The sequence below is a fragment of the Dryas octopetala genome, chromosome 1, assembly GCF_963921425.1.
Source record: "Dryas octopetala chromosome 1, drDryOcto1.1, whole genome shotgun sequence".
Classification (NCBI taxonomy): domain Eukaryota; kingdom Viridiplantae; phylum Streptophyta; class Magnoliopsida; order Rosales; family Rosaceae; genus Dryas; species Dryas octopetala.
In genome coordinates, this window is record NC_141366.1 from 31,066,060 (window position 1) to 31,136,142 (window position 70,083).

Below are 70,083 nucleotides of genomic sequence, written 5' to 3' on the forward strand. Positions count from 1 at the left end.
GGAATTACAAAAATATAGTAAAACCCACATAAGTTTACAAAATGATTAAACAAAAAATATCATTATTCAAATTAGGTTCCCAGTGGAAAATACCAATGGGAAAGCAAGAATCACTGCAAAACAAAATATATGAATATAAAGACCTTGAGACACTAGACAAGAGAATCCAAGCTGCGCACCCCTCAATTGAGATTTCCTCCAAGAGGCAAATCTACATAAGCAAGAGAAAAAGAAACAAAACAAAGAAAGTAGGGGGTAAGCATCACATACGATCATAGCTTCCCTCAGAAGACCCTGCTAGGTTTGAAAACCTTTAAAATATTTCCATGTGAAATATTGATTTCCAAAATCCCAAAACATTTCCACAAAATTGTTTTAACACCTCAGCTGCAGCAGTAAATGGTAAACATGCATAAAAACTCATGAATAACAATAACTCAGATGGTCGATACACATTAGGTACAACTATGATGTCAGCTGCAATAGACAGTTACCATAGCGAGAGTGCCCTGGTAAACAGAGATAGGAACTCGCAATTGAGAAGCCATATCCCTTGCCACCAGATCAGTTATGAGCCCTGGCTTCGCATAAGCACACGTCACACGTATTAGCTTGGCTAGGTTCCCCATAATGTAAGTGATCAATTCTTCTAGAAGGTTTAGGGATTTGAACCCAAGGTCATGAACAACGCTACCCTTACTCTCAGACCAAACATAATAAGCATAATCATAGCATAGAATGTAGGATAAATCTCCCTACTTGGAATCCAATGCACTTCACGTATTCTCTTCCACAAACCATCCACGTTCGCACACGATCTTATCTTGGAAAATCTTTTGTAACTAGACAATACAGTAACTTTAACCTTTTAACAACTCTGCAACTGGGTAACTGGGTATAATTCGATAGAGACAATTTCGACAAAAGAAAACAAATTTTAAGTTAGGGACAATTAACAACAAGGGAAGACGATATGATCTTTCCTTTAGTCACACGTTGTCAGTTACAGTTACTAGTCCTAGGTAGACTAAACTCTACTCTTTAGAAGTTACTTAAAGGTTTGCAAGTTTCAAGTTTTATCTTGAAGTCAAACCATTTGACTATTTGCTCTACCTTAAAGCAAATCCTCCAAAAATTTCAATTAATCCAACTTAATCTCTGCAATAGAAAATTGCTAATCTCATCATGCTAATAACCTTTAACTAAACAATTTAATCTCCAAAAATAAAGCTAGTCATGCTTAATTAATAAATAAATCCTACTTAATTAATCTAAGCATGCATCATAAAATTAAAGCCTAAAAATAAATAAATAAACTAAAAATATTAAAATATTTACCGAGTTGTAGACCTCCAAAGCTAGACTCCACTTCTAGAGACTCCTTCTTGCACTTCAAAACTTTTAAACTATGAGAACTTTCTTCCCTTTTGATATGTCTCTTCTTAGAAAGACTTCCAAAAAACCAATGAATGAGTAACTATAACTTTATTTGGTGGTGCAAGTGAAAATGAAGGACAAAGATAGGTCTCTATTTATAGGCACTAAAGGGTTTAAAGTTTTCAATATGAGACAAATTGCACTAAAACCTTACAAACAAAGCTTAAAATCCAAACTGGGTCAAGAAAATATGGCTGAAAACCCGTTTATAGAGAGGAAACTGATCTGGGTTGCCCATTTAAAGACACGTGGGTCGTCCTTGACCCGGATGAACAGTGACTGGTTCCCTTAAGGAATCAACAGTTCAGATCACGAGCCTTTAATGAATCCGGACACTCCAAATTAAAAGATGGGCTAGGGATTCTGTGTGATGCACTCACGCGGCTCCTTGTGAGCTTGCCCGTCAGCGCCTCATCAGCCTCGCCTGAACCAATCCACGCGTGCCACATCGTGGCATGTCAGTCCAGTCAGCAACTCCAAATTAACTTCTTATTTTCTAATTTTTCCAAACTTTGTAAATTTACCAAAAATAACTCTCCAAATAATTCTCCAAAAAATATTACGGACTTTTAGTAATAAATCCTAATTTGCTGTAGCCTCAAAACAACAAATTGTTCTCCATAAAAATTAAGGAAAATTCGACTCTAATGAATTTAATTCTCAAAAATTAATATCAACTTGATAATTAATCACGAAATTTACATTCAAGGGCACTAAAGCTCAACTCTAAACCTCTAATGGTATAAGTTAGTTACACAAAAGACAAAAAAAAATCCAGAGTGTTACATATAGACATTTGTTAGGGATATGTTGAAGTCATATCTTGCATTGGTAAATGTAGACTTCTATTTTAATTTTATAAATGCACTATATTATAATTGTTTAATGACATTGATATTCCTTACAAAAAGAAAGAAATGGACAAATCCTAAATTTTACATGCTTACAAATTAAGTGTTTGGTCATGTAGGCAATTGAGATGGAACCAACGAACGATACTCCATTTTCTAACCAAAACATCTATTGGATAAAATATATTCTATTTTTTTATGCACAATGCATGTTTTACTTAAAAAAACTCGATTCATGATGTTTAATTTCTCATGAACTACCCATCAAAGAATTAATGTTCTTAAGGACATCATTTTAGATACAAATGTGAAGCGAGTACATCAAACAAATATTGTATCAAGTGTCTATTCAAAAAATACATTGATATACAACTACATTTATATGAGTCAAATTAGTAATTACATAAGAATCCTAAACTTTAATCGACTGAATGGGTGTTGAGACCCCACAATCTCTAGTTTCTTCTTACGATTCTTGTTCAAACTATCAAAGATTTGTATAAACAGAGCTTCCACATAGTCGCTCACCTGCACAGACAAACATATACAATAAATTCTCAAATGCCACATTTGGGTGGCAAGGAAACAAAATTCAAAAACAAACAAGAAAATGCAGATAAGCAAATGAGTAGTGTTCATCAAATTCTATCTCTACGTTCAAACATCAAATTCACACAAGTATCTATGGGTATCCGAATCCTTAACTCTAAAGCTTCTTTATGACAAATGCAGACTAAAATCAAACTTGTACTGCCATCTTCTTGTGAAGCTGAGGCAATTGGGTCAGTACTACAATTTGGACAAAGTAGCTCAGTCGGAAAACTGCAGTGCGGCCTTTACTTAATCTAGCATCATTTAGCTTTGGAATATCTGTATAAACCCTAATGATCTCATATGCTCATAACTCTACTACTTTTTCTTTACTTTTGAATTGTTTAATAACTTTTCGTTGTAGTGATAAGTTATATCCAAAATTATTCTTCTCATTTTTATATAACCAATGGAAATTATTACGGATATAGATTGCGGAAAATGCATATGGCCTACTTTTGTACTTAAGAAATATGGTGGCAGGAAAAAGTGACTTCCTGATAGAGACTTCTTGTGAAGGTAATTTTTTTTTTTTTTTTTATATTCAAGAACGAGAAAATAGTATTAATACAAGAACTAAAAATACAAATAAAAAACTAACCCAAAAGCCAGTTGTAACAAGGAGTATATCATGTTTGTGTAGAATTTACAATTCTAGAACTAGAAATATATTGTTTGTGTAGTAGAAATATTATATTCATGGCTTCAATGAACCCGCGTCCTAATATCTCACTCAGTGTTTTTATCAACTCAATCTTAATAGTCAACTTCTTGACCACAACCTGCTCTCGTGGCGAAAAAAAGAATTACTGGAAGTATGGCTCCACTTAAGTAATCTCTGCCTTTTTCTTGCCTTTTTGTATTAGAGCAACGAAACGCTCATGTTCCGCTTCCCAGTTCTCCTCAGTTGGCTTTATCTTCTCTTCTACAATTTCCAGTATAGTCTTTCTCCTCCGAACACTATCCTGATAACTAAATAAAATCTTCAAAACCTCTTCCACCGATTCATGTCATATAGTGTAGTGAATCAGTAGAAGGTTTAGCTAACCCATCATAGGCCAATGTGCAAGTGATCTGCATTTCTTGGAGGCAATGCTCACGTCCTTCATCATATCATAAGCAAGATTATCACAGTTAATGATAATTGTTTGGAGTAAGACCCTTTTTGGTGAGATAGCCAGCATCATTAGCTTTTTTGTTTTCCTTACTAGAGGTGCAAATGACATTCTCCTTGAGATCCGTAGTGTCATAAGAGCTTATAGGTTTCATCTTCCTCTTCTTCTAGGGGGTTGCCTTCTCCTTTGAATCCACAGACTCATAAGAGCTTATAGTTTTCTTCTTCCCCTTCGACTCCCAATTCGAAGGTAATTCATTCTCTCCTCTATTCATTCTCTTCCTTCATGTGAATAATTTCAAATTTGATTACCATATATGTCAATATAAAATCACATCAATGCTATGCCTTTGACACCAACCAATACGAAAAAAAAAAAAAATTGTGTTTATAATATTCCTTGATCTGACCCCTTCGATCCCCAACATGGTTTTCTTTTTCACCATCGTTTGAACCTTGGAAACATGTCACTTAAGTCTCTACTATGGTCGCAAACGAGACCCGTCTTAAGTACTTGTTTTCCTATGCACGTCATTTCCAAACCACCTTCGAGGGCGAAGTTATTGTACTATCTACCATACGATATAAACCACCAAATCCTTCTCCCTTCATTAGGACCATACAACCACGTGTGATTTTCATGACTCCCCTTACAACAAAACACTTGCAGCCTCTGGAGTCCATGGCTTAAGTATATTAAATTTTATCGCAACTCTGGGACATACGTCATACCACCCAAAGTGCCCACCCCTTCTGGAACATATCAAAATATTTTTTCTTGGAGAAAATATAATGAGTCAAACCCGAATCTAATATCCATTTACTTTGAGAAGAAATTAATGTTACCTGCGGAGACTGTGAGAACATCTCCGCCAATATCCATGTAATTTTGTGCTACCGCTGTAGTGGAGGATTCCCAATTACCATCCTTCTTATTTGGAAAGTTCCACATTATGTGCCCTCTTTCCTTACACTTGTAGCAGTGCTTGCATTTTCCACTGCCTCTGGATCTATACCTGCTATAACTACTAGATCCCTTCACAATTTGCATTCTTTATGATTCAAATCATGAGCAACTAAGGCTGAATCATTAGTGTCTTCAATTTTCTTTCTCTTTTCATTTGACAAGTGAGTTGACTCGACATCTTCCAACTTCAGCGTATTCTTACCATACAACATTGTTGTAACTATGTTGTTATATGAATCAGGAAGTGAGGTAAGGAGTAAAAGGGCTTGATCTTCTTGCTCAATTTTGACATCAATTCTTTCTAGTTGATCTAAGATACCTTTGAACACATTCATGTGTTCCATGAGATTTTCACCTTCTTCCATCTTCAGCTTCTACAAATCCCGCTTCATATTTAACTTTGTGGTCAAGCTCTTTGCAAGATAGAGCTTCTCTAACTTTTCCCACAATGCTAGTGTAGAATCTTCATTCTTAACATTATTGATAATGTTATCAACAATAGAGAGTCGAATTGTGCTAACACACATGGACTCCATATATCCTTCCAAACATCATTGGACATCTTCTTCGGCTTCCCATATGTTCCTTTCAACACTCTTGCCAGTCCATGTTGAACTAGGATGTCCTATACCCTCCTTTTCCACAGAGTAAAACTTTTGTTTTCATCAAATCGTTCCACCTTAAACTGTGAAGCAACAGTACCTGCCATGACGAAACTTGATCAAACACCATGATTGATGAACACGAACTTGGCTCTGATACCACGTGTTGGGAATAAATCCCCTCGCCATGAAAATATATCTATGATGGAAAAATGAAATAATAAATGAAAAAGCCAAGAAGACAAACACACGAGAACACCAAGGTATACGTGGTTCAGCAAAATCATGTCTACGTCCATGGAGAATATTCACCTTCACTATGAGAGAAAAATAAATTTATACAAAATAATGCTCAAGAGTTAAACCCAAACTCGAGCCCTTGTATCCAACTAGATACCCCTTGTACACACTCTCTCAAATCCTAGAAGTATACTCTACCATTTTCTTGTTCTCCCTCGATCAACTTTTCCTTTTTATTCTCAAAAGGAATTCACTTAATTAAGTTGATGATGAATGAGGCCAAAACCTCTAGCTTATATAGCCATAGAACAAGGCTAAACTTAGCTAGAGAAAACAACAACCGAACGCTGTCTTATTGGTTAATGCATGAATTTCTCTAACATGCATTAACCACCTCCACTTAAGGAGGGACAACGTACCCAACAAAAAGTTGGTTGTCGGGCAGTGGTGGGTGGCTAGTGGAGACGGAGGATGGTGTCGAGTAGGAGCTATTTGGTTTTTTGTTTTTTGTTTTTTGTTTTTTTTAACAATAGAGGGCGTAAATGAAATTAATATTTAGGGGAAAAAATATTGTGGGTAAGGTTTGGGGGCCTTAAAAGATGGGCCTACCACATGGCGATGATCAAAGAAGATTCAGGTAAAGGAAGCTCCTAAGCCCAAGAATAAGCAAATCATCTTGGCCTAGGACAATGTGGCCTATACCCAAAGAAAAGTCCAACCAAGCCAAGGCACATGCATGAAGATGGAAGCATCTCGTCAAAATCAAGCAAGCAACCGAGACATGTCTCGGCACTTGTAACAATTACTTACACCCAACTAGAAACCGTACAAGACCATACCTGAACAGTATGGTTGTACACGTCTTAGTAATTCGGAAAAAGATTTTTTGGGGAGCAAGCCTACCTCCACTATAAATACTAGGCTTATGATGAAAAGAAAGGACCTCTAGACATACTCAAATCTAAGCACTCTCCCAAAATGCAAATTTGAAGTTATATTTATATTTCTAAAAGCTTTTTCTTATTTTACAAGAGCACTTGTGTTTTCTTATTTCTTTCCAAATAATTTCATTCCTTTCAAGTATTTGTAATTCTTCTAGGATTTTTCTCCAAGCTTTAGTATTGATTTCATTTTCATTTAGTAATGATATTTTTTATTTTGACATTAATGGCTAGATTTGTGGTAAGAACCACTATTGTATATCATTCGAGAATTAATGACATCAAGTTCACTTTTATCTTTAAAGTATTATGTTTTTACTTAAGTCATTACATTTACAACTTGTTGCTCAATCATTTGAATTTACAAATACCATCACCATGAGCTTAGACCAGTGAAGTCCTAATTGAATTAGGCAAGAAAATGACCTACACCAAGTTTGATTCCTTCTTGGTCGAGCATTCGCCCAAAATAGAAGTCAGTTAAGGTTAAACATGTAAATACCAAAGTAATATACGTCCACACTGTCCATCCAAATTGGGTGAAAAGCCCATTCAGTGGCACACCCACATCCCAAGATTATGGCAGATTTCGGGTGTCCACGTGGTCGACACGATTTTTGGCTATAACAGGTACATTTAGAAACCTCCTACTATTTGTAGGCATATTGAGGCCTAAGTGCAAACAAAATAAAGGAAAATTCTAAAAGGACCTTATTGTTTGATTTTTGAACCCCACAAATTTTTCTCCAATTTAATTTTTTTAACTTTATAGTATAAAAAAACCAACATCCACCACTCGACACCACCGACCCCAAGGGAGAAAGATGGAGAAAGAAGGGAAGAGAAGAGAGAGAGAAAGGGAGAGGGAGAGGGAAAGAGAAAGAGAGATAAGCACGAAGTGGAAAGGCGACATCGACCGGTGGTGAGATTAGGCCAGCCGGTAACGCGAGTAGGGTGGGCGAGCGGGTGAGGGAGGGTGGTGTTGGGTGGGGGTGCTTAGTTTCGGCTTTCCCTTTATTTATTTATTTATTTTTATTGAAGTTAGAAAAATTTAGTGAAAACAAATTTGTGGGGTTTAGAAATCAAACAATGATTAACTTTTTAGAATTACCAAAAACAAAACGTTTTCTTATGGGCTAAGGAGATCCAATTTGCAAGCGACTCCCAAGCCCATCCAAATCGGCCCATTCCCAGCTCTGCATCGGAGGGTAGAGGAGGACCATCATTTTGAAAGATTGGTAGCCAACTAGCCACAACAAGCCATCTACCTCCATGAATACTACCAAACCAAATTCACAGTACCACATATAATATTACTTTTTTGCCCTATAAAAATCCGAAAAATTATTCGAAAAACAACTGAAAACAAACCAACTGCATCTTTTAAACAGCTCACACTCTTGCCCCTTTGAAAATTCAACACCTCACTTACTCTCTCTTCTTCACTGTAATCTCCGCGCTAGCTACTCCTTTACCCAAAGCTTCAGCTTCAGCAGCGCAACGACGCCGTTTCCCGCAGCATGGCTCTCAAGTCGTTCATCGAAGTCCACCCGAGCTCTCACTTCCCCATTCAGAACCTCCCGTACGGAGTGTTCAAGCCCCAACCGGGTTCACCGGCTCGACCGGGCGTGGCAATCGGCGACTACGTCTTGGACCTCTCAGCAATCGCCACTGCCGGTCTCTTCAACGGTCCGATCCTCAACAACTCCGATTGCTTTCACCAGGTCCGTCGATCGTAAATTACGATTATTAGCTAATTAAAGATGATCAATATTCAATGCAGTAATTAATTAATTGCTCTGTTTTTTTGGTTTTTAGCCTAATCTAAACAAGTTCTTGGCCTTGGGACGACCTGCTTGGAAGGAAGCACGAGCTACACTTCAGAAGCTATTGTCATGTATGGATGCTGCTTAATCTATTTATCTAATCTTTAATTAAGTTTAATTTATACTTCATTTAAGTTAAAAATTAAGTTTCATTTGGTTTATTACTGGTGCAGCTACTGTGCCAACATTACGTGACAATGAAAGTTTGAGGCAGAAATCGCTTATTCCACTGGTATTAGAATTTTTTTTTGTTGTGCTGAAATATATCTACTTATGCTTGCTAAGCTTAGACTTTGAGTTTTTAGTGTTACAATTTTCTTTCTAATTTTTTTTTTCTTTTGTGGATAATTGTTTAGAGCAAGGTAGAAATGCTTCTTCCTATTGCAATAGGGGACTATACAGACTTCTTTTCATCCATGCATCATGCGAAGAACTGTGGGACCATATTTCGCGGGCCACAGAACCCAATTTCACCAAACTGGTATGTGGGTTTTAAAACTCATAGCGTATAATTCTTTTCTCTTTTTCCTTTTTATTTTACAAGTACAGGAAGTCTTATTTGATGTCCAGGTTCCACCTTCCAATTGCATATCACGGACGAGCTTCCTCGATTGTTATCTCTGGAACAGACATTACTCGACCCAGGTTGGATATTTTGTTGTTTCTTGTTATTATATTATATCCCTTTTGATTGTCATTTAAATTGCAGGGTGAGTACAGATTATTAAATGGGTGATAATACTTCAATTTTGAAAAATTGGTAGGACATAGTACTTTAAGACCAAATTTTAAATGGATTTTTTCTATATTTTTGGATGCACTTGCATACCTACTGGTTTATAAGGAAGGCGATGAGCAATTTAAGTGCTAATGCCTAAGCAACAGTTGTGTCCCAATCGTACCTTTTGCATTTATTAATTTTAATTTTTTTTTTTGTGTTCCATTTTCTCGAGTGAATATGTAACTGAACCATGATTTAGGCTTGATGTCACAGCCGTTATTAAAACGGTGAAATTCCGATGGTGATATAGTAACTTACTATACTTTTTGGATGTTAATCTTTTATTTTACATCTTTTTTTATTTGTTTTATCACAGAGGTCAAGGCGCTCCTACTGGAAACTCTCCACCATATTTCGGTCCCTCTTTGAAACTAGACTTTGAGCTTGAAATGGTTAGCCTTATATGCTATAGTATAATCTTTAATACTGTAAAACACTAAAACTCATAATTATGGTTATTCTTACCACTCATTTTATTTAATATGTTATATGGACTTTCATGTTGTTGTAGGCTGCTATAGTTGGTCCTGGAAATGAATTAGGAAAACCTGTGGATGTTAATGAGGCAGCAGATCACATCTTTGGACTTGTGTTGATGAATGATTGGAGTGGTAAGCTTGCTTCTAGTTTCTTTCAGTTGTTATCCTTCATGTTTCACACAAGGTTCTATTTGATAAGAAGTTGGTTCTGGCAGCTAGAGATATTCAGGCATGGGAATATGTTCCCCTCGGGCCTTTCCTTGGGAAAAGTTTTGGTAAGAATTGAAAACTATGATGCTCTATTCTTAAATTCCATTTGTAGAAGTTATAGTACTGGATATGAGCACTACGCCCCGTCAGATATTGCAAGACTGACTTTGTCTGTGTAATATATTAAATATTAGGAACTACTGTATCCCCTTGGATAGTGACGCTAGAAGCTCTAGAACCTTTTTCTTGTGATGCTCCCAAACAGGTGTTTCTCATATTTATTGTTTCAGTACATAGTTCCTAATTTGCTTAGTAATTATGCATGACGTTATATGATGTGTGCTCTGAATTGCAGGAACCCCATCCATTGCCCTACCTGGCTGAAAAAATCTCCAAAAATTATGACATTTCATTGGAGGTATCCACCAGCTCCTTGCACACTTGTTTTTTTCAGTATTTTATATACATGTTTGTGGTTTCTTTTCTAATCTCCAGTGATGCATAAATGCAATAACCATCCTTTTGGGCCTTCTGTTATTATTATTTAAAAAAATGTACTTGGATTGTAAATAGTCATATGCTTTGCATTCTTGAGATGACGATGAAACTGCCTTTTTACTGCAAGGTTCAAATTAAACCTGCTGGGGAAAAGGATTCATGTGTGGTCACAAAGAGTAATTTCAATCATTTGTAAGGATTTCCTCCCTAATCACATCCTCATCAGTTTTTAATCTTTAGTTGGGATAACTTTCTTGCACTATTGGCATCATTTGAATAAGTTACCCAGCTTCTTACACACTTCCCTCAACAAAGGCCACGCACAAACTAAGGCATGCTTTACAATGACCATAACTATATTTCCCTCTCAGAGTTGGGACATCTCCTCTGTAGTAGTTTACTTGCAGTTGAGTATAAAGTATTTTATATGAATTACCAAGCTTTCTTTGGTGCTACGCCTCCAGGGGGGTATCACAAGCCCCTTGTAGCATAATTAAACACTTAAAAGGATGTCAAATAATCTGATGAAGGAAAACCCATGCTCCTATTGTAATATATATTAACTTCTGCAAATCATATACAGATATTGGACATTGACTCAGCAGCTAGCACACCATACTATCAATGGTTGCAACTTAAGGCCAGGCGATCTCCTTGGAACTGGAACCATCAGCGGACCTGTACGATTTCAGTTTCTTTTATTTTATTTTATTCTTTTGTATGATTTCATATGACATTTTGCTTCAGTAATAAATTTATGTAATGCCTTTATTGCTTGAATGAAGTTCATAAATCACTTGTCTTTCCAACAGGAGCCAGAATCTTACGGATGCTTGCTAGAGTTGACATGGAATGGACAAAAGCAGTTGTCATTAAATGGGGTGACTCGTAAATTCCTAGAAGATGGGGATGAAGTCATCATTACTGGTTTTAGCAAGGTACTTGACCATATAAATCCTCTCAACAACTCTCATATTTCTTAAGCATGTTGCAATCATCTTTCCAAAATCTTACTGAAGGATGACTGTTTTTTGTTTAAAGGAATATTGCTGAATGATTTATCTATTTGAACAATTATTATTTTTTCTTAAAATCTTTTGCACCACATCAGTATGCCATGTGGTGTTACCAATCTTCTTAAATTATAACATGTGCACAAATTAATAATATCTAAAACCCTAAACCCTAAAGATACCCTTAGAAATTGTACATATGTTATAATTTGAGTAGATTGGTAACACCACGTCAGCATGCCACGTAGTGGACGTGGTGTTACCGTCGCATACAATAATTCTTCCAGTTGCAGAATGGCAGATTTTTTTTGTTCTATCTCTTATTTTCGATGAGGAAACTTCATTTTGAGCAATTTTAGTATGTTTTCTACCATGAAGCTATTATGTTGTTGAATTTGCTTCCACTATACTGAAGCTATTTTATGTTTCACATAATTGTTGACTATATATCTTACTAGTTAAAATATTCTGCTTGCAACAAGATCTAGGAGAATTCTATACGAGTCATGGAATAGGAAGTGCTGACAGGGATTAGATACTAGGAAGTCTGTTACACGAGGGCAATCTTAAATGTCTGAATTGAGTGTAGAGTAATGGCAGGAGAAGAGGTAAAGGAAAAAACACATAGTCATGAATTAAGATTTAACGCAGTGACTGGAAATTGGTTGAAATTATGAAAGGAAACCATATTGCTGCTATCATGCATTACATGAACTTTGTACTACCATAAGCTCTTGTAGTAAATGAGTTCCAAGGTAAAGTAAGGATCCAATGTAGCTTGCTATTGGTAATGTTTAAACCATTTCATGTGATAGCCTTTGTGTTTAATTCAAACATAGCATACACTTCTTACACGCTTGAGTTATCTGTGTGAGTGTTGTGTTTTATGTTTTTATTATAATATAGCTTTGTCAGCATTTTGCCTAAGATATAATGTTGTCATTGCAGGGAAATGGTTACAATGTTGGGTTCGGGACATGCTCTGGGAAGATTGTTCCTTCACCTCCATGATCAAGACTTTGTTCAATCTTCCTCACCATCAAATCAAGTACATATCTTTCAATGTCCAGCTCAATTTTGGATTTTGTTGGAGCTCTACCCTTCAGTGTATTGGTGTAATTGACTTGCCTGTTGTTGTTGTGTAATTCTAATTTGTACTTCACTCGTTGCTTGATGAATACTAATACTGTTTGTGCGTAGTGATCTCTCTCTCTCTCTCTCTCTCTCTCTCTCTCTCTCTCTCTCTCTCTCACACGCACAATTTAAGGCTTTGTTTTGGTGCTTTTCCATGTGCCAAAAGGCCCAAAACAAAAAGCATTCCTCAAGAAAGAGGGCGTGGGTCCCGTAATGAATGAACGGTGCAAAGTGCTCATGCCACCCATGCAACCATGTCCACTGTTAGGCGCCAAGAGTATTCAAGAAACCTCGTACTGTTTCCAAATATTTTCCAAAAAATCATTTTAAATTCACACACCATTTTCATTTTTCTTTAACTCACTCAGTCACTCATTCACTCACACTGAAGATATGAAACCCTCTCGCAGTCGCAGACTGAGCTTCTCCTCCTCTTCGTCCACCGTCACCTACGCCTTCCACAATGACCAACCTGCCCCTCCCTCCTACACCGGAATTCCAATCCAGTCCTCCTCTGAAACCCCAATCCCCATCACCGTCCACGTACCCCAATCCAACGCGGCAGTCAAAATCCAATCGGCCTACCGGGCCCACCTCATCCGCACCCTCTACAAAACAATCTACGCCGTCCACTCCGAGGCTGACGAGTTCCAGCGCCTGATCCAACGGCAGGAGACGGTCGACGCCGTGAGGAGCAGCGAGCGCGAGAAGCTGAGGATGAACGAGTCCTTGATGCGGTTGCTGCTGAGGCTGGACTCCGTGCCCGGGGTGGACCCCGCAGTGAGGGATGCCAGGAAAAAGGTGAGCCGTCAGATCGTGGGGCTGCAGGAGATCGTGGACGCGATTGTTCGAGAAGACGTTGGTGAGTTTTGGGGTTGTGGCAGTGATGGGTTTGTGAAGGACTTGAACGACGTCGTGGCGGAGATGGAGGAGAGGGTGTGTAGGGAGAGAGGGGGTGAGGAAATGGAGAGGTTTTGTGCTCAGTATTTGGGGTTTCGTTGCTTCCAGAGGTTTCTGCGTGAGCCATGATCCTGTGCGGACTGCCATGTACTTATTTATGTACAGACTACAGACTGCAAATTGTAACTGTGGAGTGCGGACTGTTAATTTCTGTTTTTTTAATTTTTTTTTCTTCTGTTAATTCTGTTTTCTACTCTCAGTCTCTCACTTACAATTTATAGGCTTATTAACTACCATCTTTTTATTCCTCTATTATCGTCAATAAAACATTAAAACCTATACTTTTTGCTTCGTGAAATTGAAATCGCTTAAATTATTTATCTTTTTGTTCTCCAAACAGCCTAGTACTCATAAACATGCAAGGGTCGATGGGTCGATGGACAGAATTATGCCATTTTTTCAAGTTTGCGTTGATTGTTCAATGCTTTCATTGACTTTTGAATGCTTGTGACTGTGTTTCGAACACTTTCGAAAGCTTTTGTTTTGTTTTTTTGTTTTTTTTTTTTTTTTTTTGCAATTGCCTAAAATATACATTAATAATATATATATATATATATTTTTCTTTTTGCGTTGTTAGTTAGGGGTTATTTTGGTGTTCGAAAGTATATGTTAGATTTTTGAGTTGGTGATTTAAGATTTATAGTGATTTTCAAATGCTATTGAATGAGATTATAGTCTACTAGGCACATGGTCCTTTTCGAACATGACTGACTAATGGCTTGTTCGACTTGACACTTGAACACCCAGTTTGAATTTTAACAAAAAATGATTAAATAAAGTATACTCCACCTATCCAACTTTAAAAACAAAGTAGAACATACACATCATAGGCCCAGTTGACAAAAAGGGGGTGGTGACTGGTGTGCAATCAGCAAATCATCCTCTCCCCAAACCAACACCAACAAACTCTAACGTGCGTCTGAAAAAAAAGAGAGGAATGAAGCCTGACTGGAAGCAGACAAGGTTGTATCCTCTGCTGGGCATAATCTTATTCACAATTCTTTACTTCAACTTGGATGACCACCTCACATTGCCAATCCTATGGCAGCCCAAGATGGGCTTTGTGGGGATCAACTCCACCCAATTCATCATCATCAACGGTCCAGATGATCAGTCAAGCTCAAGCCTTTACATCAATGGCTGGAACTCCTACTGGTTGCTGGAAGAGAGTGTGTGGGACCAGTCAAGACCCAGAGTCTCCAAGATGCTCAAGATGGGTGCTCAAATGGGATTGAGTGTTTGCAGGACTTGGGCTTTTTATGATGGTGATGGCCCAAATGCCTTGCAGACCTCACCTGGGGTCTTCAATGAAAGGGTCTTTCAGGTTTGTCATTCAGTCAATCACTCTTGGTTTTCTTCAAACTTGGTTGTGTTGATTATTAATTGACCTGAGCTAAATGGGTGTATACAGGGCTTGGATTATGTGATAGTTGAAGCAAGGAAGCATCAGATAAGGTTAATTCTCAGCCTTGTGAACAATCTGGATGCCTTTGGTGGGAAAGCTCAGTATGTGAGGTGGGCACAAGAGGCTGGAGTTAATGTCTCTTCCTCAACTGATTCCTTTTTTTCTCACCCAACAATTAAAGATTACTACAAGGCTTATATCAAGGTAAGCTGCTAAGTCCTTTTTCAACTTGTAAAGTTGTAATTGCACATCATTGTATGTTTAGTCTGTCACCCTTGGATTGTTTCTTTTAGACTGATAAATAATTACGGCTACCTTGTCTGACATTAGATGTATGCGCACATTACAGTGAGTCAGTACTCTGATATCTTAGTTTTATGCAGTTCATTGTCGTCAAAAAAAAAAAGTCAATCCAATTATGCTGAACCTCTAATTGAGTACGTGTTAAATCTTTATCCGATTCAACACTTCTTGTGAATTAGTACTGGTATTAATAATAACAGATTTACTCTTAACCTTGCAAAATTTATAGATATAGCATTTGATTTAGTTCTTTCTGTATTGTTCAGAATGTTGATTGTGATGCAATTTGGTCTGCTTTTGCACTTTGCAGGCTATTGTAACAAGAAAGAATTCATTAAGCGGAGTTAAATACTCTCAGGAACCAGCTATATTTGCGTGGGAGCTCATTAATGAGCCAAGGTGTGCATCCAATTCATCTGCTCCTGTTCTTCAGGTGAAGTAATTTGTTTCTGAATACATTATTTTCATTTCGATGCAAAATGCTTTTTCATTTTTTAGCATCTAATATGGTCCAAATAAGATCTAGTTTTAAGAATCTCTTTCCTCTTCCAAATAGATTGAGTGTGTTTATTAATCACTCAGACATGTCATGCTTTCTTTTGATGCTGTCTTCCTGGAGAACAGGCATGGATCACAGAGATGGCTGCATACATTAAGAGTCTCGACGAAAGACATCTTGTAACTGTTGGACTTGAGGGATTTTATGGGCTGAAAACAACTGAAAGACCTGGAGTGAATCCTGGGGAATGGGCTGACTCACTTGGATCAGACTTCATACACAATTCAGTAGTTGATAACATTGATTTTGCTTCTGTTCATGCATACCCTGATAGCTGGTTGGTAAATTTGGTTCCTGGTTATTTTCTCTTAGAATTTGATAAATATATAAATGTTAACCAATCTCAAAGTTTGTGAAAAGAATATATCACTCATCTGACCTTATATAAAAGAGGTTGAGCAGATACTTTGCCTAAATGGCAGTTATATAAATGTTTGATGGGTGAATTAATGGCTTTATAAATAGTTTGTTGAAGACAAAACATTTCATTTTGTTTTCTATGGATATATTGTAGGATGTCACATGCTGATTTAGAAGCCAAAACAAATTTCCTTTCTCATTGGGTGGATTCTCACATAAGTGATGGGGAGTATGTGCTGAAGAAACCAGTTTTGTTCACAGAAGTTGGTTCCTCATTAGGTAAGAACAAGCAAGTAGAAGATAGAAATATGTTGTTGAAGACTGTTTATGATAAAATTTATGAGTCTGCAAAGAAGAGGCAAGCTGGTGCTGGAGCCTTGATTTGGCAGCTACTAGTGGAAGGAGTGGAAGGATATAGTGACCAGTTTTCTCTCATAGCTTGGAATTATCCCTCTACCTATAAACTCATAACAGAACAATCTTGTAGACTACGAAGAATATTCACAAAGGGTTTAATTGGTGAGCTTCACCATGATGATCCCTGCTGATGCACAAAGAGAAGACTGAAAGAAGCATTTATACCAACAAGAGATTTAAGCTTAAGAGGATCATTTAAAAATTTTCAACATAGAAATACTGATATTAGTAATGTTTGCTGTTGGGACTTGGGGGGCTTGTTTACTAGTGATTCTTTGTGAAATATGTATTGTATCAGAAACTGTGTATTATTGGAATTCACATATCTATATAGAAAATCAACATGCAAAATAGATATGATGAGAGTTCACAAAGCATACAAAGATTTGTTTTATTTGGGAAGTCATCTATGAGATGCAGCTGCACTTGCAGCGTGACATGCAGTTCTTGCAGTCTGAGAGTTTTGGGTTCCCACCACCGCAGTCACACCTCTTAACACAGTTGGACCTTGAGCTGCCACCCCACAAGCACCGAGCCATACAACGCAGAACCGGCACGCATGTTGGGCAGCTGAACTTCATCTGATTAACCACACAACTTCTGCATTGGCTGCCATCTGATGGGCAAGCCACTGCCGGGAACACAATCAACCACAAAACCAGCAGCCTCAGTAGCACAGCTGATATTGTACTCGGCCTCCTCTCCATGCTCTTCTTCTGAAATGAGTCCTTGAAACATTACTCTCAGCCTCTCAGCTTGCTAATTTATATTCATCTTTGGGACATATGTGATTTTGGGTCTTATTGGTATGACCTTCGGATTAAGATCTGACGGTGGTGCTTCAATATAAGTTTCTGCTATAGGATTCCTTTCAGCCTCATTAAACTTAGCTACCTCATTTAGTGCCAATGAATGCCATGTCTTGGTTTGCACAACGTTTTAATCTCTTCGCAACTTGTGCTCAATTAAGGCCGGTCAACATGAAGCAACTTGGGGTTGGTCACGGCACAATGAGCTATAGTGGTCATCCATGCTGCAGCATATATATGGACGGTTTTTGGTACATAACATATGTATAGGATTTGATAAAAAATGAGAATTCCTTAAGTTTCCTCAAGTTTTTTAGAAATTTTTAGGTGTTACAGTCAATTTGAGGTGATGTTACAGTCAAATGAGATTTGGACATTTGGATAACTTATACACTAAGCAAACCTTAACTGTTGTGGTTTTCTAATCGGAGTAATGAAATCTAGACTTTCTTTGATTTGTAATTTTCAAACAAAGAATTCCCACTGTGAAAAGTTTCTTCTACTTTCTTTTCTCTTTCTTCTTCTTTTATTATTATTCTTTTATTTTTATGAATTGTATTTTAATGGAATTCTCTCTATAATAAGTTTTTAATGCCATTATTAAAGTTGAGGAAAAAACACTACCATAAGATAAACCATATTATTAGGCAATGGAGAAGGCAGCTTGCATTGCTCTTCCCTAAATTGATATTTAATGTTTATAATTCTTGCTTTAATCTATCAATGATTATTGGTTTTTTTACCTCTCTTGCCATGTACTTGTGGTAGTTCGGGACCTATTCTATTGATTCTTGCTTAGTTTTGTATTTTTAATTGAAAATCTCTTATTGATTTCATGTTTTTCAATTAGTTTTGTTCACATAGGATGCTTAGAATTTGTACCACTTAAAGCAAAAGAAGAATTAATCTATCCTAAAATTTATTCATCAGCCTCAATGATAAATCTTGAGAGAGCACTAAATTGTTTTAGAGAAGGATTCATGGCATCATATTTTTGACACAAGTTTTCAATAGGACCCACTTCATATAGGCTTTTAACGATCCGAACCATCCATTTTTTAAGTCTCCATTAAGGGATCATCCCTGCAAAAAATTAGATAAACCAAAAACTTATTTTGTTGAATATTTAATCTTTATAGGTAAATGATTTCCGATTTATTTAATTTTTTGCTAGAACGATTCTTTACCCTATACCCTAAATCCCAAACTCTATTAAATATTCTATACACTATACCTTTAACTATAAACTATAATAATTTTAGTTATGTTGTAAATATATTGTTATATGTGGCTATTCCTGTAATTAGTTGTAGGGGCATACTAGTAAATATTCTAAACCTAGTAAACCCTACCTCTATATAAGGATATTTATAAGATGACGACTGATATATTCTCTCTGTCTCCTCTTTTCCACAAACCCTAATCTCTACATACTTTTACAACACGTTATCAGCACGAGAAGCTCTTTGGATTGTGGATCGCTAAACGAAAGAGGATCATCATTCAATTTGTTCTTCAACCAAGTAGGTTTTATGAAATAATTTTATGTTCATGATTATTTAACCTTGATTGATTGAAAAATCCTCATGAAGCATGAACCCTAAATTTATGTGATTGATTTATTTGGGTTTACATATTTTATACATGCTTCCTTGAATTGAATGATTAAATAATAATAAAAAAAGGAAGAATTTTTGGGTGATCGGAAAACCACCCCGAGCAGCAGCCCCGCGCTGCCAACCCTCGTTGCCTGCAGCAGCCCCGCTGCCTTGCGCTGCCAGCAGCAGCGTCTCCTCACTGCCAGCAGCAGTGCCACCTTGCAGGAGAGCCCCCTCGCGCGCGCAACAGCCCCGCGCCTTGCAGCCCCTCGATGCCAGCAGCAGCAGCAGCAGCCAGCCTTGCTGCCAGCGCATCCTCGCGCGCACAGCAGGCTTCGCTGCTAGCAGCAGCACTCGCGCACCAGCAACGCTACCTCGCTGCTAGCCTCTCGCGCGCGCAAGCCCACACAGCCCTCGCTGCCATGCTGCCAACAACAGCACGCTGCCAGCAGCAGCTCCCTCGCGCAGCAGCCCCTTGCGTCGCTGCCACACCTCGCTGCCTCGCGCTTCGCCTCGCTGCCAGCACCTCGCTCCTTGCAGCAGCCTTTCGCTGCACGCTGCCAGTAGCAGCGCAAGCAAGCTGCCACCAGCAGCTTGGCTGCACACCCAGCAGCCCATGCAGGCCCACCAAGTAGCCCAGCGCAGCAGCCATGCAAGCCAGCAGGCCCATGCAGCCCAGGCCCACGCAGCCAGCCCAGCAGGCCCAAGGCCCACCTTGCAGCCGCTGCCACGTGGATGCCACGCGAGCTGCCACGCAGGCAGCCCAGGCCCGCCACGTCAACTGCCACGTGTCCGCCACGCAGGCAGCCAAGCCGCTGCCACGTCAGCGCCATGCAGGCGCCACGTCAGTGCCACGTCGCTGCCACTCCCACGCTGACACATGGCGAGCCTCCTGAAACTTTGTAAAAAGGAGATGTTAATTCTTGTCATACCTGGGGTTTGAACCTAGGACGTCTTGGGTACCAAGAGTGCACCTTAACCACTGTGCTGCTGATAGTTTATTGTTAGTATGCAAACCGTTTAATATATATATCCTAAATGCCAGAAACTTTTATTCAAATAATTTTGTGATATTTTTCTGTTCTACTTGGGAATATGAATATTTTACTTGTTTAAATTTTTGCACTAGAATATATGTGTAGAAATTGCAGGTAATTAATGAACCAGTAGTTCATACATAAATATTGAACTTGTAGCTTCAATGATGCCATATAAGGAACCTGAAGTTTCTTTCATAAATTCACCATACATGATAAAACCAGTAGATTTTACATGTCTATACCATGTTATAGAACTTGAAGTTCTTATTTATTGTTTATGGATATTATTGCCCGAAGCACTAATTATGATTATTTGTTCCTTTCAACCAAAGAATGTCAAATCTCAACAAGCTTGATTTCGTCGCTTTGGAAGTTTCCGGAAGAAACTATCTAAAGTGGACTCAAGATGTTAAGCTTCATTTGACTGCCAAGAAGATGAGATCGACAATCAATGCAGACAATGTTGTCGCAGAATCTCTTAAGGCAAGTGCCATGATCTTCATTAGGAAGCATATGGAGGAAGCACTTCAAGTTGAGTACCTCGCTGAAGAGGATCCACGAGCTCTTTGGGTTGCTCTGGAAGAGCGGTTTGACCATCAAAAGACCATTTTCTTGCCTGAAGCAAGACATGATCGGCAGAACATTCGTTTCCAGGATTTCAAATCCGTGAATGAGTATAATTCGGAGATCTGCCGGATCCGGTCGCTCCTCAAATTTTGTGGGGAGGAGCTCACCGAAGCTGACCTATTGGAGAAGACTTTCTCCACCTTCCCTGCCTCCTGTTTGGTCCTGCAGCAAAATACAGGGAGAGAAATTTTACCAAGTTCTCGGCATTGATCACCACTCTGTTGCTCGCTGAAAAGAACAACAATTTATTAATGAGAAATGATCAAGCCCGACCTGTCGGTACTAAAGCAGTACCATTGCCTGAAGCAACGCTGTTGCTTATCGCGATTCAAACCGCGAAAGAGGATACCGAGGTCATGGAAAGGGCACAAAGTCTGACCGCTCGAGATATGAAAGGAAAGGTTCTCAGAGGAATGACCTGTATGACCGAGGCCAACGTGGCCATGGCCAACGTGGTAGGAACCACGGTCCCTCGGCCCCAAGAACTCGAAATGAGAGGAACACTGGTTCGGCCCGTCGCCACCAGAATCAGAATCAGAATGATATCTGTTACCGATGTGGAGGAACTGATCACTGGTCTCGCACCTGCCGTGCATCAGCGCAAGCTGTAAATGAGTATCACGCCAGTCACGGAACTCGAGAGACCAATCTCGTTGATGGATCATTTCTTATGGATACCACCTTAGAGGTCACTGATTTCCAGACTGCTACTGGACACTTCGAGGATTAGAAACTCAATGACATGGATATGATCGGCGCTTGTGCCGTATTTATTTTCTGAATAATGTTTTTCTTATTCGGATTATTTTGGTGATTTATGATTTGGATTATTTGTTTTGGAAATTTGGTTATGCTCGAATATTATTTAATTCAATCAAGTTATTTTCATACATGTGATCTATTGAATTAAATTTATGAATAAGCATGTTTAGTGGGAAAGTGTGTTGTCTGGCAGACAGTGCTACTACGCACACCATACTTCAAGATCGAAAGTATTTTTCAAACTTATTGCTTACTCATACCTCTGTGACAACCATATCAGGCCAATCCAACCTGATAGAGGGCCATGGCAAAGCCCATTTTTATGTTGTCCAATGGTACTGAATTACCATTAATGAGGCCTTATATTTTCCAAGTTCCAGAAGAACGTTGTTGAGTTATAAGGATATTCGAGCCAACGGTTATCACGTTGAAACCACTGAGGAAAATGGAGTAGAATATCTTTGCATAACCTCCAATTTGTATGGCCAGAAGCGTACATTGGAAAAATTGAAATGCCTATCGAGCGGTCTCTATATGACCACCATTAGATCGATTGAGGCAAATCACATAGTTAACCAGAAGTTAACCAATTTGAGCAGTTTCTTTCTATGGCATGACCGGTTGGGATACCCAGGTCAAAGTATGATGCGCCGTATCCTCAATTCATTACACGGGCATCCCCTTACTAATAAGGATCTTGTGTTTAGTGACACACTATGCCAAACTTGCTCACTCAGAAAGTTGAATACTAGACCATCATATGCAAAGACTAGTAAAGACTCCATCCTTTTCCTGCAAATGATACAAGGGAATATTTGTGGACCTATCCAACCACCATGCGGACCATTTAAATATTTTATGGTTTTGGTTGATGCATCGACAAAGTGATCACATGTTACACTATTGTCCACAAGAAACGCTGTTTTTGCTAAACTTCTCGCCCAGAAGGCTCACCACACGGATTATCCTATAAAGTCAAGAAGATTTGATAATGCCGGAGAGTTTACATCGAAAACTTTCGATGATTATTGCATGCCCCTAGGGATTAATGTTGAACATCGAGTTCCTCATGTTCACACCCAGAATGGTCTCGCAGAAGCGTTCATTAAAAGATTACAAATGATCGCACGAACCTTGGTTATGCGCACCAAGCTTCCAATTTCTGCGTGGGGCTATGCAATCTTGCATGCAGCCATGTTGGTTCGGTTGAGGCCCACTGCTACCCAACCTTACTCCGCGTTACAGCTGGTGACTAGGTACGAACCTGACGTTTCGTACTTACGCGTATTTGGGTATGCAGTTTACGTGCCAGTTGCGCCGCTACAACGTACCAAAATGGGTCCTCAACGAACGATGGGCATATATGTCGATTATGAATCTCCATCCATTATACGCTTTTTAGAGCCCTTGACAGGCGATCTCTTTACCGCTAGATTTGCGGATTGTCACTTTGATGAGACAGTTTTCCCGCCGTTAGGGGGAGATAAGAACGTCACCGTTCCTGAAGAACGACGTGAATTGACGTGGAATGTCCCCACTATGTCTCATCTCGATCCTCGAACCGCATAATGTGATAGTGAAGTGCAGAGAATTCTAGATCTATAGAGTATAACTCATAATATGCCAGACGCATTCTCTGATCTAGCTAAAGTGACGAGATCACATATACTTGCTGCAAATGTGCCTGCAAGGATATCCGTCCACGAAGGACGTGTCGTCCCAGGAGGACGTGTCGTCCCAGATGGACGAGGTACATCAATAGTGGCTAACCTGTCATATGTCCCTGCCCAGAAGTGAGGTTGACCACTAGGTTCAATATATGGACTCTTATCCCTGAAAGAGGATACATTTGGCACAAACGAGTCCTCTTGACATCGCGATCTCAATCGATCCATCTCACGAAATAGTTCCGGATTATGGGTCCGTCCCAGAAGAGACGGCGTTGGGGGACGCTCCAACGTTTGAACCCATTCCCGAGAACATAGAGATCTCTATAAATTATGCATGCTTAAGTGAGCTCTGGAATCGAAACGAGATTATCATCGATGATATATTTGTATTTGCGGTAGCTACCGAAATCATAACTAGCGATGACATCGAACCTCACTCCGTTGATGAATGTCAACGTCGAGACGACTGGCCAAAATGGAAATAAGCAATCCAGGTCGAATTAGATTCCTTGACAAAGAGAAAGGTGTTTGGGCCTGTCGTTCCTACACCTTCTCCATGTTAAACCTGTAGAATTTAAATGGGTATTTGTAAGGAAGCGTAATGAGAAAAACGAGATTGTGAGATACAAGGCTCGTCTAGTGGCGCAAGGATTTTCTCAACGCCCTGGGATTGATTACGAGGAAGAGTATTCCCCCGTAATGGACGTCATAACGTTCCACTACCTTATCAGTTTGGTAGTTTCTGAAAAACTGAGTATGCAGCTTATGGATGTGGTCACTGCTTATCTCTATGGGGATCTTGATACAGAGATATATATGAAAGTTCCCGAAGGACTTAAGACACCCGATGCAAATAGTTCCAGACCACGGAACACGCTCTCCATTAGTTTGAGGCGTTCACTTTATGGATTGAAACAATCCGGACGGAGGTGGTATAACCGTCTAAAGTAAGTATTTGATCGGGATGAGATATGTGAATAATGTTCTATGCCCTTGCGTGTTTATTAAAAACAAGTTCTGGTTTTGCTATTGTAGTTGTTTATGTCGATGACATGAATCTAATTGGCACTCCTGAAGAGATCAAGGAAACAACTAAACACCTAAAGTTGAAATTCGAGATGAAAGATCTTGGGAGAACGAATTTCTGTCTCGGCCTGGAGCTCGAGCACCATGCAGATGGAATTCTAGTCCATCAATCGAATTACATCCAGAAGATGTTAAGGCGCTTTAATGAGGATAAAGCGAAGCCTTCTAGCACGCCCATGATCGTCCGTAGTCTAGATCGTAAGAAGGATCTGTTTCGTCCCGCAGATGATAACGAAAAGATATTGGCACCAGAAGTCCCATATCTAAGTGCAATAGGCGCATTATTGTACTTGGCTCAATGTACTAGACCGGACATCTCATTCGCTGTGAACTTGTTAGCTAGATGTAGCTCTGCGCCAACACGCCGCCACTGAAATGGCATAAAAGACATTTTCCGCCATCTTAGAGGTACGACGGATATAGGTTTATTCTATCCCTAGCTACGCATCATGGAATGAATCGAACCCCCTCGATCCTCGGAATGATGCCCGCCTTTTGGATATGCTGACGCAGGGTATCTATCAGACCCGCATATGGCGCGTTCTCAAACTGGTTATGTCTTTACCATTGAGAATACAACAATATCTTGGAGGTCTACGAAACAGACCTTTGTTGCTACCTCTTCGAATCATGCTAAGATTCTAGCCCTTCACGAAGCAGTTCGTGAATGTATATGGCTAAGAGCAGTTTCCAAGCATGTTCGAACTACGTGTGGGCTGAATTCCACCACTGATGAACCAACGATTATCTATGAGGATAATGCCGCTTGCATCCAGCAGATGAAGACAGATTTCATCAAAGGAGACAACACCAAGCATATTGTACCGAAGTTCTTCTTCAATCAACAGCAACAAGAGCATCAGATGATTGAAGTCAAGCAGATCCGATCTCAAGACAACCATGCAGACCTCTTCACCAAGTCACTGCCAAATTCCACATTCTTGATGCATGTTCGAGGTATTGGTTTGCGTAGATTGGCTGATTTACCTAGTATGTAGTCTTCAGGGGGAGTCGACATCAGGGGGAGTATCCCGAAGCATACTCGCTTGACCATCGTGTACTCTTTTGTCCTTCGTCCAGGGTTATTTTGTCCCACTGGGTTTTGTTACCTGGCAAGATTTTAATGAGGCACATCTTGGCATGGTCACCCTACTCATACTACATCCTGAAGATGTGTTGATATGATATATATGCATTTAATCATCTTTTCCCTTCGACCACGGGTTTTTCCCATTGGGTTTACCAGGCAAGGTTTTGGTGTAGCAACTCTAATGCACCCCGCTCCCATAGACATACTATCTGCTCATGATCCAGAAGATATGACTTCACCTACTTTCGAGGTCCTGATGCGACTACTCCACACTCACGCGCGTTGCACTCTTTTTCCTTCGACCATGGTTGTTTTTGTTCCCACAGGGTTTTTATTACTTGGCAAGGTTTTAACGAGGCAACTTAGAAGCGCATAGCAGAGACAACACTAATGACATGGAATATCCAAGGGGGAGTGTTGTAAATATATTGTTATATGTAGCTATTCCTGTAATTAGTTGTAGGGGCATACTAGTAAATATTCTAAACCTAGTAAACCATACCTCTATATAAGGATATTTATAAGATGAATAAGATGACGACTGATATATTCTCTCTGCCTCCTCTTTTCCACAAACCCTAATCTCTACATACTTTTACAACAAGTTATACCCTATATAATATAGAGGGGTCTAGTTCATCTCCTTATACAGAGAAACACGATAGTGAGAGTCAGTCTGAGATCAGAGAAGTTTCTACATATCAGCCTCTATTTCTCGACCGTGATTCCTCTGTATACACAAATGGAATATACCCTTATGATACCATGAGACTTGTTGTAGGAGTCGTTATTTGGGACTGGTTGCTAAAAGCCTCTTAATTATACTGTTTCACTTGTTAATATTTCTCTCTAAGCAATTTAGTTTAAGAAATATAATGCACACCAATTACAAGCCAAGTTTGCCAAACTGCTAAGATGAGGATCCAAAAAATTTCATGCAATATTGAGATGAAGATGTATTAAAATACAGATGCAGAAGTCTGCTGCATACTATAATACTGAGACTACATCCAAAGTGTGAGAGCACCTCTGAGGCACTGAATTGCCCATGCCTACAAGTACAGTACAAATGTAGCAAGCACTTCCTGGTGAGGATTCTAAACCACAGGCAACCCCATCTAATGTGATACAAGGTAAACCCAGGTGAAAAAAAAAATAATAATAAAAAAAAATTTCCAAGTTTCACTTGCATCCTTTACCATTACATCAACAATTATGGCACAAGTTGGCTTTAGAAGAATTAGGATTGGTGAAGCTGTTTTGTCCAGTCAAAAGGTGCCCAATCTTGATCAAAGCTCTTAACCGCTTGCTTTTGTGCCTCCACTGTCTCGTACCTTCGGCGGCGATACATGTCTTCCTCAGGCAACTGTAGCATCCCTCGTATAACATTGAGCCCAAGGCTGCTATTGAATGTTTTTTCATCATCAATCACATGGACAAACCCCTTCTTTAGACCAAATTCAACATGAAAATACGGAAAATGATCCGGAATGGAACCGCGCAAGCCCTTCACACTTGTATCAATAAGCCTCTTCGCATTGTGTTGGCTCCACTCATCTTCAGCTTCATCAATTGCCTGAAAGCATTTTTTTTATTTTGTAAGTTGTGGAAAGAGCAAAACTTGTTTCTTGAATTACAGATTGTAAACTCAACAGTACAGATTAAATGAGACACGGTTTATATCATACATTCATTTCAGGATATTAGAAAGAAAAAGAAATGAGACACGCGTACCCAAGTACATATATATATGAATACATACAAAGATGTGTATATATATATATACACGCTCGGGCAAAAACTATATGCTTGTGCATGCACATGTCACACATATATTATACAATTTATACTATAGATATTCAAACCACATATATTTTATGGAAAATAATGTCAGCCTCATAATGGTTCAGGAACTAAGGGATAAATTATAGGCACAATTTTCCAAGAAATGAGTAAAAAAATTGGCTCAAAATAACTTAACAGAGAACCAATGCATTTTGAGGGAAAATAAGAACATAATCCTCACCTTTTTAAAATATAGAGGAGCCTCTTTGGCAATTTCATGGGGCATAGGAATACACTCAATTAAACAATGACGGCGTTGTTGAGCCAACCCCATCACTGTTTCAAGAAAGACTACCTCCTTCTCTTGCTTTGCAAACATCATAATAAGGCATTTCTTGAAATTTCGAATTTCTTCCCAAATGTGGTCATCAACAGTCCTTGTGGATGGTACATGCTGTGGAAAAGTGTATAGATTATCATCAAATTATTATTAAGAAAAGCATTCAAAATATTAGAAAAAGAAATAACAAAAATGACTCAAGCTCATTATCAAATGACTAGCTAGAACAACGAAACAAGGCAAGAGAAGCAACTAGATTAAGCTCACCTGCATCGGTAAAATGCAGCAATGACCAGGCACAACAGGTTGCTGCTGTGGCAACATCAAATATGAGAAATTTGCAATTGCCACAACAAGATGTGCTGGCCTCTTTGGATTCTCAAAGCAAAAAAGGCAGCGCTCTTCCTGAGTGGAGAAGCGAGTTGCAAAAGCATTCCTCTGGGTGACCTTATGATCATCACTCTCCTGTTTCTTCCTAGGCTTTCTGCTAGGACCATCATCAAAGTCATATTCATCATCTGCATGACCAGATACACTATATTTTTTGTTCTGCATTATCTTTTGAGCTAGATGCATGTCAGCGTCATCCTCCTTTTTCTTCTGACGATGAGAGATATCCTGCATAACATATCTAGATAAAAGGCTATCTAATTAGAACAAAAATCCCAACCAATAATTATATATGAGAATAAGAAATAAATCACCGAAAATGGCAAAGTGCACAGAAAATCAAACAACAAATGAACACTCCTTTCTAGGACTGCAAAAGAAACCTACAAGATTTGGCCCCATGTTTGCTGATAGAAATACTACTTTCCTTTTTATAGTTTAATGAATCATTATGGAATTGTATATTATTTACAGCATAAGCACATTCAAACAAAATAAATAATAGGGAAAAATAATGAAGATACAACATTACCTGCTTGTGCTTCCTTCATTTCGTGGTCTAATCAAATTATCTCCAGCACCCTGCTTTGCCTTTATGTTTTCTACTTCTTGCTATTAACCAAAAAAAAACTGTCAATTAATTACATAAAAAAACAAAGGACGAAAACAAAAGATTGTGATCTTATAAATGACCATTTGTCCACATCCTAACTTTTGAGTTTGTTTGACAAGTGGACTAATAGAATTGTAATAGTCATGAGGAATTTTAAACTATCCCAATATAGATTGATATAGGGATCTCTTTACAACTAAATAGATGCAAACAAAAGCAGACACAACCAAGCAAATCAAAGATGCAAGGATTTTAAAATGTTAGAAAATGAAAAGCCAAGTCAATACACAAAGATAAGGACCAAAATAGCCTCAACTGTAGAAGAGTCATTTCCACTGCATCAGAAGTTGGAAAGGCTTCTATCCTAAGTTGCTCAAGAAACTGGGGTGTGTAAACTGGCTTTACATCAAATTATTTTGTTGTTCATGACAGAATATGATTAATTCAATCTACTTAAACATTAACTTCAATAGGATATAAGCTTGCATGCCACTTGATATATGCCCTCCATCACGAGAGAGAGAGAGAGAGAGAGAGAGAATATTGCATGTGTCTTACCAGAAGTTCCTCAGCTTCTTCATGCTTTCCTTTCATACGAAGTTGAAAAGCCTTAGCTGCCAACTGGTTCGCACTGAGTTCACCCTTAAATGCAACACTAGGTTCGCTACGCTTGCTAGTGTCTGCTAAATTTTCGTGAACAGGACTACTAATATCATCAGTCTGCTTACGAAGAGCTTCACGCATGAAGCTTCCATCATTGGCAAACGTATTTAAGCTGGACACTGCATCTGCTATAAGACTGGAATCGTTAGTAGACACATCTCGATTCTTGTGCTTTCCCCAGGATAAAGAATCTTGATCTTTCGGCTCCCTCATTTTAGCGGGTCGGACAGATACATCCTTCAGGTAGTTTCGGCTAGCGTCCTAGTAACCACATTCACATAGCATGTAAATTGTAAGAAAGATGGAAACATTAATATTTGACTCAAAAACGATCAAACTAAAATAAAAAGCTCTGAATTATGCCCATGTACCTTTTTATTATCCATGTCACTTTGATTGTTGGAACCTGATTGGTTTTCCTCACTCAGCCCTTTCTTTCTACTTTTTATGGCATGTAGATGAGCACGAGATTGGGCAGCCTTATTAGATGCCACAGAGACTGTTAGATGACCGAGAGAACCCCAACGCTCCCCTACAACCTGTATAATTCCAATGCATTACAAAAAAAAAAAAAATTAACAACAACAACAACAATAAAACAAAACAAGGTAGGTTGTGATGCTTTCTAAGACCTAGAAAGCTAAGGTACCATACCTCTTGGAGCCTTCTTCCTTCTCGAGTAGCTTGCTCTTTTGCACGCTTCAACGCTTTAAGTCTCCAACTTGCACCTCCATCCCCAACAACAGAGGAAGACAAAAGTTGGTCCACACCAGCTTTAGGTGCATCTGTGTCTTCTGGATAACCACTTCCATCATCTTTCAAATATGGATTTAATTCCCTGGGATTGACCTTCTTTATCTAACACAGGGAAGATAAAGTGTTGTAGTCGCTAAACAACCATGTAACCATAACAAGTTGAAAGAGGTAGCGAGGCATAATATTTCACCAAGAAAAAGGCCCCATTATATACAATTAAAGTTATCATTAGAGCAGAAGCCAGAAGTGAAACATATTTTATGCTTACATCACTAGAATCCATAAGAATACAACTCCAAAAAAAAAAAAAACAGGTTCACAAACAAAGCAACTAACTCATGGCAACCAAAAGAAGTTCACACACAAAACAACTCATGGCAACCAACATTGGTAGTTAAAAAGTTAACTTTCTCAAAAAAAAAAAAAAAAAAGAAAGGTAGAAGGAGGTAAATTCCACTAATGCCCCCTGTATTTTAAACCATGTCCCATTTTAGTCTTTGAACTTTCAAATGTGACTAATCTGCCCTGAACTTAGTGGTCGTGTGCCAATCAGCCATTAACTAAGGGGGCAACCAATCTGCCATTCTATTAGAAAACTTAATAAAAGTTAAAATTTAAACCAACTAAAGACATGATTGTTAGTTTCAGGGGCTGAGTGTCAGATTTAAAAATTCAGGGACAAAAAGGAGACACATGCTAAAATTCATAGGGAATTGATGAAATTTAACCTTGTTTTATTTGTCATGAATGACTAAATTTCTACAAGACCTTCAATTATCATATATAAAGGAACTGTTTAAACATTAAATTATGCGGACAGAAAAACACAAATGAGGATGGCAATGCTTCAAATAAGTCCGAATGTCTACCAACTCGAAGTTAGCTAACTCAAGATACAAAAGAAAAAAAGAGTGTGGTACCACAACCAACCAAAACAAACATGAATATATTATAGAAATGTCAGTAGCTAGGTCTAAATCCTCTCTTTACAAAGGTTAAAGGCTGAAAGCATACAAGGTGAAAGGCTAAAAGCATACCTCCTCAGTCGAAGCTTCCTTTGGTGGGTCCTCAGCAGTCATTGTAGGTGTTCTATCTGCTTTTCCTTCAGGTCTAAGCATCCAGTCCAAGCCAGCTTCCTTTCTTGCAATTTCCCCATCTTTTAAAGCACTATTTCTTCTACCACCATCTATATAGAGAAAAAGAACATGAATTATACCAATATCATATCATTGAATAAAATTCTCTTTAAAAAAGTATGGTATGCAACACATACCAGAAAATTCATCATCCTCAATGCCTCCTCGATTCCTTTCCTTACTTTTTTTCTTGCCATCTTTTCTACCTTTCTTGCGCCTTTCTTTCCTATCAGAAGAACTATCACTGTCTTCACCATCAGAAGCAGGCAAAAGATGATCATCTGATATATATTCTTTTCTACCACTTCTCGATTTCTTCTTTGACCTATCACTAACCTCATCCTCAGACCTAACCTCATTACTTCTCTTACCCTTTTTCTTACTCTGACGCTTCTTTCTATCTTGGTCGGAACTTCCCTCACTTTCATTTCCCGAAGCATATGATGATGATAAATACTCATCCGACGAATACCACTTCTTTCTAGACCCCTTCTTTATTCTCTCAAGATCTTCACCATCTGAACTACTATATCGAGAACTCTTCTTTTCCCTCCGACGCTTATCATCCTTACTACCTGACTTCTTCTTCTGCTTCTGTTTCACAGAAGCATTCAAATTGTCATCCTATCACCAATAACAAAAAACATTAATCACCTCTTAAAATAAGAAACAATTTAAAAACAAAAGAAAAAAATGATATTTACTTTATCAATCTGGTCTCGAGGTATGAACTTCACTCCAGCAAGCATTGTTTTTACTACGAGTCTACGAAACGATCAAAGTGCCCTGCAACCCCAAAAAAATAGCAAACTTCGATAAACTAATATTACAAGATCTGTTACTCTCCAAAGATGAGACTCAATAATGCCATTCTAAAAATTATATGTAAGAATATTTGAGTTAAACCATGCATACAAAAACTTCAATGGAAAATTTGCATCAATCCCTCCTTGAAGAAAAACCACCCACGAGTTAAAAACAAAAGCAAGCTCAAAAAATGGATTTTTCAAGATATAAAACCCCAAACCAATTTGGAATTGAAGTTCATGTTCCCAAGTAATGGATTCAAATATCAGAATAATTGAGCAGAATTGAGGCATGTGTTGGCAAATGAAAACACATCCAAGAGAAACCAGACCCAAATTTTTCTTATTACTTATTGCAACCCAGAAGTTCAATTTCTGTTCTTTTCCATATTTTCTAGGCAAACAAGCAATCAAATCATTGAAAAATTAAATAACAGAAATAGTGAATTACCTGTGGCCAGAGATGGATGCACAGGGGGACAAGGGTGGTCGCCTGACCACCGCCCATCGGAAAATCCTTGCACAAACCTTGGGTTTGACCCCCGGACTGACCACCCCACCTGCGAGTCTGCGACCACCCCACCTGAGAGCACGCCCACCGGCCACCTGAGAGGCTGAGAGCACGCCCACCACCGGTGTTCTTCTCTTTTAAAAAAAAAAAAAAAAATCCAAACAAAAGTTGAAACAAAATAGTAATTGATTGACGCCGTCACCCCTCCCCAGCTTCCCTTCTAGTTCTGGGTAATTAGTTGATGCTTGCCTGCTTGGGTAATTAATCCAAGCCCAACCGCCAGGCACCAACCCTTCTGGCTTCTGAGCCTTCTCTCAGAGTCTCTCTCTGGTTGAGTGAGAAGTGGGAGGTTGGGAGCAGCCGAGCAGAGCAGGTCGAGGTAAGCTCTGAATCTCTGATGGTCGCAGGTCGTCACCTGTTCCTCCCCTTGCTGCTTGATCTGATTTCCTCGTATGGTTGTGTTTTCTTATGGGCTTTGATATGAGTTTTGAATCATAGTCATATAAGCTTTTAATTTAGCCCATTTAGGGTTTTAATATATATTATTTTGATTTGGGCTTTTGATACATCTTAGGAGGGGGCAATAATAAAGATATGAGTTTGTGATTTGAATTATGGTGTGTTTTTAGATTTGTCATTTGAATTATAATTTTAAGTATAAATATATATTATGTATATATTATTTTAATTGATGTATCCTAGTCGGATTGGTTTAATAATTTTTGAAAATTTGTCATATCGTCATATTGGCACCGTATTGCGTATCTGTTCCGTATCTGTATCGATGCTTTCTTATACTATAACTCCTTAAGTTAAAATTTCTGAATCCTGTGATTCATTACTGTCTGTAGCGGCAGGTTTTATGGCTATAATAGCTATTTCTCAGCAGAAATTACAAAGATGGAACTTTGAAAACAAAAACTATATATTTTTTCAGCACTTTCTTAAAAACCCAAGTTTAACGAAAATAATTTGAACTATATCTCAAGAACCCAAAGAAAATTAAGAGAAAACAAGCGCATGATGAATGAAAGACCAAGAGAGAAACAAATGAGAGAGGGTGGGCATGGGCTTAGTTAGAATATGGGTGGGCAGGAGTTTGCGGGTCGAGTTTGTGGTTTGCCCAGAAAACTAATATGAATGGATACCAAATACATAAAAGTATAGATGGAGAGTTATGTCCTAAAGAATTCATGCAATTAATCTCCCTTAAAACAAGTCATTTCCAAAGGAGCACCAACTCCATCAGCCCCACCACCCCCACTCCCATATCCAGACCCAAAGCCACTACCATGCCCAGTCCCAGAACCAAATCCATAACCAGAAATTGGAGCACAGGTACATTTTCTACGGAAACCTATTCATTTTCTAGTTGCCACTTTATCATAATTACATCTTTTGCCATTATCGAGCTCCAGAATCTTATTGCAGCATTTATTTAGCATTGACCCAAACATTGTAGTCCTCATTCTAGATATCATTGCTCTTCTTTTTCCGCCTGAAATAACCAAATGATTGTTATTCTTTGTCTGGTATTATGTCATGAATACTACAGGCCATTATATATAGGATAATGTTTTTGGGACCTTTCCAACTCACTATATTTAGCTGACTATGCAAAATGTCAGCTGCTGCTATATATATAGCAGATTATGTGATATATATATATATATATATATGTCTAATGGCCTGGCCTTGCCTTTGTTTGAGAACAGAGACGATCAGTGTTGGGGCCCATATATACTTAGAATTGATTATTAGACAACCACTAGACCCATATAAGTGTTTAGGAGGAACATTCTCCTAGGAAATGATGAGATCACATCTATATGCAGAACAAGTAGAAAATAAACAGAATTGAGTAGTATTGATGATGACCAAAGCAGTCTAAGAAATTTTAGAAGTGATAATCATATAATTTAGTACTCATAATCAGTGTCATTGAGAACTTGATTTAACTGGATATTTATCTATATGGAAAGTGGGGTGATAAAATATGAATTCGATTGTTTTGGGCCATTTGAAGTTCCTTGGGTACTTGTAAATTGGGGGTTTCCCTCTAGTACTTCTCATAAGATGACAATAAGCATCGAACTTAAGGTTGCTTTGATCATCATTGGACTCTCATAAAATCATGACCAAAATAAGTGATGAGTGCTTTCTCCATCCTCTTTTGGCATGTTTATTGGGTACTAAATTGGGTTAACAAACTTTACAGTAATCTCAATTTGGTCCATTAATTATAAAAAATGTCAATTTAGTCTACGAACTTTACAATGAAGAAGGAAATTGACACTTTTTGAAGAAGTGTAAAGATTTATGTAAATATTTGTCAATTCATTTAGTCTCAATTTTTAATTGTAACAAGTGTCAATTTGTTAAGCCCATCCACTCAGAACTTCTGGAGAAGGAAATCAAGAGATTGAAGACGGACTAAACAAATCCCCGAAATAATAAGATCGAAGCATATTTTGGTTCAAGTCCCACCACTGAGGCAGCTAGGGCTATGCAGATTTTAGATCTGGGAAAACTTACTCTTAATTGAAATCAAAAGAATTCTGTTTATTGAATCCCAAAAAAACAGTAAAGCAGTACCTTATGATTTTCGGTGTTGCTGTGCCTTGAAAGAGGCTGCTCTTTTCTTCTAAATTTCTAATGCATTATTGCTAGAGGAAGTCCAGCAAATGCAGCACCATTTTGCTGGTTCGTTGGTAGTGTCTCCTTAGTTGGTCTCATGTAAATTTGCTATCGGACTTGTTATATGAAGAACCGGCATCACCGTTACCTATATTTTTGTGCCTATGCAAATACTATTAGGGGATGCACTTGACCACTCAATGAAACTTTCTTATCATAAGACAATTTGCATTAATTAGTTGGCTTATTCACACCATTGCCCCCTGTAAGATACACTTTTTTTCACTTTGCCCCCTGAAACTTAAATCCTCTCAGTTTGCCACCTGAACTTCACAAAGTTGTTGCAAAAGACCCTATGCCGTTAACTCTGTCAATTTTTCCGTTAAAATAGCTGACATGGCACCTATATGGCATGAGTGAGACCCTTTTTTAGTTATGTAAGATCCATGTAGACAAGCAAAATTATAAAAGATTGACATGGATCTTATTATTTTTAGTTTAAAAATTATTTTTTTTGTCCACATGGATTTTACATAACTAAAAAAGGGTCTCACTCATGCCATATAGGTGTCACGTCAGCTATTTTAACGGAAAAATTGACAGAGTTAACGGAATAGGGTCTTTTGCAATAACTTTGTGAAGTTCAGGTGGCAAACTGAGAGAATTTAAGTTTCAGGGGGCAAAGTGAAAAAAAGTGTATCTTACAGAGAGCAATGATGTAAATAAACCTAATTAGTTATTGGTCTAGTGATATTTCTCTCCAATTTGTTAAAAGAAGTCTTAAGACGCTCTCAAATTGCATGGGAAACCTCCATTCCAAAAGTTGATCTTCCTTGAATGATTGGGTTATTAACTCATTATTGATTTATTGTTGCTATCTTGCTGACCACCTGAAGAGAATGACAAGCCTTACATTTTTCTGGTGTTTTAGTAGTCATTAACTCGGAATGCATGAGCATTGCTATAGTTGATCCCAGTTTTCTTGATTGGATGATTAGGTGTGTTCAAATTTTCATAGGGAGGTTGTACAAAAAAAAAAAAAAAAATTAATGTGGAGGGTGCAAATGAAAGTTACAAATTATGCGTCACGTATTCAAGGTATATCAATTTGTGGCATGTAGGCTTTCAGCTGAATGAGAAAAGTGGAGGATGAGATTTGGGATTAATCACAGTTTATCCTGGTTCTCAACCATGCATGCTTTTGGTAAAATTTCAGAACTTGATAAGAGTTTAATTCTAGAATTTGATTCTTATTGATATTGACAAATGGGATCTGAGACATTTTCAGGGTTCCACGTCTATTCCAGAATTGGATTGTTCAACTACATTATAATATGATTTTGGATTCTAAAGCTCTTTTACAATAATTGAACGAAATCTAACAGTCGGTTGTTATCATCACTAGATCCCAGGTGACTTGAGAGTTGAGATGTATCAATTCTCTCCTCTTCGGTATACAAAAGGAATTCGGTTTTTTAATAGAACAAATCCATGACTCGCGTAATCCCAACTATTTTCTCCATTTTCCTCTAGTTTTCAGAGGGCTTGTGTATCCCAAGTGCGGCACTAGGTCACAAGTTGCGACTGCTTGCTTTCCCAGATCATTGTGAAGGGCCTTTATCACCATAAGCCTACCTATAGGTTGCTACTGCACAACCTGAGCAAAATTTTCTGAGGCTATATTCAAAAGCCAAACCGGGAAAGCATCAAATAATGGCATACATAAGGCGTACCTTTATTCAACTAATGAATTGCCAGCACTCCTTCATGTTTTAAATTTACAGTTCTCAACATGGACACACAATCCCACCATTAAACCAGCTACATTCTAATATTAGACAAGATGATGTACACATTTGACTACCTATAATATTAAACCACACATTGCATGTATGGTAATTGCATCCAAAATTTAGCACCTAATCCCAACACCAATACCAACTGCCAGCCATAATTGGTATCCACCATGGATACCTGCCTTCTAGAAATAGAAGGAAAAAAGGATAAAGATATGAGGGGAAAAGTGTTACTGAAACATGCGTGATTATCTTGTTAATCCTTGGATATGCCAACTCTTAAACCTCAGTATTAATGAACTCGTGTGATTTATCTCAGTAACATTTATTATGAAAAGTTTAAAACCAAACTATTTCACCGATAATAGCCAATCACAATAGATGAATTTCAACACTAAATGAATAAAGATTCACTTCTGCACAAAATGTTTACAAAGGGCTTGCTCCATCCAGCTCCCTCATGCACAGGATACAGACAATGAATCCCTAATCACGAAGTGTTGCCCGAGGGACAGCTGGAAAACCCAATTCATCCTCAGCCTGCCAGCATTGGAGTTTATAGAAGCATTAGCAAAGGACAATGGCAACAATGATTTGTGGCATGCAGCCAATACAGTTAGTACTCTAAGAGACTTCCAAATGAGACAAATGCAAGGCAAAACAAAACTGATACATATAAAAGATGTATACAATTAAGATAAAAGATGTGCTCCCCTGGATTCATACAAAAGAAATAGATGATAAAGACATATAACACCCTTTTGCTAATATGTAGATTTTATCAGTAAGTGAATAAACAATAATGTCAATGAAAAAGGTGGCTACCATGACTGAAGAGTTGCCTCTTCTGTTTATCAATACACCTTTTTCTCATGAGATAGGACCAAAGTTTAGATTTTCATTAAGCTTTTGGCATTTTATCCATAGAAAAAATACATAAGTCTGCATAAAAAATCAAGGGAATTATACCTGGACATTGGATCTGCCAGCTGGGGCTGCTGCATGTCCTGTAGGTGCTGGAGGCAAATTGAGCTCCCCATCCAAATCGGCCGTATCAGGTTGTAGATAAGAGGGAACCCCATCAGCTTCAGTTTCCATACCCATGTCTGCTTCCAGAGCATCAAGCTCTGCACATAAAATTGAGGATAGGTAGACAGTTAAAAAGAGAACAAGATTCCACCAGAACACAGAATCATATGAATTGATGCTTCGGATGAGACTGAAATAGATCATAATCCAATACTCGTGAGAACAAGTGACTAAAAATTTAGCACATGAGATGAACAAAGCAGTTGCATCTAGCCTATAGTCTAAAGATTGGCATCCCAAAGCATTAAAGGAAGCCGCACCCATGTAACATTTACATTCATTATTGCAGAACCTACAGTCTTGTCATGCAGACACATTCGATAATGCACTTTTTGACACAGTGTACATGGTTTACTTCACCCAAGCCTCTTAGAAAAATAAATCAGAAGATTTTGACCATGCATGGTAGCTGAAGCAGATATTTCCTTGAATATTTGGGACTTCAAATGATTTTTAAGCTTACCACCCATCAGTTCTTCTTCATCAATGTCATCAGGAACACTATAGCTTCTACCAAGGGACTCTTGAATTTCATTACTTACATCCATCAGGTCCATCATTTCATCTTGCAAATTCTACAGCAAACCAGCATTAACATGTCTGTAAGAGATACTTTCAAATGTAGTTAGTATTGAAGCAAAGGGAAACCAAAAACATCAAGAGATTACAGACATCGATATCTTGGATCTTCACGGATTTCATCATTCCTTTCAGATCCTTGTTGGCAGTTTTCAGGGCTGACATCTGCATAAAACATATCAAAGTTAATTTGCAAACAAAATCTATTAACTGCAGAATATATGCCTCCACGGCATCGTCATTTAATAACCTAAATGGATACCAGGAATGAGTATAAGAGAATCTAGGACTTATACTAATCACATATTTATAAGCAAAAACCCTCCCTAGACACAAATGGTCCATCTCCTACCTCTCATGAGGTAGGCAGCAAGTTTCAATCAGTGTACAGAAAAAGCTCCGCCTCAATAGCCTTGAACTGTGCCCCTTGGGGCGCTAACAAGAAAAACAACAATTTTAAGGTGAATATAACATACCCCCAGTGCAACCAAATTTGATGTAGCATAGAGTGACTCTCCAACAAGTGTTGTAAATTAATAATTATCCCTTTAAGTTGGTCATCTAATCTATCTAAACATTTTTTTGTTTTTTGGTTGAGAAGTATCTAAACATTTGTTATCAACAAAACAAACTGGAAATCACACCCCAAGCCCTCAAGGCTATAGGTGTGATTTCCTTCATAAGTAACACACTTAAACATACGTGCACAAGACATGCAGAGTATTAAAAAAATTTCATTCATATATAAAACTTTAACAGAATAGATTGTCATAACATAATCTGATCAACTTTTGTTCCATATAAACCAGCTTGGTTTGGACTTGATACTTATTAATACTATTGATTCTAAGAATCCTATGGGGCAACCAAAAAAAATTGCGGAAGCCTTCTATCAAATCCATCATAGTGTATGACCATCCCTAGTGAGCATAGAAGTCAGTAAGAAACTACAGCATGCTTCCATGAAGCAAAATATATACATATATAAACATGCATACATACACACATCATATATCTTAAACATTCGTGCTTGCTAATACTATTTGAAACATTCGTGTTATTTCATGCATAGCCAATTCATCCATACTATACACAGAACCCTCTTTTTCATTCAACATATATCAAACATCAAATATATCCTTATTACTTACAAGGTTATAATAATAGATTTAAAAATCAAAGAGTCTTGCATCCGCTCTTTTATCATTCTAATTTATATGATGGTTGTTAATGTTTTAGATGAGATCTTGTAGAATTGTAAGCTGGGAGACAATTTGTCCACTGTTTGTACTCTTTCATTTTTATTAATGAAAATTCATATCTTATTAAAAAAATATAATAACTTGAGTCTCAAAAGGCTTACGCCTTTGCCTTTGAAAACAGTGGAACTGACTCTTGAAGTTTCCTCAGCCACTAAGTCCTAGTTTAAGATGCCACCTTTAATAAGAAAAAAACGTTCATGCCGGACCTATAGTCATAGATAGCATCCAGAATAATATCCTTAACTAGAACTCCCTTTTGAAGCAAACTGCTCACAAAAACTATTCTCTTTGTCACATATGGCAAGAGAAGAAACACACATACATCTATACACACTCAGATATAATGTCCTACGATTATGGCATTTGACTTGTCCCCCACTCTAATTCACTAAAGTCTGGAGGACCTTATAAACTTTCCTGATACCAAAAACTGTCAGACTCCTAGCCCTAAATGCTAAAGGTGTGATTTTCTTCACATATAACATACTTAAACACAAACAAGAAAAAATTTAAAACTTTTCATTCATATATAAAACTTGAACAGGATAAACTGTCATAACATAATTTGGACAATGTTGGTACCATTTAAACCTAGCCTGAACAACTTAATAACTTGTTAATCCTATTCATCCTTAGGATCCACAGAGATATGGACAGCAGAAGTCTTCTATCAAATCCATTATAGTGCACTTATTGGTTGCAAGTAATCACAATAAACTAATAGTGACCATAAAGCAAGAAAGATTGTAACATGCAACCTAGCTTTCAAACTTTCTTGTACCTCTTTAAACTTCCTTCATAGAACACCTTACATCCTTTCTAGTATGTGGTCTTTAACATTAATAAAGTATCTATACTTAATCAACCTTTGTGACATCTTACATAGTTACCCCTAGGTAACCTTTACATAGACAAGGAATGTAAAAGTGAGGATAGCATATCCCATATTATTTTTGTCCCACACATGGATACACTGGAGCCATGCATTTCCAATACCACGCATTAAATCTCTAGTATCTAGCATATGAAGCTAGAAGTTAAAACTGACATGCAGGATTCAACTGGAACTGTCTGGAACTATGCTAGGTTCTAAACATTTTTTTTTATTTTATAAAAAAAATTTATTAATGGTCATCAAAAGTACATACATAGTGGACAAGAAATCCACCAAACAACACACATCAGAGTACAAGAAACTACCACTATACATAGAAGCCTATCAACTACAATCAGACAAGCACATTTCCCTGCCTCAGAATTAGACCACTGCAGCTATCCAATTAGAATAATATCATAGAGGCTAGGTTCTAAACCTTTAGAAAACTATTGAGAAAATTGTATCCAACCTTTACTTGAGGGTGAAGGTATTTATATGCAAAACTGTAGTCTTAGTCCTAGTAGGAAAAAAGGTTAACTATATTTGGGTAGAAGAGGAAATCCAGCATAGGCTTTTGGAGAAGGAGAAGCTGCCAGGAGCAATACTAAATGAAACTTACTCCTTTATGCTCCCTTCCTTTTTTTCCTCCCTTCTTTGTATTCTCGTCCTTCCTCATTTAAGATTTCAAGTTATAGATATATAGCTTTGGGTGCAAGTGTATGGAATTGTGAAATTTGAATCTTATAAACAGAGGCATGTCATTGCATCAACTGACCCAGCTGGTTGAGCTTGTCCCAGGACACAAGCTACGTCTAAGGAATGACATGATCAGTCCAAGGTCACATTAAATAGTTAGTTGTCCTTGTGATAATGCAAGGTTCAGTCAATGGGTGGTCCCAACCAATCAACTATCCCTCGTATGATTTAAATTCTGCTTTTAAAGGGGAGAGCCAGTTGTCACACTGGAAAATATTCTGACTGATATGACTTACATTAATATGATTAATAACTCACATTGGAAAACACATGCATAATAATTAATAATTTATGAGCCCCAGATATTTATAGACTACAGTAAGATTTTCATTTTATTTTGCAATTTTTGTGAAAAGTCCTACCATTTTAGGCAATGACCATTACAAAGTCAATAATTAATATTAATTATCATATGCGTCAAGACACTAAATGTATAGAGAAATTCTTAACTACGTGATAATTGATAAATTAATAGCTACCATCCTCATATCCTTACTTTTGACAATCAAAAGTTCAAAACAATCCAGAACAAGCATAAACTAATAGGTCTTTATAGGTCTATACTCGATGTTAAACAAATGAACATTATCATAAAGTTTAACAGCTTAGGACATACAGTTTGCTGAGCATCTTTTATACCCTCTGCAGCAAATGCAACTTGATCAAGGTTAAATGTCTGATTATACAGCATGTCACGCTGTCCTTCATACCTGTCCAGAAGCTTAATGAATTATACAAATCATGGAAGCAAAAAGAATAATGCAAATTGAATCTTATAGTATATCTTTACAAGTTGCAACAGACATCAATCTTATTCTAGATGTCAAAGGAATGACCTCAGATTATTGGGGAAAAAAAAAGTGTTTGCAGTTCAATTTATTGCAAAAATACCCCCATTCTATTCTGGGAAGACTGGCAGAAAAGATGAAAACAAATGGAAAGGTGGAGATCCTTTATGGCCTTCTACATAGCATTGAAAAAAGTTATGCAGCAATGTCCTTGCATACAGATAATAATCTTATCTCATTGATTTTAATGTTCAACTGACGAAAAAACAGTTCCCATTTCATGATGCAAAAGATTCCTCTGTTTCTTGGCCAGACAAAGCAAAGAAAATTAAAACCTATACATTTAAATATTTATTAGCTACATGACACTTTAGAAAATGTGAGTGTGTGCACAGACTCGTGCGTATACATGCATACTATGTATTCCATTGGAAAATTAACCTTCTAGCACTGTTTTTTATTAGTCACTTGAGTTGCTCATCATGTTTCTGTGATTTTTTGTTCAATAATATTATTCCAAGTCTTCAATCAACCTCTTAAATCCAACACCACAACTAACCATTCTTAACCACGCTGAGGTCACAAAAATGTTTAACTACTCTTCCCATTTCTCTACTTGGAACCTTCTTAAAAGATTCCAATCAATTCTCAAGCTTTTCCCCAAAGTCAAAATAAAAACAAACCTCAAAATCCTGACTAATATCACATGAATGAAATAATGATTGACAAGCAATAAACTACAGGAAAATATTCATATAGAGGGGAAATAAGCCATTAGCATCGACGGGGGGCACCTACATTCGTTTTTGCTTGAGAACCCTCATGGCCCGAGCCTTAACAGCTTCTTGTGCAGGACCAGGCCTTGTCTTCTTGATCTGCTCTTTATATCTACTAAGTTCACCATCAAGTCTCTTGATCTTCTCATCCACTGTTTCACCCCTTTTATTAATCTGTTACATAATGATGTACACTTATAACTTCACCCAACAGTTTTAACAGAATACCAAATTAAATTATAATTAAAAAAAGCATTCAAACAAGAGGTGCTCAGAAATCAAGCTTCAACAAAGTTACAACCATTACTGATTCTAACATTGGTAATGCTGATTTGACTAAATCTTCACTTATTGATATGGTCATCAACATCGAAACAGATTTTGAATATGAGTTTGTAATAAGATGGATGAATCAATTAGTGGGAAATTCTCAAAATTGTACATGACCCACTTTTGGCTATTATGTAAATTTTTTTTATATTTCACATATTACCAAGAAGCATACGAAGTCAAATTCCCAGATCGAAATTTAATTTCCCTAATAATAATAATTAAATAAATTAAATAAATAAATAACAAAAAAAAAACGCTGATAATCCAAAATCGAAACAGAGTGGGAAAGATAGAGAACCCTTTCGGAGGCATCTCCAACAGACGGAGGGGGCTCTTTCTCTTTCTTAACACCGAAGACCCTCTTCATCTTCCCTCTTCCTTCTTCTTCTTTGACCTTGGACCCGACTGATTTATCCAAGCTTTTTTCACCAACACGCTGACAGCGGTACTTCGATAGAAAGCACTTCTCTTGTGGTAAAATTAATAGGGGTGTGCACTGTGAGGCTAAAACCGAGGACCAAACCGACGATGTCGGTATCTGAAGAACGGCGACCGAAGCCCAACCGGAGACCCCTTCAACCGATGTTAACGGTTCGGTATGGTTCGGTTTCGGTGTTACACCGGAGAAAAGGCAGAGGCGGTGGAAGAGTCGTGCTCCGGCAGCTCGACGGTCGGTAAAGCTTTGAAGGAAGTTGAAGAGGAAGAAGAGGAGAAAGAGGGTGGCTGAGAGCTCTGTGGATTTGGACGAAGATCTGGAAGAAGGAGACAGATCTGAGAGAGAGAGAGAGAGAGAGAGAGAGAGAGAGAGAGACGCAAAGTTGAGGAAGAAAACTATAGGGTTTTAATGTGAGTTTTAATGAATAACAATCAGTCAATCATCCCATCATCTAATATATTAAATGTATTAATGTCGGTTTATTACCTTGTATTGTTAAAAAATTATGAGTAAATTACACAAAATATCTTAAGTTTATTCTATATTTCAACTTAATACCTCAAATTTTAAACATTACCCGTTAATACCTCAACTCTCATTTCATGACAACTATATACCTTCGTTAAATTTCTGTCTAAGAGCACGTTAAATGCCTACATAGAACTGACACAGGCCACCCAGACTGCAAAGTTAGCACTGACATTAACAAAAAATAATAAAAAATGAATCAAACTTATAAAAATGAAATAATTATTATTAAATTAAAAACCCCATAATTAAATTAAAATAACAAAGAAAAAAAAAAACACTCTTAAGATCAATCACCAACCAGGCAACCAATCCCCACAATTTTTTTTTTATTTCTTCTTTCTTCTTCTTGTTTGATCTGCAACTCTCACTTCTTCCTTTTTTTTTCTTTTTTTTCTATTTCTTTCTTGTTGTTTGTTTTGAAATGATTGAAAAAACAAAACAAAAACAAAAAAATTGAAACTCAACAAACCAAATTCACAGGCCTTCGTCGCCAAGTTCGACAACTGGCTCACAGATCTGGTTGCCGACTAGATCTATTCTCCCGCCGACTAGATTTCTTATGATTCTTTTTCTATTTCTTTCTTGTTGTTTGATCTACAATGACACCTCCATCGATGAGCTCTCTGCTAGGAGGAATGGGCTTGGCTACTGGGAGTGTGGGAGGGAGGAAGGGTTGCTGGGGTTTGGGGGATTGGCTGGGTGCATAAGGGGATAGACTTGGTGTGTTGGTTGGGTTTCAATTTTTTTCACTTTGCTTTTTGGTTTTGGAACCTATTTGGTTGCACAGAAAATGTGAGAAAGCATGACACAGCTTTGGTTTTTGTTTTGCTTTTGGTTTGTTGCTTATTTTGGTTGGCTTAGGTTGGGTTTAAAGTATTTGATGTTAAACTTTGATTTCTTAGTTTTTCTCTACTTTCTCGACAACCAAATGGAAAATTGGGTTTTTTTCCCCATTTGTAGACAGCTTAGCTGGGAGATGATGGACTATACAAAGCTGGCAGACATGAAAGGCATGACGACCCAAAGGTGGATGTTGTCGAAGTTGGTGGCAGTGGTGGTGTGGGAGTGTCACACTCTGAACCCTGGGTATGCGACAGAGGCACCTCTCTTGAGTATCCCGAGAGATTAATACCAACAAACCTGACCTTAATCCCTCAAGACGCTTAGGAAGGGTTGAGCCTTTTGAGTTTAAATGGATCGGGTTGGATTAGAGTACTCATTACACAATAGGATCTTTAAGAAAATAATAAGATCAAATTAAATAGTAATCAAAATAAAAATTAACTAACTCTCTAGGGTGGAATAGTTAAATCAACACTCTAGAAGGAGAATTATCAAAGTATAAGTAAAACCCACATAAGTTACAAAATGATTAAAAAAAAATATTATTGTTCAAAATAGGTTCTCAATGTAAAACGCACATGGGAAGACAAGAACCATTACGATAGTAAAAGACATGACAACAGAGACCTTGAAACACCCGACAAGAGAATTCAAGCTGCGCACCCCTCAGTCAAGATCTCTTCTAAGAGGCAAATCTGTATAAGCAATAGAGAAAAAATAAAACAAAACAAAGAAAGTAGGAGTTAAGCATCTCATACAATTATAGCTTCCCTTAGGGGACTCTGCTAGGTTTGAAAACCTTTAAAAACATTTACCTGTGAAAGATTGATTTCCAAAGTCCCAAAACATTTACACAAAATCGATTTAACACCTCAGCTGCAGCAGTATATGGTAAATATGCATAAAAACTCATAAATAATAATAACTCAGATGGTCAATACACATTATGTACGACTATGACCAGCTATAATTAAAGAGAATATCATCCATAATAAGAGTGTCTTGGTAAACAGAAATAGGAACTCGCAATTGAGAAATCGTATTACTGCTACTTGATCAATCATGGGTCCCTATTTCGCACAAGCACACGTAGCCATGTGTTAGCATGGCTAAACTCCCAATAATGTACAGATCAATTCTTCTAGAAGGTTTAGAAATTTGAACCTAAGGTTACGTACTATGCTACCCAAATTCTTAGACCAAACACAAAGATCATAATAGCATGTTATCACAATTTAAAAAGTACACATACACACACAAAGTCCATAGTCAGGAATGTAGGATAAATCCTTCTACCTGGAATCCAACCTGGGATCCAATGCTCTTCACGTATTCTCTTCCACTAGTCTTCCACGTTCGCGCATGGTCCTGTCTTGGCAAATCATCTTTAACTAGACGATACGGCAACCTTAGCCTCTTAATAACTTGACAACCGGGTAACTGGGTAATCCAATAGAAACAAAATTGACAAAAGAAATTAAATTCTAAGTTAGAGACGATTAACAATAAGGGAAGATGGTATGACCTTTCCTTTAGTCACACGTCGCTCGTTTCTAGTCTTAAGTGGACTAAACTCTTCTCTTTAGAGTTTACTTAAAGGTTCATAAGTTTCAAATTTTATCTTAAATTCAAACCATTGACTAGTTGCTTTAGGTTAAAGCAATTCCTCAAAATAATTTAGATTAATTCAACTTAATCTCTACAATTAAAATTTATTAATCCTAGCATGCTAATAACCTTTAAATAAACAAATAAGTCTCAAAAAATAAGGCTAGACATGCTTAATTAATAAATAAATCATACTTAATTAATCTAAGCATGCATCCTTAAAATTAAAGCCTAAAAATAAATAAATAAAGCAGAAATAATAAAATACTTACCCGGTTGTAGACCTCTAAAGCTAGACTCTACTCCTAAAAACTCCTTCTTCACTCCCAAAACTTTAAACTATGGGAAGTTTACTCCCTTTTGGTATGTCTCTTCTTATAGAGACTCCCAAAAAACCAAGGGATGAGTAACTCTAACTTCAATTGATGGTGCAAGTGAAAATGAGGGACAAGTGTCTCTATTTATAGGCACTAGAAAGTTGGAAGAAGTTGTAAATCTCCAATGTGGGACAAATTGCACTAGAAATGCTCAAAAGAAGGTTGAAAATCGAATTGGGTTGTGAGAAACTCGGTTGAGGACCCGTTTACAAACATAGAAGGTCCATGAGTCGACCCGGTTGAAGACACGCAAGTCGCGTGACCCACTCGCACAGTGACCGGCTCTCTCTCTCTCTCTCTCTCTCTCTCTCTCTCTCTCTCTCTCTCTCTAATCAATGACCCAAATTAACTTGAATTAATGAGCTTGGACGGTGGAGATTAGATCGTGGGACTTGATTCAGTGTGACGCGCCTCACTTAGCTCAGCGTGAGCTCGTCCGCTTTGTGCCAGTTGACGCCGCGTCAGCCTTCTCGTCCACTCACAGAGCGCCACGCGTCGCTATCAGTCCCAGTCAACAAAACAATTTAATTCTTTTGTTTTCCTATTTTTTTATTTTCTCCAAACTTTGTAAATTCACCAAAAATAGCTCGGGACTCCAAATAATTCCCCGAAAATTCCTATGGACTTGTAGTAATTAATCCTAATTTCTTGTAATCTCAAAACAACAAATTGTTCTTCAAAAAAATTACAAAAAATGCAACTCTAATGAATTTAATTATAAAAAATTAATTCCAACTTGATAATCACCAAAATCACACTCAATGGTACTAGAGCTCAACTCTAGATCTCTAATAGTACAAGTTAGTTACTCAAAAGACAAGGGAAACTCAATTTCCTTTAAGAAATCTTAAGTTTCTAAGTACAAAAGAAATTCGAAAACACGTGTCAAAACACAATAGAATTGCAAAAATCCAGGGTGTTACAGGGAGGCCCGGTGGAGGTCAATGGCCTTGATAGTGACAACGATGAGAGTTGCAGATTGAACAAGAAGAAGAAAGAAATAGAAAGAGGAAGAAGTGAGAGTTGCAGATCAAACCATAAGAAGAAAAAAAAAAATTGTGGGATGGTTGGTGATCGATCCACACAAGGGTTGGGGCTGTTTTTTTCTTTGTTTTTTTTTTTATTTTAATTATTGAGTTTTTAATTTTTTTTGGTTTTGTTTTTATAATTATTTCATTTTTTAATTTTTTTTTGTTTATGTAGTATTTTTTTTAAAGCCATATCAGTATGACACGTAGGCGATTAACGGCCTCTCAGATGTAAAACTTGACATAAGTATGTGTTTGTCACAAAATGAGAGTTGAGGTATCAACGGGCAACTTTTGGAACTTGAGGTACTAACTTGAAATGAGGTATATACTTATACCTACGTGTAATTTGTTGAAAATCTATTTATTGCGACATCATTTATACAAACAACTAGTGGTCTAGTGGTTATGACGTTGGTTGTCTCTCTCATGTAAGCTGTGTTCGATCCTTACCTTAGAGCATGTACTTTGCTAAAGGCAAAAGACAAGGCTAATGGCAAGATTTAGCTATTGTCTTTGGCCAAATGCACAAATTTATACATTGCTAAAGGCTAATGATATGTTTACTAATCCGTAATCGGAATCCAATTCCTCCAAAATAAAGAGTTGGATTCCGATTATGGATTACGCATGTGTTTACTAACCATATGAGAATAAAAACACAAGTAGGGCTCACATGATATTAGGAATTCAATTTCTTATTTTGGAGGAATTAGATTATTGGATGGGGGTGGTATTCTGATTCCTTATTTTGGAGAAATTTAATTCCTTATTTTGAAGGAATTCAATTCCTTATATTAAAGTTTATAAATTAATATAATTTAATAATTATACCATTGTAATTATTTTGATGAGATCTTTAATATGAGTATAATATTGAGTATATTTAAATATTATTATTTTAATTCTCCTTTAAATTTTTTTTCATCAACTATGTATATTTTCTCATTATTTACCTCATTCATCATCTATCTGATTTATCATCTACCTCATTCATCATCTATCTGATTTATCATCTACCTCATCATCTACCTTCTCATCTACCTCACATTTTCAACTCTATAAATACAACCACACTACACACTCTTCATTCACAACTATCATTTCCAACTCAACTCTCATTTCCTATCTATTTGTTACCTCATCCAAAACATCATCTTCAATAACCATGGATCCCAATTTCCCAATGGTCCCTAATCTCCCTATGACCCCTAATTTCCCCATGAATCCCAATTTTTTCAATTATCTCATGACTCCCATTGTACCCTTTGATGGATCGAGTGATGAGGAGGATACCAACTTGGCAAATTTCATGGTTTTGTGGACTGAAATGGAGGAAGCAACCTCAAGCCAAGGGCGTCCGAAAGAGAAGAAAAAACGTAAATACGTTTTTCGAAGATCCGAAGGCGAGCAACGACTTTGGAAGGACTATTTCAGTCCTAATCCAACATATGATCACGAGTTTTTCCGAAGGTGATACAGAATGTACCCCTTCTTATTTCAGAGGATCCTTGAGGGAGTCTATAATTTAACTCTTACTTCATCCCAAAACTTGATGTCGTCCAACTTGAAGGCTTATCCACGCATCAAAAGATAACAACGGTGATGCGGCAACTTGCATATGGCGTGGCTAAAAATGCTTGTGATGAAATGTGCAGAATGGGAGCAAGCATGACGCTTAAATGCTTGAAGAAATTTTGCATAGCAGTGGTCAACGTATTGACACCACATTAAATTCGGAAGCCAACACAAATTGATATGCAGAGGCTGCTATGCCATGGAGAGACACGTGGGTTCCCCGAAATGATCGGCAACATTGATTGCATGCACTCGAAATGGAAGAATTGCCCCATAGCTTGGCAGGAAGACATAAAGGGCATGAGCACAAACCAACATTGATCCTTGAGGCAGTTGCATTGAAAGACACGTGGATTTGGCATGCAAATTTTGGGATGTTAGGGGCTAACAATGACCTCAATGTCCTTTATGCTTCGTCAATTTTTAATGATCTATATTTTGGGAAGGCTCCGGAGGTTAACTACACAATCTATGGGCGACAATACGATATTGCATACTATCTTGCAGATGTGATATATCTCAAGTGGGCAACTTTCATCCAAACCATAAGGCATCCAGGCAACCATAAATATGCACACTTTGCAAAATTGCAATTAGCATATTGAAAGGGCTTTTGGGATTCTATAGACGAGTTGAGCAATTGTTAAGGGTGTTGCTCGATCTTAGGATGTGGATCTCATATCATATATCATGCACAATATGATTGTTGAAGATGAATGAGTGTCAAATGATGAGGATGATGATGAAGACAAAACACCATGTAGAGCTTACGATGTCATGGAAGACGCCAAGTACTAACCCCCCCACCACATCTGAAGTACTCTACAACTTTTAGACAAACCTTTTTGGGGGCCAACTACAAGCCAGTCGAATTCTCAATGGATCGCTACAGAGCTATCTGAAATGAAACTGCGCACCTAAATCTTCACAACAATATCATTGATCATCTATGAGCGTTGAAGGGGGCTAGGGATGAGATGTAATGTTTTTAATTAATTGTAATGTTTTTAATTGATCATGATAAAGGAAATACTCAATAAAGGAAATACAACATGAAAAATAAACTAGGAAATCAATTATCGAATGTAGGAAAATAGGCATCGCTGCTCGATCCTGAAGAAGTCAATTCGGAAGGATTATTTGCGTATTTGGCCATCAATTGACGTTTCATGTTCACCCAAAAAACTTTTGTTTCTTCATCCATTCCGAAAGTATCCATTGTAATTATCTTCATGTCTGCATCGTGTTGTTGAATCCCCAACTAGCCTTCACGTACTCCGTTATCCGTTCTTGCGCCTTAACCATGGCACTCAACGTGTCATCCTAACGTGTTTGTCTTGCTCGGTCATCATGTGTTCCCTTCTTCCTGGCCTCTATTGCGACTTTTTTCCCGAGGGCCTTTTGCTAGAAGAAGGGGTCGGAGAAGGCTTGTGAGACTCGTCGTCGCAAGAAAGATCAATGGAATCGAGTGGCTTCGATTGAGGAGCATTTTGAGCATTGGGATGTCTCATATGGATTTATTTCGGTTGAGGAAATAGAGCATCTCTTAAAACTGGCATACAGTGGTCGAACTTGAAACCTTTGCCATTATGCTTTTCATCGTACAATCTTGTGGCATGTTGAATCTGCATTTATATTATACAAATATAAGATACAAATCAAAGAAAATAAATTTTAGTATTAATGGTAAAAACATTTATAATATTACCTTATCACTTTCATTCCACCCACTGTGTTGCTCAGTTTCAACTTGAGAAAGACAACCTTGATAAAAAACGCAATGTTGTTTTATTCTACTCATTTGTGTTTTCATAGACTGGTGAAGCAACGGTCATTGATCGTTGGTGCCATGTGTACATTGATGATTGGTGGGAATTAAAAAAAAAAAAGATGTTACTCACCACATCAAAGGCATGACGATACGCCATTGTGGCTTCATCTGAAATAATCACCTTTGCCTTTTGTATTAATTTGGCCAAATCAGATTGTTTACTGATTGAATACGTTGATGACACATCATGATTGAGTGGAATCTTGAATCTAGAATAGGTTGTCCTCCATCTAGGTAATATTGTAGCTGTTATTCCAGATGGGACACTTGAACATGTGGTTGGTGTGGGTAGTTGAAAAGTTGGGACACTCATATTCTCATGATAATCTCGGGCATAATTATAGTTTCTTCGACTCCTCTGTCTTTGTTAGACTAGTTGCAGTGTATTGTTGTGTTGCATCTCTTGACCATCTATTGAATCATCAAGTACCTTTACATTTAAACACCCAATATTCATATTTAAGTAGTTCATCATGAGAAATAGGTAATCGTTCTTATTTAATTATGAGTTACACATAAATAGCTCACCGTGATAAGCGGATCTCAAAGTAGTGCCACCAGACACTTACGCCCCATGTAAACGTGACAACTGTCTTATTTGTGTTGGTAAATGTATTCTAGTAGACTCCTTACTAGGATTATTTATTTCGAATGGAATGCTCGAACTCGGACCTTCATGCTCACCGTGAAGAGCCGACCCCACATTAGTCTCATTAATTAAACACTTGAGACCCATGTGACCATGCCAATTGCCTTATGAGTCTCAAACGCATTCCATTAGAATCGTCACCATGAGTATATATTGAATTCGGATGGAACTCTTGAACTCGTACCTTCATGCTCTACTTGTTCTATTCCTTCAATTCAATTTGAACCAAATGAGTGCATGCTTTATAATATTGTCATTTTTTATTTATGAAGTCTTAGGAGATTGGTCAATCATAACCCAGGTTACGAAACCTGTCTCAAGTCACACCCAACTTGGTATACATCTTGTAGTGATCAAGGCTTAAATAATTTAGTTGTACCTATCTATATGCATAAGACAATATTGTTTGTGACCAGATAAGAGATTAATTATTAAATTAATTTTTATCAAGTGTAATATTAATTGCTTTGGTCTTACTGTTGGTATCTTGTTTTCAACTAATTACTGTTGTTAGTTGGATTATAACATTAAGAATTAAATATGAAGCAAATGATTATGACAAAATGATAGTTGTATAGAGATATTTTTAATAAATATATGTTTATAAAAAATAGTAAAAAATGCAAATTCGTGGAGCTCATTTTATGAAATAATTTAAAAAAAAAAAATACCTGGACCTCTTTCTACTTCATTACTTGAGCCCGCCCTTGTATTGTAGTAACGCAAATTTTCAATTGGTTGTTTTTCTCAAGCCAAAGTGTATTGTCACGCTAAGTAGGCTTGATATTCTTCGGAAGTCAATGAGTGTCGTCATTCACGATTACGATTTCGTTGTCAATCCATTAGTCTTTTATGGGAGTTGTGTACGTACAACTTCTTGTTCCTATAAAGTTTCACAAAATGCAAAAGCTGTATAAGTGTTCTACTCTTTGTAGAAATGTAGATATTTTGGAATGGGTATTGTGTGTATCTACCATGTTAAAAAAAGCTAGAAAAACAATCTTCGATCTAGAGTTAAATTTCACATTTCCATCTTCTATATTCAAGAACCATAAAACATTAAATTATAATAAGCATTCAACTTTGTATATGCATTTTATATCATACATTAGCATAAGGCTTTTTATCACCAATAGTCCCTCTACTTTCACTCAAACATCAAATTGGTCCCTAAAATGCATTTTCAATTAATTTCATCCATCATATTTGCCATCGAAAATCAATTCTACCCCTTCGTTCATTTCTGTTTATTTTTCCGTCACTGCACGTGACCCTTTTTTCATGGGCATTTATGTCTCAACACCCCCCAAACGAAAAAAAAGACATACCTAAATGCCTTCCCTTCAATTTTGTCATTCCCGCCTAAGTGAATTACACGCAGTATCATGCCTTTTTTTATCCCCATTTTTTATTCAACCTCCATCTTCTTTATTCTAGGGTTCCAAAAGTGCGAATCTTTATTTTGAAATGTAGCTTTGATCTCTGGAAATGGTGAAAAAAGTGCGGGAATCTCAATGATTGATGGCCAATATAGATTATTCATTTAGGGTTGGGGGAGAAACTCTAAACTATAGTAATATTCTCTGCTTTTGATATACCATTTAGGTAGGAATCGATGATGGGGGGTATATATGGTCCACTGTTTAGACTTCCTAGACAAAGACTGTATTTTATATGTTGAGTTGCATACAATTGCAAAATCTCTTAGGTATGTCAATGTTGAGGAGTAGATTTTTTTTTTTTTGAGTTAATTACACTTTGCACCCCTCAAGTATAGGTCGTTTTTCACTTTGGTACCTGATATTCAAAACGTTTCAATGTGAAATCTAAATTTTATGAAAATTGCAATGTGCCCCTTCCATTAACTTTTCTGTTAATTTTGATTGCATATAGCATGTGTGAGACTCATTTATACTGATGTGGACAGTAAATTTATGCTGTGGATAAAAAAACCAAGTAAACAAAAAAGAAATTAGAAAAAGGCAGCTAACTTATTATATATTAAAAAATTAAAAGATAATACTAAAACTAAATATAAAAAATTATCTCATTCATCCCTACCTTTCCCTCCTCCCTCATCTCTTTCGTTCCCAGTTTTTTGTTTTTTCAACTTTTTCAATTTTTAATTGATTTTTATTTTTTTAACCTATAAAATTTTAGCTGGCTTTTTTAATTTGTTTTTTCCACGTGGTGTAAATTGAATGTCCACATCAATGTAAATGAATCTCACACATGCTATATGCAGTTAAAGTTGATGAAAAAGTTAACGAAAGGGGCACATTGCAATTTTCTAAATTTTAGGTCTCATATTGAAATGTTTTGAACATCGGGTACCAAAGTGAAAAACGACATATACTTAAGGGGTGCAAAGTGTAATTGACCCTATTTTTTTAAGCTACCTAATAAGATGAAATTTGTACTTATATCTGATGACAAAGACAATCTCCTTATGGTTTCAAATTTACCAAGAAACCATGTTATGTTTATGTATGTTGTTGGTATTGATAGGACAAATGCATTTCTTGCTTGTAATGAGGTGTCAGTAGAACATGATGTGTCACAGGCCTACTCTATTAACTGAGACCAAGAAGAGGCATAGAATTTTAATGCACCAAGAAGGGGTAATAATGAACAACACTTGGTAGACATTAATGTGGAAGTTGAGGGGCTAGTTGGTGAAACTAGATATGAAGCAGATGGTGAGGACAATGCAGATGAAGCTGGTGAAGAAAATGCCAATGGTGATGGAGACTTTGAGTTCAAAGACTCTGACTATGAGCAATGTTCAGATGATGATAAGGCATTTGATGAAGTAGTTGATGAACCACAAGTCGAAGATGTAGAGGGGATGAGTTATGCTGGGCATATATCATCAGATGAAGCAAATTCTGTTGAACTCCAAAGTCTTGATAGGTCTGATTCAGATGACAGTGGAGATAATGCTGTGAGTACGTAGACCTAGGGTGAAGAAAATTTTACCAAAATTCAAGGAATATAATAGAGAGACAGAGTTGAAGAACCCAGAGTTTCAAATTGGGAAGACTTATGGTAATGTTCAGTTGTTCAAGTAGGCTGTAAGAGAGTATGAGATCCTTAATGGAAGACTCATTAGGTTTGTCAAGAATGATAAAATGAGAGAGAGTGAAATATGTTAAAGGCTGCCCATTTGTCGTGTTAGCTTCTAGGTTTAATGAGTCTGCAACTGTGAGGATAAAAACACTTTGTTTAGATCATCATTGTAACAAGGAAGATCAAATTAATGAAGCCAGTGTCGTGTACATGGTTGGCAGAGAGGTATGTTGAACAACTGATCGATGAGTGATGATCCCAATTGGTCAAATACTTCATTTCAAGAGGTTGTGATAAGAGATTAGAAGGCAGTGGCAACAAATCAGCAAATTTATAGGGCAAAACATAAGGCAACTAAGATAAACCAGAGTAGTTATGAAGAACAATACAATAAGTTGTGGGATTATTGTAGGGAGTTGAAGAGAACCAACCCTGGTTCCACAGTGTTAATGAAGACTGAGCTGCTACATGGGATGTTTGCAGGTTTCATAGGTTATATGTTTGCTTTGAGACTTGTAAACATGGTTTTAAATAGGGTTGTAGACCTGTTATAGGTCTAGATGGGTGCCATATCAAAGGGCCTCATCCTGGACAGTTGTTGTCTGTTGTAGAAATTGATGCCAACAATGACATATTTCCATTAGCTTATGCTATTGTGGAGATAGAAAACCAAGACACATGGGAATGGTTCATTGAGATTCTAATAAGGGACTTGTCAATTGTGGATGACCATGCTTATGTCTTCATAACTAACAAACAGAAGGGGTTAGGAAATGCAATTCAGAAGTGGGTACCTAATGCTGAGGATAGGCATTCTGTGAGGCATCTCTACAACAATTTCAAGGCAAAATATCATAGTCTTGCACTCAAGCAATTGTTTTGGGTAGCAGCTAGGGCTACCACTAAATCTAGGTGGAAGGATCCACTAGATAAGATGAAGATGGTGGATGAAGAGGCATGGAAATGGCTGACTGGAAAACTACCAAACAATTGGAGTAGATCACACTTTATGATAGAGCCTAAGTGTGATATTTTGTTAAACAACTTGTGTGAGGCCTTCAATGCCAGTATCCTTCAAGCTAGGGACAAGCCCATTTTGACTATGCTGGAGATGATTAGGATGAACATGATGTTTAGAATGACAAATATAAAGGTAGCTGCAATGAGGTGGAAAGGTTTGGTAGGTCCCAGAATTCAAAAAATTCTCAACAAAGAATAAGGAAGCTAGCAGTAATTGCATTACAGACTTGTGTGGAGATATGAAATACCAAGTTAGAGACATTCACTTCAGTACATATGCAGTGGATCTAGCTTCAAAAAGTTGTTCATGTGGGAGATAGGAGCTTAGTGGCATCCCATGTGCTCATGTTATTGCTGCCATTATGAGGAAATCACAAGACCCTGCCTTATATGTGGCTAAGTGATATAGCAAAGAGATGTACTAGAATGCATATGAACCAGTGATTAGTCATGTTCCAGGGGTAGACCAATGGGAAAGCTCAAGACAAAATCCAATAATTCCACCAGTATATAAGAAGTAAGCTGGTAGACCCAAGAAGATGAGAATTAGAGAGCAAGGTGAAGAACCACCAGCCCCTTCATGAGGAGTTCAAAAGATGAGCAAATGGGGTTTCTTGAAGATGACTTGCAAAAATTGTGGTCAGCAATTGTTATGAACATCAAATTTATTCAATATACCAAGAGATTTGTGTTTAACATGGGTTCAAAGTAAGATTCTCGAATACAATTGAGACTGAAATTTAAAAGGATGTAAAATAAGCTTTGAACTAATATTTCACATACAAATACCCCAAAGCTTGGCATGAAGGTCCAACTTAATAGGTTGCCAACAAAGGTTCCAAATCCTTCAAATGCAAGAGAACAAACACTGTCAATCACAAACAAAAAAACAAAGAGAAAAATCATTCAGAAAGAAACATAAAGAAGAAATTTAGCAAAATGAGTGACTAAACGGAAAAAAAAAAAAAAAAGGCAAGAATATATACCATCTGCTGCACAGAAAGATGTATTACTGTAAGCCATTCCAAAAGCAGAATGCCCTCAAGCCATAGGGGAGCTGTGTAGCTCAAATCATATAGAAGAAGCTGTTGTTCTTAGTACCTACAACATAATTGAGATATATGTTGTAGTTCTATCTCTTAGTGCCACTGAATGCCATGTCTTGGTTTGCACAACGTTTTGATCTCTTGGCGTATCTCTGTGCGTCTCTCACTCTAGAGTACACCACATCTTCATTTGTGCTCAATTAAGGCCAACGCCAAATAACTTGGGGTTGATCACGGGTATTATGAGCTTTGGTGCTCATCCATGCTGCAGGATATGGAGTAATGGATAGGATTTGATAATAAAAAAATAATGAGAATACCTCAAGTTTCCAATCTCATTCAAGGCTCTCAACATGCACATCTGTTATGTAGATTGCTCCAATTTTAAAAAACAAAACCCATTATCAATAATGGACGTGCAGTAACATTTGAAATATATAGCATGCTTCTGGCGATAGAAAATTTCCCTTAATGCACCAATCAGAGAATAGAGATGAGGGGCTCCAAAACTATACACTAAAGGATCCACCTTTTATTTCACATAAATAAAAACTGTGGTACATACAAACTTGTCTATTGTCTATCACCCTGTTATAAGGATGAATCAAATAAATATATAGAAAAAAAAAAAAAAAGGCAATACAATAACCAACCCTAGATCTCTTAGAATCCAACTCTTCCAAATTATACATCCCAATCCCAAATGGGAAGTTTGAAACAATGACATGTGACCTAATTCTGCACGAACAAATTCACCATGCATAATCTTTGGGGACATTTTTCTATATTCACCTCACTCTCCTTCACTAAGGATTGGAACAATCAGTGGTTTCATCTGTGCAACGTATACAATTGCCCACCTAACAAGGATGAATAGACCATGGTAAGTCAATAAACGTGTATAAGTGGGTAATTTGAAGAAGAGCAACAAATATAAAAAGTAGCACCAACTGAAGCAGATCCAAATTAATAAAATTTTGAAACAAAATCTAAGAAAAACACAAATCAAAGAGAATACATACATCATCCAACAGCACACTACTGCTGTGATAACCAATGTAAGGTGGAGCCTGCACAGGAACAAGATTACATTAGCTGCCAGAGGATACGAAAGAAACCCCCAACAGCAGGAAGTTCCAAAAATTTTCCAATCTCAATCATTTAATCAGCATTTGAGAAATAAGTACTAGATTTAGATGTTGAGTGAACACTGTAGCTTCTCATCCAATGTAGATGTAGAGTAGATGTAGATGTTGAAAATCAAAACAGACAAACAATATTTTGTACAGAGGTTCAGGCTAATAAAATGTACTATTTCACGAGTATAACCAGTTAATTGATTCATCCATTATAAATTCAACGGGATCTCTTTGATGTGTCTAACTAGAACTCTTATTGAACTTTTTAAGTGTATAGAATAACATGAAAAACACTATTATCACATAGTCTTCATCTCACACTCAATCCTGATTCCTGATTACCTTCTTGTAACAAAAAAGCACCATAGTGGTAAGGTAACAATTAAAAGAACATCAAGACTCAAGAGACACAGAAGTCTCATAACACATCAACAATATTCATGATATGAACAACTGTGTGAAGTGTAAATAACTACCAAGAAACATTTTCTTATCAAACAATATTGGGGAGGGGGATTTAAACTTGGGCTTTCGGGTGTAGGGGTAAATTCTTAACCAATAGAGCCACAAACCCCCATAACTACCAAGATACATTTAGAACAGCATACATCATGAAATCAAACTTGATTAACACCGTGTTTCATGTTTCCCATGCTAAGGCAACTGACCATATTTCTTCTCTTTTTTTCCAACAATTCATATGAGAGATTTTTCCCCACAATGTCATGCAACAACAATGCAGCCATTCAAAATCCAGAAGACGCTAAAGACACTCCAAATGTAGTTTACAAAGTAGCTTCGAATTATTGTCCAACCCTTAAACAACCAAAAATTGATTTCAAATCTATAAGCCATCATATAGACTATAGCAATTAGCAATCTGATATGCCCTAAGCTCTGATTTAAATAAAATCCATGTTAAATTCAAAGTCATCTTACTATTAAAAAAACAATTGGGAAGAAAGCTTAAGGGTTAAACTATTTGGATTCACAAGGTAAGGCTCTGCAGTATGAAATAAACGAGAAAGCAAAATAAATCAGTAGAGAATGTAATACATACAAATTAGCAGAAGCGCCTCTGCCGCAGCAGATTCGGACCATAAGGGAAGCAATTACGCCCACCATGGCAAAGATTAGAGTTGTTACCGCAAAACCCATTACGATTTTATCTGATTTCAACCAAATCTTCAGGCAATCAAATCCACAAACAGTATCAGTTGATCTGCAAAACCATTATTTTTTTTTCCCAAAAATCCTACAGATCAGAACCCAATTGGGCTTTAATAAGCAAAAACTCGAAATGGGTCTCTGAAAAATGATAAATATAAAAATGGGAGGTGAAAAACCAAGAGAAGCTTACTGCTTACCTTGATCGAATTGGTTGTCTTCTACCAGAAAAAAGTTGCTGTACGTTGTCAGAGGTTCCGAGCTCTGGAATTTAGGATGAAGTCATGAAACAGATTGGAATTTAGTAGCTAATAAGATCTTGCCATGTCAGCATGATTTTTAGTAAGAAAAACAAATTTGGACCAGGCCTAATGCAAGAAGTGGCCCAATTAAAATTTTGGGTAACTGTATTGTGTAGTTGAACTAGTGGGGACGGGCTCAAAGTTTAGATTAGTGGACCCGAATGGGCTCAGTATGTCTCTCACCCCAAGAAAGATGATTAATATACGGACCCTAAAATTATTTTTGATCTTTTAAGTGAGTGTATTGAATTCGGATTTATATAGACTTTTACAAGTTGTTTTAAATGATTAGGCAACAAAACGGTCCAGACCCAAATGTAAAAGAACTAAAAATGGCCTAAAATTTACCGATTTCATCACCAGATTTGGATCATTTGATTCAGTTAAGGACGAGTGTAGGCTACTGCCCCACTCACCCATTTAGCCACCCATTTCCAATATATTTCTGATGTTTTCTTCAAAAGTAAGGGCAAATTGTTTGTTAATTGAAAAGCCTCAAAGAGAGACAACATGGGCAAGACTTGCAAGTGGGAGCTAGGTGTGCCTCCCTGTGAATATAGACATAGTCCAGTATACTCCGGTCTGATGTGGTTTTGTTGATCATAAGATGTTCAGAGACCTTGATTCTCTGTAGGCTTCGTCTTTGAAAGTTTCATTTTTTTTTTTTCTTTCTTTATTTTTGGTAAAAGTCTTTGCCTTTATCTATGGTGACTTTAACTTATGACCTGTAAATATAAACATAGTTATCCAATATATTAATAGCTACTCTTGATTTGCATATTTAAACAATGAGAGCTTCTTCATTTTGGCCCCAACAGAAAAAATTTCTGGATATGCTATTGAGTGGAGCTACATCTATATTAATATTATTGGAATCCTTCAATTTATATTCATCATTATAATAGAAACAAGTAAAAGTAAAGAAAGCAGAAAATCCAAGGAAGCAAGGTTAGCCGAAAGATGGTTATCGGTTCATAATTAATGTACATTGACTCATGCACGAGCTTGTCTTTTATTACATCACGTGCGGGATGAAACCCAGCTGGGAAGTCACGTGGTTCTTTGTGTTGCATGGGTTGTGCATGGTGTTGGAGGCTGCTTTGAAGCACTTGGCTAAGGTTAGGGGGTGGACTCCGGTTCACCCGGCCCTCTCAATTACTTTGACAGTTGGTTTTGTCATGGTTACGAGCTATTGGTTGCTATTCCTACCAGCTTGGACCAGCTCACAGAGAGAGTGCAGCTTCAGGTAACAAGTAATTAAGCAGTAATGATATATGTATTTATTGGTTCAGACTCGGAGACTTTTGCTATTGTGAACAAAACACTTCGAGTACTTCATAAAAGCCAAGTAGTTCTTGTCGATTTGAAATTAGACAATTTTTAATTAATTGAATAATTGGTATCAAATTTAGAAGTTATTTTGTCAAACAGTTTTCCTTCTAAATGGTTTTGAATTGATAATACATGCACCGTCCTTCTATCAATGGTATGGATATGTTCGTGGCTGTTTTACATCTTCATATTTTTTTATGGGGGATGCTTATGCATTGAAGGACAGTCACAACTACCACCGATTACATAATCAAGTGATTACCGATATGATTGAATATTTACATAAATAATTTTTTAAAAATAATCTAAAAAGTGAAAGATTCTGATTATATATAAGACTATATTGTATAATAAAAATAATAAAATAAAATAAAAAGTCAGAGGAGAAAGTAGAAAAGAAAACAATAATGCTAGTTGTCCCACATTTTTTTTTTCCATATTTGTATCTCATCTGATATATCATTACTTTACTGGAAGGGTATTTTTTTTTTTTTTAATTTTTTTTTTAATTTGTAGTGTCCAATGTATAAATGTCATGTAAGATAGTATAAAATTGTGGTATAAAAATATAATAAGTGTAGCAGAAAAGAAAAATGTAGATAGCGTTCCTCTTGAGAAATATATTGTGTCTTGAATAGACCAATTTTAAAAGGGAGTTCAAATATATATTTTATTCAAATGGCTGTGAATTGGAGTGCTATTTTACAAGAAGAGATCGGTGTATCATGTGTGACGTTTGCCATTCAAACCACATCTGTGTGACAATTTTGTCTTATAGTGTTGGTGGACCATAGAGGTGTCGAGAAGGAGGAGGAGGAGGTGGTGCAAATGAGTTTAATTAGTAGTGGCAGTGGGCGGATGAAAGATGAAACGTCAAAATATTAAAGTGGACATTTTTTGTTGTTATTTAGGATTGAACAGTGTGTTTTTTTTTTTTTTTTTTCGCCACTATGATTGAACAGTGTTAATTCTCCATTAAGTGTATGAAATTTTATGGGCAAAGACAGCGATGAAATTTTAAAAATATCAAAAGGAGATTAATTACGTACAAAAGAGGGTTTCACTCTCACAAAACCAAACCTAAAACACACTCAATTCACTCTCACACCAAAGAGCAAATAACAAAGACAAATTATTGCGCGAACATAGTCATGTACAAATATTAAAGAGAGAAAGATAACCCAGATGTGTAGCAACTCCTACAAACCAAAAGATGACAACCAAAACGAATAAGAGAGATGTGATTCTCTCTCGAAGAAAAGAGAGATTAATTCTCTCACTAATTGGAGAAGCTATTCCTCTTCCATAGGTTGCTGCACCAAGTCACCAACTCCTCAATACAAAGAGGAAAACTTGTAGGCTCTAACAATGAAACTAACAAACTTCTTATAAATCCACAAACAGTTGGGTTGTGTGGGCCCACTTAAAGGACCTCATCAAATTGGGCTTTTAAATTTAAGCCACAATCAACAAGACTACAAGAGCATCTCCAATGCATATTATTGGAGATAATATTCTAATTTTTTGGTATTCTAACTACAAACAAAGTCTCCAATGCATATCAAATATGATATTAGAATGAAAATAGAATTTGGGTACCAAATGGGTTGAAATGGGCCCAGTCTAACTTTAGAGTAAATAGCCCATTGGAGCAATGACTGCAACTCAAAAAATTTTGTCTTCTAGCGCAAATCCAACCTCAAATAATAAAATAATAATATTAGTTGTCCCATATTTTTTTTTTCCACATTTATATCTCACTTTCCACATTTAAATAAATTATTTTTAGGGTTTTTTCTTTAAGTCCATTTTTTAAAATGTACTGTTCATCCGGCCCATACACGACAGTAGAATACTATAGCGGCCCACATTTTTAAAACTAGCACTGCTACAGTGTTTAAATTTTTTTTTTTTCTTCTTCATTTCAGTGTCAATTGGTACCAAAACTTTTTTTTAAAAAATTCATAATTTAGGTAATTTTCATTCCATAAACATGTTAAATAATAACCAACATAAAACACAAAAAATCAAGAATAAGACATCCATAATCTTTTGTGTTTTAATAATAAATATAATTGTTACTATCGAATAGTAACAATCACCTATTGCTACTGCTTGACAGTAACAATCACATATTGCCACTGTCTGACAGTAATAATCACCTATTGCTATTTAGAGGTGTACAATGGGCCGAGCTGGACCGAATCCGGCACAGGCCCAACCCGATTAAAATGGGCCTAGCCTGGCCCGGCCCGTTAATGAGTAGGCCGAGTTGAGCCCGGCCCATATGTATGGGCTGGGTTGGGCCAAGGTTTTCGATTCTGTTGGGCTAGCCCGGCCCGAGCCCGTTTTGTGTTGGGCCGGCCCGTTAATATTATTATTTTTCAATTAAAAAAAAATTTACCATTAAATTGTATTTATAAGAGATTGTTATCTTAAACGTTTTTTTCTTATTTATTGTCTCTTAATAGCTAATATCTTATATTTATTGATTGCCGGCTTTTTAGGAGGACTGAAATGTATTCCTCTCTCTCTTTGCCTCTCTATCTCTCTCTCTCAATGTCTAATCTGAAAAGAGACTTTCCAGTTTTCACATCTTTCAATTAATTTTACTCTTCTCTCATTCAAATTCTAAATTCATAGTAACTATCTCTCTCTTTCAATTAATTTTTCAATCCATCCCGAAAAATGAGTTCTTCATCTTCCAAAAAGCCAGCAGGAAATTTTTTGCTAACTGGTATAAATTCCTCAATTAGGTTAGTTTTTCACTTCCTCAATAACTGATCTTAATTCTCACAAGCCCGACTTCTCAATTTCTCTCAACTCTCTCTCAATTTTTATATTCTAATTTCTTTAACTTTCACAAATTGATCAAGGAACCTTTGGGTAGATTCTGATAAAACAGAGAGAGAGAGAGAGAGAGGAGTGTCTAGGTGAATATCTATCATAGAAAAGTTTAGTGGATTTCCATTTTTTTATAGCTCTTCTTTTTGTATTTTTAATAACTTACCACATTTGGTCCTTCTCATTGCATGGGTTTATTTTGCTTCTAAATTGCACAAAATTAAAGGGATCTTATCATCAAAGATCTCAAGGTCATCGAAGCTCCTATTATATAGTCAACTTCTCAGCATACATAATTTGCTTTTAGCCTTTCACTTGTGGCAGTAAAAAGGGAGGTAAATTTTTATTTTGGTTTATATTAATTGCTGTGCTTAGATGGATCCTAGGGATTACTTTGATTTTGGTGAGTAGCATGACAATATTGATAGCATTCCTGAAAATCTTAATGAAAATCCTATTTCACCTGATGTCCTATTACCACAACAACCCACACCACAACAACCCATACCCACACCTGATAGTCAACAAAGAAAACGCACTTCTGAGGTGTGGAAATATTTTAAAAGAGAAACTAGACAGCGTGGTGATGGAACTTCATATGAAGTGGGTTTATGTAATTATTATGAGAAAGACTTGACATGTGGTAGTAAGAATGGCACTGGTCATCTAGGTAGGCATTCAAAAGCTTGTATGCTTATTCATAATCCTACTGATCCTAAACAAACACAACTTAGTCGATTTGGTGGTAATTTGTCTACATTCAAGTACTGTCAAAACAAAATGAAAGAAGGGTTAGCTAGATACATAGCTTGTTCTGATAAACCATTCACTTTTGCTGAAGATGTTACTTTAGAAGATTTTATACAAAAGTATGTGCAGCCTGATTTTAAACGAGTTTCATGCAATACTATTAGGCGTCTGATTTTGAAATTTTTTAATGAGGATAAGATAGCTTTGATAAATGATTTGTCTAAGGTAAAAGGTGCTATTGCTATTGCTTCTGATTTATGGAGTGGTCGTAATCATATTCCTTTTATTTGTGTTACTGCTCATTACATTGATGATTGTTGGGTTCTGCAAAAAAGAATTATAGCTTTTCGTTTGATTGAGTACCCTCATGATGCTAATTCTATATTTTCTGCTATGATGCAAGTGTTTAAGGAGTACAAAATTGTTGAATTTTTTTTTTCAATTACCTTTGACAATGCTACTAATAACACTAGTTCAATTCAACAATTTCGTCGTGTTTTGAAACCTCCTTATGGAGGAATCTTTTTCATATGAGGTGTGTTTGTCACATTATTAATTTGATGGTGCAAGATGGCTTGAAAATTATTCATGATAAAATTGAGCAAGTAAGGGAAGCTATTAAGTTTGTTGTTACATCTGATTCTAAAATACAAGAGTTTCAAAATCTTTGTAAGACTTATGGGTTAAAACCTAAGATATTGAAGCTTGACATGCCAGTTCGTTGGAACTCAACATATCTCATGCTTAAGGACTGTTTACGCTACAAAACTGTTCTTAGTGATTACTATAATGGTAAGATGAAATATACTGTGTTGAAGGAAGAGGATTGGGAAGTTTGCTCTAACTTTTACCACTTTTTGAAAGTTTTTTATGAGGCTACAATGAACTGTTCTGGTGTTTATTATCCAACTTCTTGTATTGCAATTAATGATTTGTTTGTGATTGCTGAAACTTTCAAGACGTATAGATCTGTTGAGCATTTGGACTTTAAAAAAATTTGTGAAAGCATGGAAGCCAAATATAAGAAATACTGGGAGGAAGTTCCTTATACCTTTGTTTTGGTGCTATAATGGATCCTACAGTGAAATTGAGTGGATTGGAAATACTTTTGAGTGAAATAGAAAAAAGTTTGGGCATCACTTTACCTATTACAATAAGTAATATTCAGAAAACTTTGAGTGATACTTATATTTTGTATGAAAAAAAATATGTCAACAATATTGCACATGTATCACAAGTCCCTCCTCCTATTCTTACTAATTCTTCTTCTAGTAGTCAAACTGCCAGAAATGCCATTTCTAGTAAAGGCAACCAAACTGGTGTAGTGACTTCACGCAATAAACTTTTTAAATACTTAGATACTGATTTTTCTCAATTCATGAATGTCTCAGGAAATGAAAAGTTTGATATTTTAGAATGGTGGAAAGCACATGAAAGAAACTTTCCGGTGCTTTCCATCATGGCATGTGATATATTAACAACTCCGGTGTCCACAGTAGCATCGGAGTCTGTTTTTAGTGTAGCAGGTCGCATTTTGGATGATAGGAGGACGAGACTAACCCCCCAAATTTTGGAGACTCTTGTGTGCATTAAAGATTGGTTTTATGCAGATCATCGAGCTCAAAGTTGGAAGGATGAAGATGCTGAAAGTTTTGAGGATGATGACACATCTTCCCAATCAATTGAATTAAGTTAAATTATTTTTTGTTATATGTTTTCCTTTATTTGTATTATGTATTTTGTACTATATTTTTTATTAGTGGATTTGATTTAACTGGACTAGGTCCCGCGGTTTTTCCCCTTTGGGGTTTTCCGCGTCAACAATTTTGGTTTATTGTTTCAATTTTTAATTTTAATTTTGGTAGTAAAATTGGATAGAAAATGAAATGTCAGCAAAGAAAATTGAAAAATTGGATAGAAAATAGAATGGTATCAATGACTATTTGATTTATTAAAAAATAATAGAAACATAAAATAATTAAAATAATTAATCGGGCCGGCCTGGCCCGGCACGACTCGTTATAGGTTGGGCCATGGGTCCGGCTGGGCTTAAAATTTAAACTAAATGGGTCGGCCCGGCCCGGCCCGAGCGCGGCACGAAGCACGAATGGGCCACCTTTAAATAGGTCAGGCCAGGCCGGGTCGGGTCGGCCCGTTGTACACCTTCGCAGTAGCAATCATGTATTGCTACTGTCTGGCAATAACAATCACCTATTGCTACTGTCTGGCAATAACAATCACCTATTGCTATTGACTGGCAATGGTAATTAGAAATTGCTACTACTTGCCAGTGGCAATCAGGTATTGCTAACAATCACCTATTGCTACTGCCTGGAAGTAATAATCAGATATTGTCCAATGTTACCTGCAATTCATCCATTTAAAATTATGTCTACAAACACCACTTTTTAACGCAGCAACTAAGCATCAACAAATATTTTAAAGGAAAAGTCAATTGTAACCCCACTTACATATTGGCTATAAAATAACATTTTAAATAACAATTACATATTACTGTATAACTCTACTTACATATTGACGATAAAATGAATATGACATATTCTACTAACATAACTAAGATGCATGACATAACTATAAATGATTTGAACAATATATAAAATTTTCAGTAGTACATCTTTGATTCCTACTACCAATACATTGCCACCTAAACAAACATAGGCATGACCACATAATTCTAGTCAAGGAAAAGTCAAGAGAAACAAACCTCCCCTGCCATTGAAACACAAACAATGAATTACCAAATAATGATAATGAAACGCTAATATACAAGTAGTTACACAAACTGATACTATAGATAAGTAGTTACACAAACTACAAGTACAGAAGCTAATGCCACGTTCTACCTTTTAGAAACTCAATTCCTCAACATCATTTAATAATCCATTACTTTCATGGCTTAGCATACAAACCAATCAGTGGAGAGAGAAACCCCAAAATCTGAAATTGGAGTCCTAAGGCCTTCTACAATGGGGATCCCCAAATACTCAATACCCAAATCAATTTTAGGGATCAAAAAGTGTAAAAATATAGATTTTGGGGATCATTAACACAATGGTATTGATGCCCAAATATGGGGATATTAATATTTAACTCATTTACTTAATTTTAAAATTGATTAAGTGCCCGTTAATTAAATATTTAAAATATTTTATGATTAAGAATATTATATTATTGTTAATAATTTAATTAGCTTTTCAAAATGACACCAATATTAATATATTAATATTAAAATATTAAAAACGTTAAACACAATACAATTTATTTTATTTCACAATACAAACACATAAACTAAACAACATTGGCCCCTCAAGCATGTGGTGCGCCTCCTGCTTGGATCCATACGTGCTCAATCAAATTTTCCTTCAAGTGTTCATTCACACGCCTATTTCTAATCAAATTGCGACAGACATTCTCCTCAGGTAAAGATGATGGAGGCCCACCTTGTATGCTTGGTTCCACGCCGTCATACTCTGATTCTGCTCTTCTAATCGCCTCTTCCACGTTAAACTCCTGCCAGGCTGGATCATCTTGTTGTCGCTCATCTTCGACAATCATATTGTGCAATATTATGCACGCTTTCATGATATAACCCATATCATCCATATCCCAATAACGAGTGGGTCGTTTGATAATCTGCCATCGGGCTTTTAAAATCCCAAATGCCCTCTCCACATCCTTACGGAAGCCCTCTTATTTCCTCGCAAACAACCTGTGAGGTTCCGAAACTGGATTGCGTATTGATGAAATTAGAGTCGCCCACTTAGGGTAGATCCCGTCAGCAAGATAGTATGGGATTTTGAATTCCACATCATTGACACTATATTTCACCTTGTGGGCTCTTCCAGATATCTCCCAATCAAAAAGGTGTGAGAAGTCCAACACGGTAATGTCATTGTTAGAACCCGAAAATCCAAAGTTTGCATGCCAAATCCACGTGTCGTATGAGGCAACTGCTTCCAAAATAACGGTAGGTGTATGATAGTGCCCACGATAGTGAGCTTGCTCAGCCATGGGACAATTTTGCCACACCCAGTGCATGCAGTCTAAGCTTCCAATCATTCCTGGAAATCCTCTCTGACGCCCCTTTCTCATGAGTCTTCTCATATCCTCCAAGTTAGGTCTGCGGAGATACTCCTCCTCATAGACGTGGGTGATGGCTCGACAGAACTTATATAGTGCATCCTTTATGGTGCTCTGACTAATAGTTAGTAGCTCTGCAACCCCATCGAGGGGTTGGCCATACGCCATCACTCTCAATGCCGCAGTCACCTTCTGATGGGGTGTGCAACCAAGTCTACCGAGGGCATCTAGCCTGGATTGGAACCAATCATCATGGAGGCACACATCGTTTATAATCTTGTTGAATAGGGGTTGATGCATACGGAAGCGTCTCCGAAACGTCACTGTGTCTTCTATTGGTGCAGGGATGAAGTAATTCTGCATCAGCCTCTCGTGAGCGCCTTCCCTATCCCGACGTGTGTAACGCCGACGAGAACACGTACCACCGTGACGTGGACGTGGGGCGACGACTGATTGCCCCATGGACATAATTACACACCCCATCAGCCTTCTGCCTTCCTCTACCCTCTCGTAACTAGTATCGGAATCGTCATACTCGATCTCGGGAGTACTCGAAGATGACGATGAAGACGATGCGTAGTTGAAAGGATTCATCGTAGTTTTGATCGGATGATAAATTATCCTGAATAGATAAAAACTATGTGAATTTCAATTGACGAAGTTATCACAATTTATAGAGAGTTCATAATAATGGGGTACGTGACCTATCATTTCATGCAGGGTACGTGAATAGTCACTTCATGCAGGGTACGTGAATAGTCACTTCATGCAGGGTACGTGAATAGTCATATCATGCAGGGTGTGTGAATAGTCACTTCACACAGAGTACGTGAATAGTCATATCATGCAGGGTACGTGAATAGTCACTTCATGCAGGGTACGGGAATAGTCACTTCAAATCCACTACATAATTCAAATCCTACTGGTAGGGGAATAGTCACTTTAAACATAATAATTCAAATCCTAAACATAATTTAACTCTCAAGCATAATAAAAACATAATTCAACTCTCAGACATAATAAAAATATAATTCACATCTCAGACATAATAAAAACATAATTCAAATCTACTAATTATTTGGAGGGTACTCTGGGTATGACTGGTTGAGGTCGGTCATATCCGGGTAGTATCCGGCTGAACTAGAGGTAGCATGTGCACGTCTTCTTGC

The 70,083-nt window shown here is 37.2% G+C and overlaps 8 protein-coding genes and 1 long non-coding RNA gene across 12 annotated transcripts; 4 read left to right on the forward strand and 5 right to left on the reverse strand.

Annotated features, from left to right (window-relative positions):
• The first annotated feature begins 8,117 nt into the window (after positions 1-8,117).
• Positions 8,118-12,749, forward strand: LOC147299734 (fumarylacetoacetase). Its single transcript, XM_086255257.1, has 14 exons — positions 8,118-8,467; positions 8,562-8,640; positions 8,743-8,801; positions 8,926-9,050; positions 9,140-9,214; positions 9,667-9,742; positions 9,862-9,961; positions 10,045-10,104; positions 10,234-10,304; positions 10,395-10,457; positions 10,665-10,729; positions 11,121-11,217; positions 11,350-11,475; positions 12,499-12,749. Exons 1-14 carry the CDS (start codon positions 8,264-8,266, stop codon positions 12,559-12,561), a joined length of 1,263 nt encoding a protein of 420 aa, XP_086111383.1. The 5' UTR covers positions 8,118-8,263; the 3' UTR covers positions 12,562-12,749.
• A 106-nt stretch (positions 12,750-12,855) lies between these two features.
• On the forward strand, positions 12,856-13,872 carry BAG5 (BCL-2-associated athanogene 5). Its single transcript, XM_086255263.1, has one exon. The coding sequence runs from the start codon at positions 13,078-13,080 to the stop codon at positions 13,711-13,713; it is 636 nt and encodes a 211-aa protein (XP_086111389.1). The 5' UTR covers positions 12,856-13,077; the 3' UTR covers positions 13,714-13,872.
• A 583-nt stretch (positions 13,873-14,455) lies between these two features.
• On the forward strand, positions 14,456-17,043 carry LOC147299736 (mannan endo-1,4-beta-mannosidase 6-like). The gene is made up of 5 exons (XM_086256972.1): positions 14,456-14,968; positions 15,056-15,253; positions 15,663-15,785; positions 15,977-16,188; positions 16,426-17,043. Exons 1-5 carry the CDS (start codon positions 14,582-14,584, stop codon positions 16,817-16,819), a joined length of 1,314 nt encoding a protein of 437 aa, XP_086113098.1. The 5' UTR covers positions 14,456-14,581; the 3' UTR covers positions 16,820-17,043.
• Positions 17,044-17,081: 38 nt separating this feature from the next.
• LOC147299737 (uncharacterized) lies at positions 17,082-17,922 on the reverse strand. The gene has a single exon (XM_086256985.1). It carries the CDS (start codon positions 17,393-17,395, stop codon positions 17,096-17,098), a length of 300 nt encoding a protein of 99 aa, XP_086113111.1. The 5' UTR covers positions 17,396-17,922; the 3' UTR covers positions 17,082-17,095.
• Positions 17,923-26,292: 8,370 nt separating this feature from the next.
• Positions 26,293-32,862, reverse strand: LOC147299738 (CwfJ-like family protein). 2 transcript variants are annotated; one of them, XM_086230004.1, is made up of 11 exons: positions 32,311-32,862; positions 31,758-31,839; positions 31,191-31,647; positions 30,955-31,103; positions 29,816-30,019; positions 29,533-29,700; positions 29,057-29,422; positions 28,418-28,497; positions 27,763-28,126; positions 27,397-27,609; positions 26,293-26,946 (listed from the first exon to the last, which is right to left on the reverse strand). In XM_086230004.1, the coding sequence occupies exons 2-11, from the start codon at positions 31,800-31,802 to the stop codon at positions 26,611-26,613; spliced, it is 2,382 nt and encodes a 793-aa protein (XP_086086130.1). In that variant the 5' UTR covers positions 31,803-31,839; positions 32,311-32,862; the 3' UTR covers positions 26,293-26,610. The 2 variants fall into 2 exon arrangements, with proteins under 2 accessions (XP_086086130.1, XP_086086129.1); XM_086230003.1 differs by having other exon boundaries at positions 31,191-31,677.
• A 3,453-nt stretch (positions 32,863-36,315) lies between these two features.
• On the reverse strand, positions 36,316-44,088 carry LOC147299739 (vacuolar protein sorting-associated protein 60.1-like). The gene is made up of 7 exons (XM_086228995.1): positions 43,562-44,088; positions 42,953-43,104; positions 41,983-42,076; positions 38,565-38,636; positions 38,356-38,467; positions 37,773-37,930; positions 36,316-37,343 (listed from the first exon to the last, which is right to left on the reverse strand). The coding sequence occupies exons 1-7, from the start codon at positions 43,628-43,630 to the stop codon at positions 37,290-37,292; spliced, it is 711 nt and encodes a 236-aa protein (XP_086085121.1). The 5' UTR covers positions 43,631-44,088; the 3' UTR covers positions 36,316-37,289.
• A 13,690-nt stretch (positions 44,089-57,778) lies between these two features.
• Positions 57,779-59,880, reverse strand: LOC147299740 (V-type proton ATPase subunit e1-like). 3 transcript variants are annotated; one of them, XM_086255291.1, is made up of 4 exons: positions 59,786-59,880; positions 59,479-59,640; positions 58,302-58,349; positions 57,779-58,139 (listed from the first exon to the last, which is right to left on the reverse strand). In XM_086255291.1, the coding sequence occupies exons 2-4, from the start codon at positions 59,574-59,576 to the stop codon at positions 58,073-58,075; spliced, it is 213 nt and encodes a 70-aa protein (XP_086111417.1). In that variant the 5' UTR covers positions 59,577-59,640; positions 59,786-59,880; the 3' UTR covers positions 57,779-58,072. The 3 variants fall into 3 exon arrangements, with proteins under 3 accessions (XP_086111417.1, XP_086111434.1, XP_086111425.1); XM_086255308.1 differs by having other exon boundaries at positions 59,479-59,603; positions 59,786-59,867; XM_086255299.1 differs by lacking the exon at positions 59,786-59,880 and having other exon boundaries at positions 59,479-59,663.
• Positions 59,881-63,786: 3,906 nt separating this feature from the next.
• On the forward strand, positions 63,787-66,640 carry LOC147299741 (uncharacterized). Its single transcript, XR_015119903.1, has 2 exons — positions 63,787-64,398; positions 66,205-66,640. It is a non-coding gene; the product is annotated as an uncharacterized LOC147299741 (long non-coding RNA).
• Positions 66,641-68,524: 1,884 nt separating this feature from the next.
• On the reverse strand, positions 68,525-69,508 carry LOC147299742 (uncharacterized). Its single transcript, XM_086232120.1, has one exon. It carries the CDS (start codon positions 69,506-69,508, stop codon positions 68,525-68,527), a length of 984 nt encoding a protein of 327 aa, XP_086088246.1.
• Positions 69,509-70,083: the final 575 nt, after the last annotated feature.

What these genes read in the sequence shown, in the direction of transcription:
- LOC147299734 (XM_086255257.1), top strand. Translation starts at nt 8,264, where the DNA reads ATGGCTCTCAAGTCGTTCATCGAAGTCCACCCGAGCTCTCACTTCCCC. An exon ending in AACCCAATTTCACCAAACTG is followed by an intron (nt 9,051 to 9,139) that starts GTATGTGGGTTT and finishes TTTGATGTCCAG; the next exon opens with GTTCCACCTTCCAATTGCAT. An exon ending in TAGACTTTGAGCTTGAAATG is followed by an intron (nt 9,743 to 9,861) that starts GTTAGCCTTATA and finishes ATGTTGTTGTAG; the next exon opens with GCTGCTATAGTTGGTCCTGG.
- BAG5 (XM_086255263.1), top strand. Translation starts at nt 13,078, where the DNA reads ATGAAACCCTCTCGCAGTCGCAGACTGAGCTTCTCCTCCTCTTCGTCC.
- LOC147299736 (XM_086256972.1), top strand. Translation starts at nt 14,582, where the DNA reads ATGAAGCCTGACTGGAAGCAGACAAGGTTGTATCCTCTGCTGGGCATA. An exon ending in ACTACAAGGCTTATATCAAG is followed by an intron (nt 15,254 to 15,662) that starts GTAAGCTGCTAA and finishes TGCACTTTGCAG; the next exon opens with GCTATTGTAACAAGAAAGAA. An exon ending in CATCTGCTCCTGTTCTTCAG is followed by an intron (nt 15,786 to 15,976) that starts GTGAAGTAATTT and finishes CCTGGAGAACAG; the next exon opens with GCATGGATCACAGAGATGGC.
- LOC147299737 (XM_086256985.1), bottom strand. Translation starts at nt 17,395, where the DNA reads ATGGAGAGGAGGCCGAGTACAATATCAGCTGTGCTACTGAGGCTGCTG.
- LOC147299738 (XM_086230003.1), bottom strand. Translation starts at nt 31,802, where the DNA reads ATGCTTGCTGGAGTGAAGTTCATACCTCGAGACCAGATTGATAAA. An exon ending in AGGAAGCTTCGACTGAGGAG is followed by an intron (nt 30,020 to 30,954) that starts GTATGCTTTTAG and finishes TCCCTGTGTTAG; the next exon opens with ATAAAGAAGGTCAATCCCAG. An exon ending in AAGAAGCTGAGGAACTTCTG is followed by an intron (nt 28,498 to 29,056) that starts GTAAGACACATG and finishes TTTGGTTAATAG; the next exon opens with CAAGAAGTAGAAAACATAAA.
- LOC147299739 (XM_086228995.1), bottom strand. Translation starts at nt 43,630, where the DNA reads ATGAAGAGGGTCTTCGGTGTTAAGAAAGAGAAAGAGCCCCCTCCGTCT. An exon ending in TAAAAGATGCTCAGCAAACT is followed by an intron (nt 38,637 to 41,982) that starts GTATGTCCTAAG and finishes TGTTTTATGCAG; the next exon opens with ATGTCAGCCCTGAAAACTGC. An exon ending in TGAAGAAGAACTGATGGGTG is followed by an intron (nt 37,931 to 38,355) that starts GTAAGCTTAAAA and finishes TTTTATGTGCAG; the next exon opens with AGCTTGATGCTCTGGAAGCA.
- LOC147299740 (XM_086255291.1), bottom strand. Translation starts at nt 59,576, where the DNA reads ATGGGTTTTGCGGTAACAACTCTAATCTTTGCCATGGTGGGCGTAATT. An exon ending in AGAGGCGCTTCTGCTAATTT is followed by an intron (nt 58,350 to 59,478) that starts GTATGTATTACA and finishes GTTCCTGTGCAG; the next exon opens with GCTCCACCTTACATTGGTTA. An exon ending in GTAGTGTGCTGTTGGATGAT is followed by an intron (nt 58,140 to 58,301) that starts GTATGTATTCTC and finishes CATCCTTGTTAG; the next exon opens with GTGGGCAATTGTATACGTTG.
- LOC147299742 (XM_086232120.1), bottom strand. Translation starts at nt 69,508, where the DNA reads ATGAATCCTTTCAACTACGCATCGTCTTCATCGTCATCTTCGAGTACT.